Source organism: Ovis canadensis, chromosome 11 (assembly GCF_042477335.2).
Source record: "Ovis canadensis isolate MfBH-ARS-UI-01 breed Bighorn chromosome 11, ARS-UI_OviCan_v2, whole genome shotgun sequence".
Classification (NCBI taxonomy): Eukaryota; Metazoa; Chordata; class Mammalia; order Artiodactyla; family Bovidae; genus Ovis; species Ovis canadensis.
In genome coordinates this window covers 51,705,762-51,776,227 of record NC_091255.1, presented here as the reverse complement: position 1 = coordinate 51,776,227, position 70,466 = coordinate 51,705,762, and the positions used below count along the sequence as shown (strand labels likewise).

Here is a 70,466-nt window from a genome sequence, read left to right as displayed (position 1 = left end):
TCATAGAAGATCTTAAACAAGGAAGTGGCCGATCTAAGACTTGGAGGAAGATAAATCTGGGAGTAAGTACATAGAGATCAGCTGGAGTCAGGGGGACTGGATAAGAGATTATGAAAGATTTTCTGAAGCCATAATACCTAGCATGGGAGAGGGTAACAGAGACACACATTCTGTCCTACTGCTGGAACGTGCATAAATTGTTACAACTTTTCTGGGAGACAGGGCAGACCCAGGCTTTAGGGTGCCTTTGTGAGGATTGGGACAAGAAGCCCCTACCTCCAAGGAGACACAACCCCCTACCACAGTGCATGGCAGAGCTGAAGCTGGATTTTCGGTCCTGGCTTGCTCCCCTTGACACTGACCCTCATGTGCAACAAACAACCCTCACAACTGTCTACAGCAGCTCTGCTAGAGGACACGTTCACAAAGCTGCAAGACTGTACATAACCACCTCAGCTATGGGTCACTAAATGTGGAGCCTTTAGGGATTGTTCCTGCGTCAGGGCAGCAAGTTCGCCATAGAACCACATGTATGCTAGAAGTGCCCAAGACAGCAGTGAAGGTTCTGGCAGACCTTGGAGCAGGGAAGAACACATCAGTGACAAGCATAGAGTATCTATGATCTGGTAGATATTTCCTCTTCTGCCTTGATTCAGAACCCTGCTTTTGTCACACAGCAATGTACCCAGCACTAAGGATGACCCAGGATTCATCTAAGTCATTCGTGGTCATTGCTATTCCTTTTGACAGCAACTGTTCCAAAGAAACATCTAACAGTCCTGTCTACCAACAAAAAGATGATTTGCCTTCCTCCAAAAGAAAGAGGTATGTGAAATGGAAGTTCTTGGCCTTGTTTCCTACTTGGAAGGCGGTTGTATGGGGATGTAATGTTGGAGTTGTGACAGCTATCTTGCAACCCATGAAGAATGTCAGAGATTCTCAGAGCTTCTGAGCCAAGAGAATCTCAGAGATTCTGACTCAGTGCCAGATTCGACAAGTTCCCAGTTCGAATCTGACCTTGCTGAGCTGCTTAACTAATTCTCAAAACTTCATGTTTTGTGAAATAATTAAATGGCTTTACAATTTAAGTTACAATTCTTTAGCTATTGTATTACTTGCAACTGAACACATCTGAACATTTACAAATTAACGTATCCAACAAAAATTTAATGATCTCCTACTTGATTGTTGCTAAGTCATGTCCGGCCTTTTTTACCCCACAGATTATAGCCTGCCAGGCTCTTCTGTTCAAGGGATTTCCCAGGCAAGAATACTTGAGTGGGTTGCCATTTCCTTATTCGGGAGATCTTCCTGACCCAGGGATCAAACCCAATTCTCCTGCACTGGCAGGCGGATCTTTTACCACTAAGCCACCAGGGAAGCCTGCTCCTACTTGATACTAGAGATTTAAAGATAGTTAAAATTCCAGCCCTCTGGGAGTATAAATTCTAGAGAAGACAGAGAGTTAACACAAATAAACCCACGTGACAAGTGCTCTAGTAGAGGTGTGAATAAACTATTGCAGGATGACAGGAGGTAAAATGACTTCCTCTGAGAATAAGAGAGTACTTATTTATTTTTATTTATTTTTGAATGTGTTTTTGGCCAGGCTGCAGGGCTCGTGGGATCTTAGTTCCCCAACCAGGGATCAAACCTGGGCTCTCAGTAGTGAAAGTGCAGAGTCCTAACTACTAGACCACCAGGGAATTCCCTAAGAGGATATTTGGATGGGATTTTGTTTTAGACATGAGGTTTGAGGGATATCTAGATGATGATGTCTATAATGCTGCAGGCAGGTCTGAATTAGATATATATATTTGGGAGGCATTAGCAGAGGGCTGGTAGTTGAAGTCATGGGAGATGTTAGAATCTCCTTATCTGTGGATCAGTGATAGTATCAGCAGATTAAAAATGAGAATAGCAGGCCCACGCCAAGACTCATGCATTTGGTGGTTTAACTATATCAAAGCTCCAGGGCAGCATGTTATGACTGAACCTGTTGGTCTTCTCCCCAGGCTTACAAGATAGATGCCAGGGCTTCAGACGCCATATTCTCACATTTTGTTTAAAGGTACCAAAGTCTGCTTGTACAATTGTCTCCTGAAGTCCCTTCCACCTAAACTTCTGTTTGTGCCCCACTGGCCAGGGCTATGTCACATGTCCACCCTTAAACAAATCACAGGCAAAGATGAATTATTTACTGTGACTTCTTGGACCAATCATGATTCGTCCCCTGGCTCAGAGGAGAGGTCACCTTCCCTGAACAAGAAGGAAAAAGAATAATTGTTGCATGAGTGACCAGCAGTATCTGCTACTCACTGAGGGAGCCAAAGACCTAAGACAGAGAACTGGGAACTTGTCAACATCTTCAGGACAGAAAAGGAAGGTGGAGATGGAAAAGAAATGATCAGAAAAGGAGGAGCAGAAATCCCAGAAGAAAAGAAAAGAGAGTTTCTAGAAGGAAGACGAGACCAACCACTCCAAACATCATGGGGAAGTCAAATAGATAAAAAACAGTCCTGAAGGCCATTCATCTTGGTTAGTAGGAGTTTACTGTTGACTTTTATAAGAATGTTGCCAAGAACACAAAAGCATATTAAAAGGGGTGAGTGGGAGGTGAAGAAGTAAAGTGTTCAGGAAAAGGGAAGAAGCAAAACATGCAGCCACTGGGAGAGAACTTGGAGGGAAAATTGTATTGAACACAGAATCTGCCAGAATCCTCAACTACAGCTAGACTAGATTGGAAAAGCAGGAAGACTGACCAGCTTCCTCTACTGCATATTTATCAGGGATCTTCTTGCCAGCTTGAGAGAGGATGAGACAGGAGAGCCCCTCCCACCCTGGCTCCATGATTAATTTCATCTCTCATGGGGCTGGGCATAAAAGAGGGACTAATCATGCTCTCCCACCATCTGGGCAATTATGGTCTCCCATCAGCTGGTACAAAATGAGGGGTTTGTGACACTTAATGGCAACCCTGCCCCCATCACATCTGGGCCTTAATCTCTTGAATTAGCCAAATCAAGGGAAATTTAGAGTTGTATTGTGATTCAAGTGATGGAATAAATAACCCCTTGGCCAGGCTGCACTCCAAGTCTCCCTGCCTTGGTGATGCTTAATTGGAGAAGGCTGAAATGGCACGACTGGCAGACACCTTACAGGGGACGCAGGAGTCTGGGCAATAGGGTTGTGGTAGGAATATGCCCAGCTTGGATTCCTCCTGTATGGAGCCTTCCCAGACCTTCCCCATCTGCTGTCCACCCCGGACCCAAGAGCTAGAGCAAAGGGATGTCACAAATTGGGCTGGGGGATCCCATGCTAGGCAAACATTCACTGCTCCACAATTCGAGGATTCTGTGATCCTAGGGTCCCTGTGTGTCCCCTTATCCTGGTGCCTGTATCACACAGCATCAGAATCCTCTGGAACCCTGTCCCATTGATGGCTGCTTGAGGGCAAGGGCCAGATCTGCCTTGCTGAGGCTCCTCTATGCCCAGAGCCCAGAATAGGGACTGGCATAGAGCAGAACTCAAGAAGTGTTGGCCACGTGAGCAAGCAAAGAAATAAATGAAAGAATGGGAGGCTGCAGAGAACATATTCTGACCACAAAACAATCCTCAAAGGGCATTTCTTCAAGAACCATCATGTGTTCATAAGGAGACACTGTGTCCCTGGGCCATGGTTTCTGATAGGAAGGTAATGCTTGGGCTCCTCTCCTGGTTCCCTTTGGATTATGAAGCATCTTCCCATCTAGTATCTCATGACATTGTCAATCACATTGATAGGTTGGGAAAGGAGAGGAAATAACCAAATGAAATTCCAAAACAGTTTCAGTAGGGACCTTCTGGCTCCTATCAAGGATGTGATTAGGGCAGAATCCCCTTCCTATTTGTGATTCATTATTGCTGACAAAGGTCTGTATAGTCAAAGCTATGGTTTTTCCAGTGGTCATGTACAGATGTGTGAGTTGGACCATAAAGAAGGCTGAACGACGAAGAACTGAAGCCCCTCCAGGACCCTGAAGGACACAAGGCCACCTTGACAGTTAACAATAGCTACAAAAAAATGTCTCAAAGTTCACCTTTGATCTCAGTATATGACCAAAATTTGCTATTCTGCTTTGACTTTATCCTTTGGAAAACTGAGTTGTGAAATGTGTGCTTCAGTGACATTCCTGAACTTGTATGTGATGGGTGATCATGTGGCCACATATTTTGCCATCATATCTTGTCAGTTATAACATCAGTAACACAAACAAGGCATGTCATACCAATATATTAGTATATATGAATATTCTTTTTCTGTAGAGATAAACATTCCCAATGTACCTTGGAGTAAAAATCTCTGTGCTCTATGTGTTGAAATTATTGTGTCAAGGTTAAAATTTTCTAATAATGAATGATGAATGTGAAAACTGATAGTTCTATGTACAAAAATAGTGTACAACTTTCAAATGGTGATATAAAGAAACAGGTGGGCAACTATGTAAAGAGTGTGTTGGCTAAATCAGTGCTTCTCAAACTTAGAGACTATCTGGAAAGTTGGGGCGAGGAGAACTTATTCTCCAGACATCTGATTGGATAGGTCTCTCCACCAGCCCAAGAATTTTCCTTTAGAACAAGTTCCAAGGTGATAATGATGCTGCTGGTTTGAGGACCTACACTGAGTAGCACCAAGTGAGACCACTTTGCAGAAAATATCATAGTCTTTTTGAACTGGGAAACAACTATGAAAATATAAATGATAATATAAAGCAAAATGATAGTTGTGCTGTGCTTAATCACTCAGTCATGTCCGACTCTTTGTGATCCCATGGACTGCAGCCTGCCAGGCTCCTCTGTCCATGGGCATTCTCCAGGCAAGAATACTTGAGTGGCTTGCCATGCCCTCCTCCAGGGTATCTTCCCAATCCAGGGATGGAACCCAGGTCTCCTGCATTGCAGGCAGATTCTTTACTGTCTGAGTCTCCAGGGAAGCCCAAGAATACTGAAGTGGTTAGCCCACCCCTTCTCCAGGGGATCTTCCAGACCCAGGAATCACACCAGGGTTCTCCTGCATTGCAGGTGTATTCTTTACTGTCTAAGTCACCAGGGAAGCCCCAAACTGAGATATGGAGAGATAAAATAAATTTTCTAATTTCACGCAGTAGGTAAGTAGCAGATCTGGAATCGACCCTAAGGCCCCACTCCTTTTTCTACACACACACACATGCAGGGCTATTGGGAAAAAAGAACGAAGATGAAAGGAAGGAAAAAAGGATTTTGCAATAGATATTGTCCCGATTTTTCAGTCTATTGTAATATCTCTTTTGGGAGTGCTTCTGGGTAAGATGGAATAGTTCATAGCAAGCCAGCACTTTCTCCAGGAACAGCTAGAAAAGTCAGATAAACTGCAGAACTAACATTTATAAAAGCATTAGATGTGGACAGAATTGTAACTCTAGAAGATACATGCACCCCTAAGCTCATAGCATAATTCGCAATAGCCAAGACAGGGAAACAACCTAAATGGCATCAACAGATGAATGGATAAAGAAGATGTGGTAATATACATACAATGGAATATTACTCAGCCTAATGCCGTATGCTGCAACAGAGATGCACCTAGAGATTATCATACTAAATGAAGTAAGTCAGAAAAATAAATACCATATGATATAACTTATATGTCAAATCTAAAATACGACACAAATGAGAACAGACTTGTGGTTGCCATGGGGGAGGAGGGTGGGATAGGGAAGGACTGGGAGTTTGGAATTAGCAGAGGCAAACTATTATATATAAAACGGGTGAACAAGGTCCTACTGTATAGCACATGGAACTGCATTATGGTTTAATTCATTCAGTATCATGAATTAAACCATAATGGAAAAGAATATTAAAAAAGAATGTTTACGTGTGTATATATAACTGGATCACTTTGCTGTACAGCAAAAATTAACACAACACTATAAATTAACTATACTTCCAAAAAAAAAAGCATTAGAGAGCTACAGAAATTCTCTAGATGGACTAATGTTCTCGGGGTTAGAGGGGGATCTTATATAGAAATGACTGAAAGTCTATAGTTCATTTTCCCCTGGGAGCATTCACGAATTCTGAGCAGGACTAAACACTGATAATCTGGGCTCGTCCTAAACAGAGGGCTTTGCTGCTGAACAGAAAAGCCATTAGAGCTTCCAACAGTTACATAAGAACTAGAAAACCAAAATGAGAGACGTTAGGGACCTCCCATATGCAGCCAGTTTCTCCTCCAAACCCATGCTGAATTCCAAAGGTATGCAGGGAGGAAAGCTAAAAAGAGACACTGACAAACCTCTGAAAAGCAAAACAGAAATTGTTATATTTCTCCTGGTGTTGAGGACACAATCTGCCAGGCCTCAGCTGGAAGCTTAGGACGGTCACATTTAAAAATAGAGCAAATCCAAGGTGCGCTGAATCTCATCAAATCTGTAATACAGCCTCACCCCCACAAGACCCCCATTGGATTAATGGGACTGGCCACACTTTGTATCTTACAGAGGTAGAATAAACTGTCTCTGGTGGAAAATAACCGTTTTGTGGAGACTACAGTGCTTAGATACATAATTTCTAACACGCAATCAAAAATTACTACCTATGTGAAAAGACAGAAATATATGACTGATAATCAAATGAAAAAAATACGCAGTAGTAGATTCACAGCAGATTCTACTGTGAATTCACAGAAGAAGACAAAGGTTTTTAAATAATTATTTTAACAGGTTTGGAAAATAGAAGGTATACAAAATGGAGAATTTTTACAGGGAATGGAAATTTTAAAATCAAGTGGTTATTTGATAACACAAAAAATCAAATGGACACTGAAAAGAAGAGACTGATGGATGGGTTTACTAGCTATAACAGAGACGGTGTAAATGCACTGAAATACAAGTCAATATGTTTTTTGAGAGGAACAAAGGAATTGGAAAAGGATATTCCTAAATACCTCCCTACTTCTCCTCCCAACCCCCACAACCTCATTCCATTTCCTGCCATATATATGTTAGTCACTCAGTCGTGTCCATCTCTTTGCAACCACGTGGACTGTAGCCCACCAGGCTCATCTGTCCATGGAATTCTCCAGGCAAGAATCCTGGAGTGGGTTGCCATTTCCTTCTCCAGGGGATCGTCCCAACCCAGGGATCAAACCTGAGTCTCCTACATTGCAGGCAGATTCTTTACCATCTGAGGCACCAGGGAAGTTTCAGCTTTATAATTTAGGTGATATATTTTAGGAGTAGCCACAACAGATATTGTTGTTGCTGTTATTATTAATTTTATTTTGAAATAATTTTAGATTTACCAAAGAATTGTAAAGATAGTAGAAAGAGTCCCTGCAAATCTCCACCCGGTTTCCTCTAGGATATATATATTTTTAGCAAGTACTCAACCTTTGGGCAAGAAAAATGATCCTGGGTTTTTATTTCCTCATATGTAAAATTAAAAGGTTGGACCATATTCTTTAAGATCTCTTCCAACTCTAATAACCTATGATCTAAATCAAAGATATATTTTAAATTCTGCCTAGTGGCCACTAAAAGATAATGAAGATGATGGTTAATATTTTATATGCATGAGCTATTATTACCATGTGCCTACCACTCGCCATACATTATCCATCATTTAGTCCTCACAAAACTGAACCTATGGGGTAAGTTCTCTTATGATGTCCATTTAAGAGATGGAGAAACTATTCATACAGAAGTTATGAATTGGTGGAAGTCCTACAGCTCTCTATGCTGTGAAAAAGGAACTAGATTAACTCAACCAACCCAACTATAATGAGTATTAACCTGGAGAGGGTGAGGGGAGAAATTAAAGAGAGAAAATAGGAGAAGGAACTGGGATAGCCATGGTATAAGAGAAATGGTCCTTGGGACTTCCCTGGTGGTCCAGCGCTTAAGAATTTGCCTGCCAATGTAGGGAACAGGGATTCAATCCCTGGTCTGGGAAGATACCACGTGACATGGAGCAACTAAGCCCACGTGCCACACCTACTGGGCTCATCACTCTAGAGACCATGCTCTCCAGCAAGAGAAGCCACCACAATGAGAAGCCCACGCAGCGCAACTAGAGAAACCAGCAAAGACTCAGCACAGCCAAAAAATAAATATAAATTTAAATAGTAATTTAAATAAAAAAGTAAAACGAAGAGCTGCATAGTTAGGCAAGATATGGACCCTGAGGGAGGCTAAGTGACCTCCCTGATATTTTTTAAAAAGACAGAGAGAAATGGCCCTTGATTTAGAGTAAGCAGTCCCATTATAAGCTCCAGCTCTACCATATTTTGGCTTTGTGACTTGAAGCAATTCATGTCAAGTGCTCTAAACTTCAGTTTCTACATCCCCCAAATAAGGGAAATTCTATAATAGTAGCTGCTATAGACTAAATGTTTCTATCTGCCCCTCACCAACACACACACTCAAAATTTATGTTGAAACCCTAATCCCCAGTGTGATGGTATTTGGATGTGGGGCCTTTGGGAGGTAATTAGGGCCAATCAAGTCATGAGGGTGATGCCCTAATTAAAAGGAAGAGACACAAAATCTCTGTCTTGGCCACAGTAGGAATGCACAAGAAGGCATCTCTTTGCAACTCAGGAGGAACCTAATCAGCCAGCACCTTGATCTTGGACTTGCCAGCCTTAAGATCTGTGAAGAATAATGTTCTGCGTCTAAGCCACCCAGTCTACAGTATCTTTGTTATAGTACCCTAACAGAAGCAGAAGATATTAAGAAGAGGTGGCAAGAATACACAGAAGAACTATACAAAAATGATCTTCACGACCAAGATAATCATGATGGTGTTATCACTCACCTAGAGCCAGACATCCTGGAATGTGAAGTCAAGTGGACCTTAGAAAGCATCACTATGAACAAAGCTAGTGGAGGTGATGGAATTCTAGTGGAGCTATTTCAAATCCTGAAAGATGATGTTGTGAAAGTGCTGCACTCAATATAGCAGCAGATTTGGAAAACTCAGCAGTGGCCACAGGCCCGGAAAATGTCAGTTTTCATTCCAATCCCAAAGAAAAGCAATGCCAAAGAATGCTCAAACTACTGCACAATTGCACTCATCTCACACGCTAGTAAAGTAATGGTCAAAATTCTCCAAGCCACACTTCAACAATATGTGAACCATGAACTTCCAGATGTTCAAGCTGGTTTTAGAAAAGGCAGAGGAACCAGAGATCAAACTGCCAACATCTGCTGGATCACAGAAACAGCAAGAGAGTTCCAGAAAAACATCTATTTCTGCTTTGTTGACTATGCCAAAGCCTTTGACTGTGTGGATCACAATAAACTGTGGAAAATTCTGAAAGAGATGGGCACACCAGACCATCTGACCTGCCTCTTGAGACACCTATATGCAGGTCAGGAAGCAACAATTAGAACTGGACATGGAACAACAGACTGGTTCCAAATAGGAAAAGGAGTACCTCAAGGCTGTATATTGTCACCCTGCTTATTTAACTTATATGCAGAGTACATCATGAGAAACGCTGGGCTGGAAGAAGCACAAGCTGGAATCAAGATTGCTGAGAGAAATATCAATAACCTCAGATATGCAGATGACACCACCCTTATGGCAGGAAGTGAAGAGGAACTAAAGAGCCTCTTGATGAAAGTGAAAATGGAGAGCGAAAAAGTTGGCTTAAAGCTCAACATTCAGAAAATGAAGATCATGGCATCTGGTCCCATCACTTCATGGGAAATAGATGGGGAAACAGTGGAAACAGTGTCAGACTTTATTTTGGGGGGCTCCAAAATCACTGCAGATGGTGACTGCAGCCATGAAATTAAAAGATGCTTACTCCTTGGAAGAAAAGTTATGACCAACCTAGATAGCATATTGAAAAGCAGAGACATAACTTTGCCAACAAAGGTCCATCTAGTCAAGGCTATGGTTTTTCCAGTGGTCATGTATGGAGGTGAGACTTGGGACTGTGAAGAAAGCTGAGTGCCAAAGAATTGACGCTTTTGAACTGTGGTGTTGGAGAAGACTCTTGAGAGTCCCTTGAACTGCAAGGAGATCCAACCACTCCATTCTGAAGGAGATCAGCCCTGGGATTTCTTTGGAGGGAATGATGCTAAAGCTGAAACTCCAATACTTTGGCCACCTCATGGGAAGAGTTGACTCATTGGAAAAGACTCTGATGCTGGGAGGGATTGGGGGCAGGAGGAGAAGGGGACGACCGAGGATGAGATGGCTGGATGGCATCACGGACTTGATGGACGTGAGTCTGAGTGAACTCTGGGAGTTGGTGATGGACAGGGAGGCCTGGCGTGCTGCGACTCCTGGGGTCGCAAAGAGTCAGACATGACTGTGCAACTGAACTGAACTGAAGGTGGCTCAGTGGTGAAGAATCCACCTGCCAGTGCAGGAGACGCAGGTTCAATCCCTGGGTTGGGAAGATACCCTGGAGAAGGGATGGCAACCCACTCCAGTATTCTTGCCTGGAGAATCCCATGGACAGAGGAGAGCCTGGCAGGCTACAGTCCATGGGGTTGAAAAAGAGTTGGCCCCGACTGAGCAACTGAACATACACACAGCCCAAACTGACTATAGGAGCTAACACCTACAGGACCTACTGTGGGTCTGGCTTGCTCCAGGTTTCTTCATTCATTGCACAAGTATTTTTTTGTGAACTTCTCTGTGTCAGACACTGTTCTAAATGCTCCAGACACTCAACAAACAAAACAAGATCCCTCCTTTCTATAGTTTATGGTTTAATTTGGAGAGATGAGCAATAAACAAATAAACCATTAGTCCTTACAAAAACTATACAGAGTAGGTACTATTATTAGCCTCCTTATTTAAACAAGGAAGCTGGGGCATAGCGAGGTGAGGGGATTTGCTCACTCCCACAGCTGAAGTGAAGTCACTCAGTCGTGTCCGACTCTTTGTGACCCCATGGACTGTAGCCTACCAGGCTCCTCTGTCCATGGGATTTTCCAGGCAATAGTACTGGAGTGGATTGCCATTTCCTTCTCCAGGGGATCTTCCCGACCCAGGGATCGAACCCAGGTCTCCCGCATTGTAGACAGATGCTTAACCGTCTGAGCCACCAGGGACAGCTGGGAAGTAATAAAAACAGATTCAAATGCAGATTGTTTGGTTCCAGAGGCCATACACTCCACCACATCTATAGTGTTCTGCCTGTCTGGGAGTGACCTCACAAGGTTCTTGTGAGGATCTAGTGATAGAAATGTGCTAAAACTCTTTGTGAGACTTCCCTGGTGGTCCAGAGGCTAAGACTCCACATTCCCAATGCATGGGGCCCAGGTTTGATCCCTAGTCAGGGAACTAGATCCTGCATGCTGCAACTAAGACCCCAGCACAGCCAAACAAATAAAAATAATTTTTAAAAATGTCTCTTTGTAAACTGTAGAGCACTGTAGGCACACTGGAGCTGATGGTGTGGCTGGCCACGATCTACAGAGGCAATGACTGTGGTGGGAAAGTACCTCCAGTGTACTGCTCACTGTGAAGCCCCTTCAATTCCAGAATTCTCTGGGATGCTCCTGATGTGAGAGGTGAGGGGCTGGCAGGCATGGAAAATAACGAATCTGGCTGCCTTCCTAGTGGCTCAGATGCCCCACAGAGACACAGCCTGAAACACTACCTTGATCTTCACTAATCTTATTTTGGGTCACCATCCTGTCAGAAGAGAAGTCTTGTAGGCAGGGTGACTAAGGCTGGTGAGTCATGCACCCTGTCAGCCTCCTCCGTGTACCAGCATCCCTCAGCCGAGAGAAAGAGAGGAGAGCTTGTGCCCACCTGCACCCAGTGTTGAGGGCTGGGGGCTAGGGAAGCGAGGACTTCCCTTCAGACGAGACAGAAGGCTCTCTATAATCACTCACAGACCCTCAATCACACACGCACAGCATACATACACACACACATGCATGAAACAGTCTCCTACCACAAAGAGGTACTTGTCAATCTTTCCTTAGAAGAGGGCCCTCGGGCTTCCCTGGTGGTCCCTTGGTTAAGACTCTGTACTTCCACTGTAGAGGGCACAGGTTCGATCCCTTGTTGGGAAAGTTCCACAGGCTGCATGATGCAGCCAAAAGAATAAGAGGTCCCTCAGTAGTTACTGGCTGGCTGAAGGAGTGCATACTTGGAAAGGCAAATAACAGATCACATTTGCAAAGCGATTATCAGCTTACAAACAGTTGTCCCATATACTAGTTCATGTAATCTTCAAAAAAGAATGAGGTGGGTATCACGCGAATCCCAAATATATAAATAAAAATACTGACGCTCAGAGAATTACTGTCAACTCTTCAAGGTCTCACAGCTGATTGAGGGCATTTACTGAATGAATGAATGAGTTGGTGAATCAGGATCTGAAACTATGTTGTCTTCTCTGAATTCAGTTACTCTCTTTACCATATAATATGATGCCATTCTCCTCATGAAGAATTAAACCATCTCAGGTGGCTCAAATGGTAAAGAATATGCCTGAAATGTGGGAGACACAGGTTCAATCCCTGGGTCGGGAAGATCCCCTAGAGAAGGGAATGGCAACCCATTCCAGTATTCTCGCCTGGAATTCCATGGACAGAAGAGCCTGGCAGGATACAGTTCACCACGGGTCTGTAAGAGTCAGGGTCGCAAAAAGTCGAATACGACTGAGAGACAAACACTTTTCCTTTTTCCTCTGAGAAGGTGGTGCAGGAAGGTGTCCTGGAAAGCCAGTGTCACCTTCTTAGCTGATGCCTTTCCACAGAGAAAATGACCCGCCCTCTGAGTCCACCAAGTTCGTGCTCTGGCAGCTACCCCTAACCATACTGTTATAACATCTTCATTTACAGACTCACCCCATTTAGACTGCGAGCCCTGAGCTTTGTCCATCTCTGGGTCCCCAGCATCTGGCATCACCCAGGTAATGAATACATGAATGAAGTATGTGGCAGAACTCCTTATAGTCTCCAAAACAAGGGATCAGCAGTAATCTGACCCCCAAGATTCCATACTGTGGTTTGGTAGCAAGAAAGTGTACAGGGCCAGTTCTGAAAATCCAAAATCTGTCTCTTTTTCTTCCCTTAGAAAGCCCACTAATATTTAGGAGGCTAATATCAACAGGGCAATCTCAACTTTCAGAGAACAAAAGAGGACAAGGACATCCCAGCTGCTCCACCCCAGACAGCCCAGAGAGCTAAATTCTCTTTCTCCCTCAAAAGGGCCCACATAGCATGCTTCCACCCACAACTTGGCTCTCCCACACACACACACCCTTTTCTACCTCCCTGCAGACAGCCTGCTGCTGCCACCTTCCCACCCAGTCCTCGGCTATCAGAACTCTGAACACCCAAAAAGGGAAAAGCAGTTTGTGCTGAGAGAAGACAGAGCCAGGGAGGAAGGGAAGGGCTGTTTGCTGCCAGCTGACGTCCTGCAGACTGAGCTGCCTGCGTCTGTGCCAAGGGTGTGGCCACTGGCAAAATCTGATCTAGACGGGAGAGGGAGAGAGAGAAATGTATACCGACTCCTACAGCACTTTCTGAGTTCTAGCTTAAACTGTCCTGAATTGGCCTCCCCGAGAGAGAGGATGATATCAAAGGCTGGGGACTTTCCTGGTGGTCCAGCGGTTAAGAGTGTGTTGCAGGGGACGTGGGTTCGATCCCTGGTCAGGGAACTAAGATCCTACATGCCACCTGGTGAAGTCAAAAACAAACCAACAAACCAAAGGCTCATTCATGATGAAGGATGGGAGGTCATACATTCATTCAACATACATTTACTGGGCATACTACATGCCAAGCAGCACAATCAGCACAGGGATGCACACCTGTCCTGGGAAAACACACTGGAGTGGGAGAGACAGACTAGTAAACAGGCAACTGTATTGCAGAGAGAGCAGAGGAAGGGAAGAGACACTGGGCATAGTAAGAGGTCAGAGGAGGGGCACCTCACCCAGACTCAGGAGTGAAGAGGTAGTCAGGGAATCTGCCTGGAAGAGGCCACACCCAACACACTGAGTCAAGAGGAAGAGGAGGAATTAGATCAGTGATCAGGGGAGGAGAGGCATTTCTGGGCAGCAGGAACAGCCTGTGCAAAGGCCTGGGGCTGACACAGAGAGAACCCTGCGGGCATGGGCCATGATCTGGAGCAGCCCAGTGAGGGGCTAAGCAGAGGAAAGCTCAAAGGAGGAGCACCTTTGTTGCAGATGTTAAGGAGTTTAGATGTTGTTTTCAACACAGCTGGGCTTTCATCAAAAGGCTTAACAGGAGGAGGTGACTGACCCGATTTGCATTTCGGAAAAATGAGTCTGGCAACCAAGTGGGGAAGAGATTCCCAGGTTCAAGAGGGAGAAGTAAGGGACTTCCCTGGGGGTTCAGTGGTTAAGACTTCACCTTCCAATGCAGAGGGTACGGGTTTGATCCCTGGTCAGGGAGCTAAGATTCCGCAAGCTTCAGGGCCAAAAAAAAAAAATAAAAATAAAAAATAAAACAGAAGCAGTATTGTAACAAATTCAATAAAGAAAGCCATTTTTTAAAATGGTCCACATTAAAAATAGTAATAATAAAGAAAAAAAAAAAGATGGGCGAATAAGAGACCACCAAGGAAGCTAGGGTTGTAGCCCAGTGAGAAATGATGAGGACCTGCATTTAGGATGATTCTGAGGGCAGGAAGAGGAAGACACAGATCTGAACAGTATCTAGGAATTAGACTTATTGGAGATGGTGACCAGCAAGGGAATCTGGGGGTCACGGGAGGGAGAAGAAGATGATGCCCAGGTCCTGTTTTGGGTGTTGAGTGAATCAGATGTGCATGCCTTGAATAGAGTTGGGGAATCTGAGCAGAGGAGAAAATTTGGGCTGGAAACAGACGAGTTCAACATGGAGTCTCTTGAGTTTAGCAAGATCTCTCTTGCAGACATCCATATTCAGCATGGGCTGGAGGTAAAGTGTGGGGCTAGAGATGAACATTTAAGAGCTGATGCATACCTCCTGTGATTAAAATTCTGGGTGTGGATGAGATCCTTGGAGAAGAATTTGCACATCTGAGAGTGTACAGACTCCATCTTCCTGCCCCCAGGCAAGATAGGCTGAGATAATGTAAGCGAAAGTGCTTGGCCTGACACGTGGGTCAGAATGGATGCTCAGTAAATTGCAGTTGAATGAACAGTAGGTCCTGAATCATGAAGAATCATTTAGTCTAATGTTTTGCTTCCCAGGTGGTGCTAGTAGTAAGGAACCCGCCTGCCAAGGCAGGAGACATAAGAGACAAGGGTTCGATCCCTGGCTCAGGAAGATCCCCTGGAGGAGAGCATAGCAATCCACTCCAGAGAATCCCATGGACATAGGAACCTGGTGGGCTACAATCCATAGGATCAAAAAGAGTCAGACACGATTGAAACAATTTATCACACAATGTTTTTCTTCAGAATACAATCAACATCATTCCCCTCTTTCTTTCAAAGCTTTCAGTCCTATTATTTCTTCTTTTTTTTAATCCTATCATCTCTTGATACTAATTGAGACGTTCCACACTTCATATACATTCCTTCTATCAGATTCCAGTCTTTGAGTCCTGACCATCTTGCTTGCTATATTCACCAACTGCTCACCCTCGCTCCCTGCCTCCTACACTCTCCCTTTGCTGATATTTTTAAACTGTTTATTTTCAGATTCGCTTCGTCACTGTCATCAGCTGCCTATTTGAGATATTTTCATCAAATATTGTATTTGTGTAGTTAAATCGTAACTTTCCGTGCAGGAAAGCAATGACACAAGTAATCCAAAATAAAAAAAAATGATCAGTTTAAATGACTCTTAATTGGGTTGGGAAGCTTCTTCAGTCCCTGTATCTGAATATGGGTTTATTAGATAATTCAAAAGTCAAATTCAAACAAAATGGCCATATTAGGGAAATTGATCCAAGAGGAACTTGCTTAGAACTTGCCCAGCTGTTCCATTCCAAAGCCTTCAACATGGCACCCAGACTTCTACCTATCCGTCTTTCTATCCACCCATCCATTCCATCTATCAATCTTCCCATCCATCTATCCTCCAAATCCATCTGTCTGTCCATCCATCCATCCACCTGTCTAAAAACATCTTTTGAATGCCTGCTCTATTCCAGACACTTCACTAGGTGCTGTTGCTCAGTGCTGAGTCATTTCTGACTGCAGCATGCCAGGCTTCCCTGTCCTTTACCATCTCCCAGAATTTGCTCAAATTCATGTCCATTGAGTCTGTGATGCCATCCAACCATCTCATCCTCTGTTGTCCCCTGCCTTCAATCTTTCCCAGCATCAGGGTCTTTCCCCAAGAGTCAGCTCTCCACATCAGGTGGAAAGTATTGCACTCGGTGCTGAGGGATATGAAAATAAACGTGACGTGGAACCAAGAGTCTCCCAATCCAAGTGGGAGACTCAAGATTAAATGCTCTAAAAGAAGAATTAGAAGAGAAGACATAATAATTCTTTCCAGAGGAATCAGGGGAGCCTTCACAAGAAAGGCTCTGATGGAGGAGAAAAATTAGGAAGGGGATAATTGTACCTCTCACAGGGATACAGGACAGAGGGGCAATATTTACACCCTAGTACACAGGCCGCACCTGGGCATGGGGAATCTAACCACAGGACTTCAAACCATGTCCCCTCTCTTTGCCTCTGTGTATTCATCGTTATATCAAAGGGATTGTAATGTGCTTTTCTAACTATGCTCCATTGAAGGTAAAGTAACCAGTTGTCTCTGCCCTGGTTTGAGAGATTTCTTGAGATTTTGGAATTTTGATGCTAAAACAGGACAGACCCAGGATGTTGGTCACCGTAACTAAAGGGTGATCCTTACAGATACCACCATCAGGAGGTCACAGAGGCAGGAAGTAGGGGAGGCAGGACTCAGGGTAGAGGACGGTCCAGGGGGCTCAGAGCCCCCACTTTTACTCTCACCAGATCAGTCATGACATTTTTTGCACATGGAGTTTCTTTGTTAGATTTTGTTGGAAGGAACATTGCTGTTAGTTTTTCAAACAGTTTGAAAACTATTGGACTGAATGGTCTCTAGTGTCCCTATCAGTCTTTTGAAATTAAAATTATGTATCTATGGGAAGTTGGTTTTTCCTCTCTCCTTTCCATTATCCTATCTTGTTTTTTTTTTTTTTTCCCCTTTGTCTGATGAGAGGCACAGGGGACTATAAGACAGATATAAGCATTTTGGCTCAAAGGTCTGCCTTCCTTTAGGACTTTTGAAGTGAAGTGAAGTCGCTCAGTCGTGCCCGACTCTTTGCGACCCCATGGACAGTAGCCTGCACCAAGCTCCTCCGTCCATGGGGTTTTCAAGGCAAGAGGACTGGAGTGGGTTGCCATTTCCTTCTCCAGGGAATCTTCCGAACCCAGGGATCGAACCCAGGTCTCTCACATTGTAGACAGACACTTTACCGTCTGAGCCACCGGACTTTTAGAAGCTCTTAAATAAATGAGAAAATACTAAGCTAAATTAAAATTGAGGGGATTTTGTTTTGTTTTAAGATTTCTTTTTTGATGTGGACTATTTTTTTTAAGTCCTCATGGAATGTGTTACAATATTGCTTCTGTTTTATATTTTGTTGTTTTTTTGGCTGTGGGACATGTGGGATCTTAACTCCCTGACCAGGAATCAAACCCGCACCTCCTACATTGGAAGGTGAAGTCTTAATCATTGGACCACCAGGCAAATCCCAAAACTGAGTTTTAAAATCCATACCATTCCAGCCTAAAGGAAGGTATCTTTCATTTTATATCTTTCTCTCTCTCCACGTAGCACCATTTGTTCTGAAATTATATCTCTGGGGATAAGTTTGGGGGTTGGGGGAAAACTGTTCAATTGTGTCCAACTCTGTGACCCCATGGACTATAGCATACCAGTTTCCTCTGTCCTCTACTGTCTCCCAGAGGAGGCTTTCCATGTCACATTTTATTTTCAAATCCCTCAGCACCTGGAGCAATACTTTCCTACCTGATGCGAAGAGCCAACTCTTTGGAAAAGACCCTGATGCTGGGAAAGATTGAAGGCAGGGGACAACAGAGGATGAGATGGTTGGATGGCGTCACAGACTCAACGGTCATGAGTTTGTTCAAATTCATGTCCACTGAGTCGGTGATACTATCTACCCATCTCATCTCTACCACCCCATTCTCTTTTTGCCTTCAATCTTTCCCAGCATCAGGGTCTTTTTCAGTGAGTGTGCTCTTCGAATTAGGTGGCCAAAGTACTGGAACTTCAGCTTCAGCATCAGTCCTACCAATGAATGTTCAGGGTTGATTTCCTTTAGGATTAACTGGTTTCATCTTCTTGTAGTCCAAGGGACTCTCGAGAGTGTTCTCCCAACACCACAATTCAAAAGCATCGGAATTCATCATTCAGCCTTCTTTTATGGTCCAACTCACATCCATATGAGACTACTGGGAAAACCACAGGTTTGACTATACAGACCTTTTTCAGCAAAGTGATGTCTCTGCTTTTTAATACGTAGAGATAAGGGGATAATGAATCACCCTAAGGAATCTCTCCTTTTTCAAAAAAATCCCCTCTTGTTTCAGGGTGGGACAACGAGCTGAGAGGGGACTAGGAGAAGCAGTTGGAAACAACATCCCAGCTCCCCCTCCCATTTCAGCTCCCTCTGGCAGCTCTAATTGAGGCCTGTCACAGGGAGAGAAGCCAGCTGCAAATTGCATTCATCAACGAATTACCGCAATTACAGCCTCAGCCCCAGCCTAATGGGGGTGACACGTCCGGTCAGGCAGTCCCTTCCTCTGATTCAGAGATGCCAAATGCTTGGGACTGCCAGGGTCGCTTTCCCCTATCCAGACCCGATGCTTTATCCTGGCCCCACACCCTGCCTTCTGTCAATACAGTAGGAAAGATGAATGCTCCCCCAAACTCCTCCCGGGTGCTTCCGTCTATCAACTGTCACTGAAATTCACCCAGCAATCTAGGGCCTAATCCCCTGCTGTTCTTTTTTCCTTTTCTTTTTGGCCGTGCCTCACAACATGCAGGATCTTAGCTCCCATGCCCCCTGCAGTGAAAGCTCAGAGTCTTAACCACTGGATCTCCAGGGAAGTCCCTCTGCTGCTGTTCTTTAAGCTGAATTTCCTCCAGATTTGGTCCTTGGAAGAATTGATTTGCTCAGAGTTCAAGGGCCTGTTAAGAATGTTTTCCTTGTTTGGCAGAGGGCCAGCGCACCTCCTCCATCCCTCCTGCCCACCCGGATACACAGGGCCCGGTCTAGGGTGAGGTTCAGATGAAACCTGTGGAGGTGTAGTGGAAGTGTCACCTCCCAGAGGGAGAAGTATGTGGCCACCCACATCTGTCCACAGCTGCTTCCTCACTCCCTTCCCTGGAACCAGCAGTCCTGGTTTCAACAAGAGGGGTGTGTGTGTGTGTGTCTGCATGTGTGTGTGTGACAAACCACAGGAAATCCACATGCTAGAGATAGGAGGGTCATGGAGCGCATGACGCTGCATCCCTCTGTGTGATTTGGGGTATGAAAATGTAACCAAATGCCCTCAGAGAAAACTTTCTTTTTCTCTCCCTTGCTTTTTTGATCAGAATTCTGGCATCTCTACAAACAGGGCTGTGCCAGAGAAAAGGGAGGTTCAGAGCTCAGTCCATCCATTCCCCCAGCCTCTGACCAGAAACAATCATCTCTTCCTTTCTCCCAGTCTCTGTTTGAATTTGAGAGGGGACAAGGAAAGGAGGTGTCTTTCCAGTGCTGAAGTTTCTAAGGAAGCCAGCCCAGATTCCACCCTTTCCTTCCAGAGAATGTATCCTGTGATGTTTAAGTAGGAGTCAAGCCTTGAGAATGAATTTCTCCTCAAGTGTCCTTGTTCCAAGAGAGGAGGTGGGGATGGATACACCTTGTAAAGGAAGCACGCAACAGAAGGGATTTGAGTCAAATGTCCCCTGGGATCCCAAAGTTTTCTAAGGGAACAGTGGGATTCAACTGACCCACTGACAAGGAAAGAGGTCAACATGGGCAACCCAGTACCCCAACTTCCTGGAGGCTTTCAAAGAGAAAGGGCAGCTCAGAGGCAGGAACCAAGAATGCTGGGGGTAGGGAGGGACCAAGAAACAGACAGAGGGAGAAACAAGGTGGGAAGAGGGCAGATAAGGGCTGAGGTTGAGACCCAGAGGGAAAGTAGAAACAGGACAGGATTGCCAAACACAGGCAGCAATCAGGGCTCTGGCGTGCCCAGGTCAGCGACTTCTCTCGGTCTACACCCTGAGTGGATGCCTTGACGCCCCGCCCAGGCCCCTCTACTGGCTGTAAGTGTTGGTTCCAATGACTCCAACAATTTGTGGTGGCCTCTTCTCTAGAGACCTGAGCAACCAGCAGCCTATTAACTAACAGATGGGCTGGGGGAAGGGTACCAAAGACTACCTTCTCTGTCTCAGGGGGCTCCTCTCTGTGGTTCCAGGCTCCATCCAGAGCTTCCCTACTGAGTGAAGTCCAAATCAGACTCCAGCTGTGAGAAGGGGCTTTTGCTGAGCCCCTCTCCTGCCCCATCCTGCTTCCCTCTCTCCTCTTTTCCTGAGACTTTGCCCTCAATAAACCTCGTGCCTATTGAATCCGTCTCAGGCTCTGCAGCGAGGATCTAGAACGTCTCTGAGTACAGGTTATACCTTTAGCTCCAGTGCCAAGGAAGGTGTGTCTGTGCACAATAAAGCTAAACCTGAAGATATTATAGGCGATTTTTTGAAAGAATGAGTGATTGATTGGATTGATGCTCTTGGGCGGAGGGTGGGGGGAGACAAGTTGGGTGGAGGGTTTTATTGTAGAACTGACCTCTCCCACTACACATACACACACATTTGGGCCACCTGCTAATGTTTGTGCAAACTCAGGAGCAGATAATCCAGATCCCCCAGCTGGCATCTTCCTCTTGAGTAGCTCCTGCCTGAGCTCTCTTTCTGCTCCAGCACCTTTCAGGGGTTGGGAGAGGGCTGGGCTGAAGAAGGCATCAAGTGATGGGAAGATGATGAAACTTCAGTCTATCAACACTGTTGCTACTATCTCAGCAGTATGATGAAAGGTCAAAAGCTATTGAGTAAAATCAGGTTAGGAATTTTCTGTGGATTCTAGTTAACTGGGCTCATCAGCAAACAGACAGTTTAAAGAGATGGTTTATAGCATAAACACACCCTGATTGAAGCTATAAAATCACCTGCAAAGTAATCAGGTTTGAATCAGTGAGAATCATAGTTTGATAAGGTGTTTTCAATTACATTGAGGGAATTCCCTGATGGTCCAGTGGTTATGACTCAGAACTCCCACTGCAGGGGGCAAAGGTTCGATTCTTGATCATGGAACTAGATTCCACATGCCACAACTAAGAAGTTTGAATGCTGCAACCAAGACCCAACACCGTCAAATAAATACACAAATTTTAAATAGTAACAATATTTTTTAAAGAAATTGAGTGTGAACAACATATGTAATTTAAGAATTTTTGGGAGCCACATTTTTTAAAGGTAAAATGAAGCAGATGAAACTAATTTTAATGAAGCATTTTAACTCAATATATTCAAAAACTCAACAATATCTATATAAAAAAGTATGAGAGGTATACATTCTTTTTTCATACTAAGGCTTCAAAATCTGTTGTATATTTCACATTTACAGGTCTCAGATCAACTATACTTCCCCTGCTCAGTGGCCACAGATGGCTGGTGGCTGCCATACTGGATGTCACAAGTCTAGAACTTGGGAGTCCCTTCCCTATCCCCTGCCCTATGCTGGGCTCCTCTGGAGTGCCAAGGCAGATAATGGGATCTAGATACAGTTAAGCCATCCTGGGGTGACCTTGGGAGGAGCTGGGGTAGAGGAGTGGTGAACAGGCTCTAGGCAGCGTCCCAGGCCAGGTAACTAATTACTGGGAAGGGAGGAACGAAACTGTCTGTTAAACCTCAACTTCAGGTCTTGCCTCCTGAGCAGAAGGTAGGACCAAGAAAGTACTTCCAATCCCATGGTCCTCCAAGCCCCTACTTCATCAGAATACTTAATTCCAGTTCTAAATCTGCTTCTTTTCCTCGCCTCCTCCAGGAAACCCTCCCAGATAAACTCCCTAACCTTATTTGATAGTGTCTTTCCTGAATGCTATTAGCATTTATAGACTAAAACAGATTCTTCACTGAGGTGACACCCCAGCCCTCCAACCTTTGGGTGGACACCCCGCATTCCATAGATACAAGATGATCACCCACCGCACTTATGAGTGTGCCTGCCACAGTCCTGGGGATAGAGCAGTGTGCAAAATGGATGAAGGCTGTCCTGTACAACCTGGAGATGAAGACAGACAGTAAACAAACTTAAAAACAAAACAAGGTCATTTCAACAAAAGATGAGGAAGACAGAAAGATCATTAAGGAGTTCCCCATGCCCACCTCCTACTGAGGACCAGAGAAAGAAAACCAGAAAAGATAATTCTGTATTCAACCCCCTCCCTTTACAGATGGGTAAACTGAGGTCAGGGGACAAGAAGTAACTTGGTCAAGGTCACAGAAATCTTGCTTCGTGGGTTACTTTCTGGGGTGCTGCCTGGTCTGACTGGTGGCTCTGTTCCTCCCCCATTACACTGGGAGGGAGAGTTCCCAGGAATGAGCAAGCACTTCTGCCTTCTCTCTCCTGAGGGATAAGAGTCAGCATCTGGAATGGAAAGCAGGGCATGATCTTATAAAAACAAACACAATCAAAGGCACAAAACCTCACTTTCAGCAATCTTTAAAAGCCAGCTGTCAGCCCCACCCTACTCCACCAGTCTTTTCACCAGATTTATTACGAGGGGGATGGGAGGTGCTAAAGAGATAAAACCTCCTTCCTCTCCCCCTTCACCATCACACCACTCTATCCAGGAGGGGCAGAGACCCGGATTAGCGCAGAGACCTGAATAAACTAAATAGAGATGGAGTCCCAAGCAGTCCGGGGTAGCTGAGAGATCTGATACTTCACACTCTGCCTTCCAGTTCCGGTTCCGGGATCCCATGAGTTATAGTGGCTGGTGGGGGCCCCCATAGGTTGGTTGGGCGGGGAGGTCCTGGGCCCCAGCTGCCCTCCTTCAAGCTCAAATCTGTTCACATTCCCTTCAGAGCATGCGCTCCTATCTCAGCCTCACTCCCTCCCTGGGCCAAATCCCAGGGATTTATTTCAGGAACTGTTTCGCCCACTCTGCCTGCCGCCTATGAGGAGCTGGGTGCTTAGGGTGTCCTCACCATCTGCCCACCTCCATCATCAGCCAGGCATTCCTGGGTGGAGCTCAATCCTCAGGCCTGCAAATCCTCTACCTTCGCTGGTGATTATATTTCTTACCTCCCATAAAGCAAGAGCACTGTAAAGTCTATCGCTTCCACACCCCCCACCCCCTACTCCCCCCACCTCCAACCCCCATCCCTCCACCCCTCCTCCCACCCGCTCACACACACACACCCCTCAGCTTAAAGAGGCCTTAAAATCTGAGGATGGAGGGCAAGGAGGCTGGTTTAAAGTCTCCCCCAACACACACACTCAAACACGCTCTAAAGGCACACATACATACTTGGTCACTATCTAGAAAAATTTGAAATACGTGTACCCTTTGGCACAGCAGTTCTACTTCTAGGAATCATCTTACAGGAAATCTCCAAGTGTACAAAGAAATATATACAAGGAAGTTCATTGCTGGGGACACACTGTGGATTTAATTCATAAATGAAGGTCCATTCATACAATGGAATCTCATGTAGTCATCAAAAAGAATGAGAAAAATCCATATGTCCTGACATTGAATTATGCCCAAGATATAGCCTGTACAACAATATGCCTGAGATAATCCCATATGTGTTATATATATATGTGAAAGATTATATATAAAAACCTGTTCAAAATGTTTAGCTAGCTCTGAAGTTTAGACGATGGGGCATTCCATTTTCTAAGTTTCTTTCATAACAAAGACCTATAACTTTGGTAATCAAGTGAGGCAGGGAAGAGCAGTAAAAAAAAAACAACAAACGCATCTTTTAAAGGAAGGAGGGATGAACAAACACCCTCCTCTGTCTTAGCTTGGAGAAGAGGTTCCATGACACCCATCCGCAAACTCCCCAGCCAGGTCCTACAGATGGCCTTGGAAATGATGGGTGGCTAGATACAGACTGCCCATCCCTTATAGCCCAGTGCTGGCCTGGGCCTTCCTTACTAAGGCCCTCGCTCCCTCCCCTTCCCTGGCCTCCGTTCAGAAAAGGTCCGTGTTAGAGAACAGGCTGTCCTGTGTGCTCCTAGTTCTTCAGTGGAACTCAGTGCTTCCCAGGCCATGGTGGTGTCCATCTCCAGAAAGACTTGGCATGATGCATGGTCAATGTGAAAGGAGGGTGGGGACTTCTGGCCAGTTTTGAGGCCAGAGCTCTGCTGGGCTTTTAAGATAAAGTCCCCACTCTTCAGGAAGGGGAATGGGGGAGCGGAAACTGGCCCCTAATCTAATCAGGGCAGGGAGGTCCTGGACTTGCTCCCTGTCTCCTATCTCCTGTTGTCTGCCGAGGGAATCCAAAGAGCCAGCCTGGGAGGAAGGATCTGGACACACCACTAAGTAGCTTTATCCTCTGGCAAGTCACTGCCCACTTAAGGAATTCTTTCCTCCCTTTTTGCTACTTTTTTCCTTTCCTTGTTTTGGTCTCGCCAAGCAGCATGCAGGGTCTTTCTTAGTTCCCTGACCAGGGATCGAACCCATGCCCTCTGCAGTGGAAGCACAGATTCCTAACCACTGGGCCACCAGGGAAGCCCCTCTCTTTTGCTACTTTTTCTTTGCCTTGAGCACACGCAGCATAGGGGGACTGGAGGGGGAATGGGAAGGTGAGAGACCACTGCCATCTTTGCATTCATGAGGGCTATGGGGAAGCACAGGGCACCCAGGGAAAATGCCCACCACCTGGATTTCACCATCCAAACTGTGCAAAAAGAGGTGGCTAGGGGAGGGGTTTGCAGCCCAGAAGGGAGCCCCAATGCTGGGTCCACTGGTTTCCTTCAATTTCACCTCACAGGCAGTCAGTCCCTGACCACCACTCCTGGCCCCTGGACATCCTCGGCCCTGAGGGAGCCTTTCCCTCAGTACCTATTCAGGGACTCAGAGAAATTCTCCTGGACTTCCCTGGCACTCCAGTGGTTGGGAATCCGCCTGCCAAGGCAGGGGGCTCAAGTTCAATCCCTAGTCGGGGAAGATTCCACATGCCTCGGGGCAACTAAGCCCATGCGCCACAATTACTGAAGCCCGCGCACCCTAGAGCCCATGCTCCACAACAAGAGAAGCCACAGCAATGAGAAGCCAGCATACTGCAACTAGAGAGCAGCCCCCGTTTGCTGTGACAAGAGGAAGCCCGAGCACAGCAAGAAAGACCCAGCACAGCCAAAAATAAATGACTAAATAATTCTCTTAAAAAAGGAAGCTTAATAAAGAAGCTGAGACAAAGAGACTACAACCTGCCCTCAATGCTGATCCCACTCCCATCCCAAGCCAGCTGGCCCAGAGTTTGACACACAGAATCCCTGAGGTGATCACCTCCCTCCCACCTCTGTTCCTTTGATGGACTAAGGCAGAAAGATTATTTCAAAGCTCTGGATCCCCACCCAGCCAGAATGTAGCTTTCTAATCAGAATACCCCAGTGCTGCCCTCTCCCTACAACCGTTTCAGAGCCACTGGCTTCTCCATTCCACTGTCACTTGCCACCAGTATCCTCTTCCTCCACCCCCCAGGTGGTCAGGGCACAGGGCTGTGGGGAAGAGCTGGGACATTCACAGGTCTCCTGTGGACCATGACCCCTCCCCAGGGCTGGAGCGTGGTGGGGTGGTGGGGGGAGGAGAGGAGCAGAAGACAATCGAATAAGATGGGGAGGAAGGGTGGTTGGCAGGGCTGTAGAGCTGGCACCGCAGAGGCCTCTCTGCTAGGTACGGGGGAGCACTCCAAGTTATGTTGCATGCACGCTAAGTTGCTCAGTCGTGTCCGATTCTTTGCGACCCCATAGACTGTAGCCTGCCAGGCTCCTCTGTCCCTGGGATTCTCCAGGCAAGAATACTGGAGTGGGTTGCCATTTCCTCCTCCAGGACATCTTCCCGACCCCAGGACAGAAGAACCCTTGTCTCTTATGTCTCCTGCATTGGCAGGTAGGTTTTTTAACATAGTCCCCCAAATCCAGAGACCTCAGTCCCCCAGGAGACCAAAACTGGAGAGAACAGGTCCTTGGAGATTTTAAGACAGAAGAGAGAATTGGGGTGGAATCGGGAAGAAAGATCTCCCAGCAAGAGCTTAGGGTCCTTCCAGCCAGGGCCTCCTGAGCCTGCTCTTGAGCTGCAGAAGAGGACTCTGCCCCAAGGCCTGGGACAGATGAATCACAGGTGTGTGTGGACGGGGGCCAGGTAGCACGTGTCCCCAGCAGAACCAGTCCAGCAGCTCTGCCCAGCAGGCCCCAGTGCTGACGCAGACTTGGGCACCCTTCCGGATGGATGCACACCCACCCCCATCCTGCCAGGCACCTTGAGGGCTGGGGGAGGGACGGTGCACAAGTGTAGCAAATCTGAACTGGCCCCAATTCAGCGAAATTCCGCTTCTGCCAACTGGCTAGGAAGAAGAGTTCCTTAGGAAGGCTCCCCAGGATGGGGTTGCCAGCATCTCCCCTCTATCCCCAGGTCCTTTCATCTGATTCTGGAGCCAGGACTCTGAACTGGCTCTTGGGAGCCCTTGTTTGCACAAAGGGTGGGAGCAGGACTGGGGGATTGGAAAGAATTGATGGTGTTTGGTTTTTATGACTCCCACTCAGATTAGGAGGATCTAATTGTCCTCAGACACAGCTGGCCCTCCTGCTGGTGAGGATGGGCAGGCGGTCACGACATCAGCATTTTATGCTTTCCATCATTGCTAACACTGGTGGCCTACACCGATATCCAGCAGTCCTCACTCCCACCTGGCTCAAACAGCTACTAGACTTTCCCTCTCGTGGAAATAGCTACCATTCCCAGAGCTGGACGACTCGGGGTTTAGTCATGGGAGCCAGGCTGGCTCAAGCCAGCCCAGGCCTCCCCAGCACCAGTCACTGCCATTGCTGCCAGTGAGCTGCAGTCAGCAGGATTGAGCACATGGAGCTGGCTTCAGGCCAGGAGGAAATTACTTTCCATTCTCACCTCATCCCCCAAGGTGTGTGCTGGGTTGGGGGAGGAAATCAGACTAACCACTTGAGTGCTGGGGGTGGGACAGAGGCCCTTTGAGGACTTACCTATACAGACCTAAGAGGTGGCCCCAAGGGCAAGAACATAGGAGCAGCTCACACCTGCCAAAACTTGAAGTTAAATCTGCAAGGGGACTTCCTTGATGGTCCAGTGGGAAAGAACCCACCTGCCAGTGTAGGAGACACAGGTTCAATAGCTGGTCTGGGAAGATTCCACATGTCTTGGGGCAACTAAGCCCATGCACCACAACTACTGAGCCCACGCACCCTAGAGCCTATGCTCCACAACAAGAGAAGCCACAGCAAAGAGAAGCCTGTGCACTTCAATGAAGAGTAGCCCCCACTCACTGTAACTAGAGAAAGCCCCCACATAGCAACAAAAACCCGGCACAGCCAAAACTGATAATTTTTTTTTTAATGCCTGCAAGGACCAGTTAGTATCAAGAGTAAGTAAGAGCCAGAGGATGAGGGAAGAAAGGGAGAAAGAAGGGACCCCCAAAAAACCAGCAGAGATCAAGCAATGTGATGTGTGTGTGTGTTGTATCTGACTCTTTGCAACCCCATGGACTGTGGCACACCAGGCTCCTCTATCCATAGATCAGGCAATAACATGGAGTTTCTTAAACTCTCTGTAATCCCCAGCAGCTGCCCCATGAACACACAATCTAATTTTTTAGAAAAGGGCTTGCTTTGCAAATTCAGCTTCAAGATAAGTCCCTCCTCCCCACCCCTGCCTGCCCATCTGGAAATCTTGGACTATCCCTGAGGCAAGGTAAGGAAAGGAAAATGCCAAACCAAGGTTAGAGCTACAGCATCATCAGTCTTTAATAACTTATAGGCAAATGCTAAAAAATAGTTAATAATTATACAGAGGACATACATGGCTTATAAAAACAGTCGTAAGTCTACAAAGGGGGGATGGAGGGATTCTTGGCACTTTCATACAAACACAAAAATATAGACAATCATGACTGGCACCCCCTAGAAAAGCAACCTAGGGACATCCCTTAGTTGGGGTGGGGGGAGGCAAGAGCTAGTTCTCATTTATTCCAAATGCATTCTCCAAGCAACTTTCCTTCGTCCCTAAACACATCCAATCAAAAAGCCAGAGAAGAAAAACAGGAAACAGGGTCGAGGTAGAGTCAGTTTACATTTAAGCCTCCACAGTCCTGCAGCCTCCACTTCCCCAGAAGTGAGGATGAGGGAGAGATGTGAGAACACATCCCATCTCCCGTCGCCCGCCCCCCATGCTGCCCCAAACAGGACCCCTGTTGTGCTTCTTGGTCCTCCATTGAGGTGGACAGGTCCTGCACCCTGGGACTGAGTGAGGGGCCACAGGCTCTGCCTGGCTGTCCAAGTGTACAGACCCCTACTGGTGAGGAGGGGCAGCCTCAGGTCACCGTCGCTTCTTGCCTGCCCGGGCAGCCTTCTTTCTCTTGAGGATCATCTCATACAGGCGCTCCAGGCCTGGCTGCAGGCCCAGCCCATCCACAGCACTGCAGCCCTGCACGTGGGTGAGTGTGGCAGTAGCCAGCTCCCGGACCGCCAGCCTCTTCTCCACCTCGGCGGCGCTCAGTGCCCCGGGCTGATCCTGCTTGTTGGCCAGGACCAGCACAGGCACACCCTGGTTGTCCGAGGCCCGGCTGATTCGGTGGAGCTCCACCTTGGCCTCCTCCAGCCGCTCAGCCTCAGCAGCATCCACCACAAACACCAGGCCATCTGTCCGGCGTGTGTAGGAGCGCCAGAGCGGTCGAAGCTTCTCCTGCCCACCAACGTCCCACACTTGGAAGGTGATGCCACGGGACCCCCCCAGGGGCACCCGGATCTTCTCTGTGTTGAAGCCTTTGGTGGGGATGCTCTGGACAAACTCTTTGAACTTGAGGCGGTAAAGAAGGGAGGTCTTTCCAGCTGAGTCCAGCCCAATGACCACAACATGCAGGGCCTGGAAGTGGGGCAAGAAGGAGGTGGTGGGCGCCATCTCAGTCAAGTGGTTCCCCATGTTGAACTCTAGCTAAGATGCAGGTCTTGGGGCTCACAGAAGAGGCAGGGAGGAGACCTTGAAATTGCAGGCTTTGGGGATCACAGCTGGGTTATCTGAACAGGGAAAGGTCATGGGAGAAAAGAGGAGGATCATGTTTAAAAACAAACATGAAATTTGCAACTTCTTGATCACGTCCGAAATCAGCAGCCCGCTTTTTAAAAATTTGTTTTCTTTTTTTTTTTTTTTAAAGTAGCTGCAGGTATAACAGAGGCTCTCCCCCGTCGCCTGGGGGCCATGACAGGGGCGATGAGACCGAGAGAAACTCCTAGGACACTGAGGTTGGAGAGAGAGGCCTGGATAGGGGGACAGTCAGCTTCCGCGCTTGTGGTGTGGCAGCAGGCACCGCGACCCCAGCTCCCCAGGAGAGAATCCTCGGGGGAACCTGCATCTGGGGGGCAGTGACCCGAAATTAAGAATCAGGGTACGGGTGCTGAAATCGGAGAGAAAGGCCCACTCCCACTCGCCTTCCACAACCCCACGGCTGACACGCCCCTCTTTACACTGAGATCCCCTCCCCAATACCCCGCGACACTGCGACACTCCGCTGCCCGCCTTCCTCCGATCGCCGTCTTCAGCTCCACCGCCCCGTACCCAGACCCCCTCGGCTCGGCCTGAGCAGCGCCTTTACCTCCCGTCAGCCGCGCTCTCCCCGCTCCCCTCCGTGCCAGCCCCGCTAGTATCCACGCCGGTCTCCAGCGCGCGGGCACTGCAGAGCTGACAGGGGCACTCGGCCTTAAAACCCCCGTGTGACGTCACGTGGCATGGGCCAATCAGAGGCCCTGCGGCAGCGAGGCGGGGCGGAGCGTGGAGATCCGCGGATTACAACCCGGTCCCCACTGTGATGCAACTCTGATCAATTGGTGACCGTTTTATTTGATCTTTTCTACCATTGCCTGTATTTGGAATTAAACTCGGGATTAACCTGGGATGGAAGGTGGAAGGGGCGTGGCAGCGTTTGGCTAGGGAGGAGAGGTGAAGAGCATAATACTCTCAATACCCCCACATGCCTCTCACACAGGCAGCGATATTCAGTCCACGTGTGCGCTTCCTCTGCCAGGGTCTACTCGAGAGATGTTGACAAGTCTTCCTCCTTTATTTTTCCTAATGCAATGGTTTAACCTGTGTGAACCTGGAATCCCATAAAACAGCCTAAACCTATTAGCCCTATTGATCCCCATAACAGCCCAGGAGGTAGGGACTGGTGTGGTCTCGCTACACAGGTGAAGAAAGCTCTGAAGGGCTCAATAACTTGTCTAATGTCGTGCGTGCTCAGTCAAGTCCAACTCTTTGCCACCCCATGGACTGTAGCCTGCCAGGCTTCTCTGTCTATAGAATTTTCCAGACAAGAATACTGAAGTGGGTTGCCATTTCCTTCTCCAGGAGGTCTTCTCAACCCAGGGATGGAACGCTTGTCTTTTGAGTCTTGTGCATTGGCAAGCAGATTCTTTACCACTGGGCCACCTAGAAAGTCCCTGTCTAACATCACACATAGCTAGTAAATGGCTGAGCAAGGATATGTTTGAATCCAGTGCCTCAACCCCTCACCACTTACCTATTCAGTCTCTCTAGTCAGGGAGATTATTAGCAGAATTCCCCCAGTTTCTGGTCAGAGTGCCTGCCATAGCAGACCCTACCTTGCTCAAATTGATAAAGGCAAAATTCTTCACTTCACAGGGTGTTTGCTGACTTCATTCATACTGTTTGCGCTGCACGAGCCAAAGAAACTACGAAGACATTGCGGATGTACAGACCACAAATGCCTGGCTTCAGAGGGCTTATACTCTAGTGAGGGAGACAAGACTGGTCACTGACAGGGAACACTGGGACTTTGTAAATCATGAGATAAGCATGTGTAAGACTTCAGAGGAGGGAAAGTGTCAACTAGAAGCTCCTGGAAAGGTTTCCAGAAATGAATGAGTACTGTGTAGGACTGATTGGGAGGTGGACAGCACTGCGTGGCATCTCCCCAGTCACTATAGCCTGATTTAATCTGGGCAGCACTGAAGAGGAGATGTCACAAAGGGACAGTGTGACCAGAGGCTAACAGTGATTACCTGCAGGGAGAAAGGTAAAACTGAATGTGGAGAAGGGGATCAAAGGAGAAGCAAATTTTAACTATACTATTTCCATTTTCACAAGGAAGCTGGATTCCTGCATTTATTATGCATCACAATATTAACTGTTTAGAAAACTGTCTGTAAGGGTGATTAGAGAAAAGAGGAAGATGGGGACTTCCCTGGTGGTCCAGTGGCTAAGACTCTGCCCTCCCAATACAGGGTGCCCCGGTTTGATCCCTGGTCAGGGAACTAGATCCCACATCTTGCGACTTAGAGTTTATATGCCACAACTAAAAGCTGATGAAGCAAAATACATAAATATCAAAAAAGAAGAAGAAATAAAAAGAAAAGGAGAGGGACGCCATTGCCAGAGAGGAGGGCTTAGCCCTTCCTACCCACTAGCTCCCATCTGTTTAGCACCAGCCTGCTTTGCCACCTTCCTCTTCCCCTTCCTGCTACAAACCAGCCACCTGGTTTTCCTTAACGATGCAGGGAGCTTCCCCAAATCCCTTAAGAGATCAAGACCTTAAGTAATTAGCTTTTACACCTCCCCCCATGTTGGGGGCTGGCAGGATGCAGCAGGACCTAAGGAACAGGAAAGTAACTGAGTTAGCAAGAGGGGAAGACAGCACAGACCAGGAGGTTGGGAACAACTGGCCTATTTAAGTAGCCACTGTATGCTAAGCTGTGGTCAAGGAACTTGGCATACTTTTCCTTTTATTCTTTTCTTTCTTTTTAAAAACATTTTTATTTTTGGCCTCGAAGCTTGCAAGAACTTAATTCTATGACCAGGGAAGGATAGAACCCTCACCCTCAGCAGCGAAAGTGCAGAGTCCTAACCACTGGACAACCAGGGAATCCCCAATACTCCTTTTTAAATATACAACTCATACCATGTCATAAGTAGAGTTACTCTAAAAAGAGGACAGCAAACCACAGAAAGGTGAAGTAACTTGTCCAAGGTCGCTCAGCTAAAAACTGGCCAAACTTGGCTTGGATAAAATGGCTGTGAAAAAAAAAAAAAAGGCTGTGAAACCAAAAATACAAAGAGAAAGAGAGAACATGGAGACTGAAAACAGACACATTGTTTTGGGTTACTTCCACAATCTTTGACACTTCTTTGACATTTCTCCTACATCTCCTGGGCCTCACACACAAGAGGGAAATTATAACTTGATTATCTGATAAGGGAGTTGAAACTGGAAATCTCACCCCACCCTTCATCCATTGCCTTTGCCCAGAAAGGTGTTGATGAACAAATGGGAAGGAGGAGGTGAGGCAAGGTAGGGCTGAAGGAAGGGGCTCAGTTTGTCAGGGCAACACCAGTGCAGTCTCTTTTAAAATGGGAACTCCAGTTCCCATTTCCACAACCTGGGGCCCAGGAAGCCTTCCTCCATTAGTCACCATTTTTGATACTGGCAGCCTCAGTTCTTCAGCCCTTTCTCTCCACAAGATCACAGCCCAGGTCCTAGTACATTGGAGGATTCACAATGCTCAAGAACATTCTTACTTTGAGCATTCATGGATGGAGTGCCTGCCAGTCTGAAGGCTTCAGTGAAATGGATAAGGACATGCTCTCATAGAGTGGACATTACAATGAGGAGTAGGGAGAGACAGATAATGACTAAAGAGGGTCATTTCAGATAGTGATATAAGCCTTCGAGGAAAAAAAAAAAAAAACAGGGAAATGTGCTGGAGAGTGACTGGGGGGAGAGCTACTTTACATGGAGGAGCAGGGTGCTCATGAAGGCCTCTCCAATGGTGACATCAGAGGCAAGACTGAGTGGACAGAGGCAAGGAAGCATTCCAGACAGAAGGACAGACTAGCTGGGACCTACCTGCTTCCTCCCATTGGCTCCCTGACTTGATTAGATTCTAACTGCTGAGTGAAGTTTCTTCCTCAGAGCTGTCTCCCCACCAGACTAAGCGCTGAGCCCAGAAGCTGGTTCTTCACAGTCATAGCTCCAAAGTGCCCAGCACTGTGCCTGCCACACAACAGGCAATGAGGAAATCCTCCATAATTCATGACTATATGATAGATGAACTAAATATACTCAAGGGGTGCCTTGAGTGTGGGAACCAAGCACCCAGCCTTAGCTGGGAGTTTCCTAGTCTGGGGTCCCTGACACCTTGGGGGTTGGGAGGGATACCTAAAAACCGTGTACTTCCAGGCAAGGTCTGGGTAATACTGAACCCTCAGACCTTGGGGAAAGGGGATTTCTTAGAGGAGAAAAACAGAGGCCATGCAAGGGATGACCCTGGAGGGATAGGCCCCCCCTCAAGGCCTGGTGGTCTGAACCCTGGGCTGAGAGTCATCATGACTCCTGTCCTGACAAGTAGGCTGACTTAGAAAACCACTTTCCGCTAGGAGCCTTGGTTTCCTCAGTATGTAATGAGGGGCTTAGAGATTCCAGGTCCCTTTCCGCAGGACGGCTCAGGCTTTGGAGTAGGGGAGGGAACAGGATGGGTGAGACTCACCTAGGAAGCAGCTGAGGGCATCCTTGTCTCCACTGCATCCCAACTGAGGACCTGTCTGAGTGCACAACTGAAGGGAGGAGAGGAGTCTGCAAGAGGAGGGATGGGAGGGGAGTGGTGGCCCAGGAATGGGTTCAGACTGGAAATCACAAAGACCCATATTTCAAATCCCAGCTTTTCTTCCTCAAGAATAAAACAGAGGGAATTCCCTGGGTGTCCATTGGTTACAACTGTGTTTTCCACTGCACAGAGCACGGTTACATCCCTGGCTGGAGAAAAGAGATTCCATAGCCAAAAAAAAAAACAAGAATAAAATGGGGAAAACACAACCTACTACTTACAATGAGTGTGAAAAGAAAAAAGAAAAACTGAGAGGAAGGGGCCTTTGAAGACCCTTTTCTCCTACCAGGGGCCCATTCAGAGGCAGCTCATCCAAAACCAAGTCCCAGAGCCCAGGCCAGGGCAGAAAAGGAGCAGATGCTGCCCCCTGGTGCATGAGTCTGTCACTGCCTAAACCTGAAGCAAAGTGGGTAGAGCGAAGCTGGACAGGTTTCTTTCCTTCCTTCTGGGGTCTTTTTGTTTGTTTCTTTCTCTGGCCATGCCACCCAGCTCGTGGGATCTTAGATCCACTACCAGGTATTGAACCCTTGCCCTTGGCAGTGAAAGCTTGGAGTCTTAACCACTAAACTAACCACAAGGGAATTTCCCTGGAGTCTTCCTTTCAGACAATACCTTCACTACAGCTTGAATGTACAGAGAGAATGGAAAAGCCACCCTTTTCAAGTTGTTTTTGTGGAGGTAAGATCAGATGTAAATGAACATTTTCTGAGCAGGAAATCTGAATTCAGTAACATTTCTTATGCTTTTACTGAGGGCCTAATAGCCAATAGGGCAGAGGCGGGAGGAGGCTAGAGGGCGGAGAAGGTTGGGAAGAGGCAGTGGCAGCAGGTTGTGATGTCTTAGGAGACAGATCCACTTGGGGACAGATTGCAGCATCCATCTGCACAGGAAACTGGCACTTGGGGAGACGCTGGCATCAAGAGGGGCTTTGGGTGATCAGCCAGAAACAGCAGCCAGAGCCCCAAGAGGGTGACAGTGCCATGGGAGCAACAGCCAACAGCTGTGAGGGGGGAGGAACAAGCCCACCAGAGAGAGACAGAGAGGTGAGTTAAGGGGAGAGAGCCAGGCTCACACTGTGCAGGGAACTCGCTGTTGGCCAGTTATCCGAGCTGAGGGACTCTTCAGAGCTTTAACAAAGGGGCTAATCTCCAGAGACCTTATATGTTTGATTCAGCTGCCCACTCCAGTATTCTTGCCTGGAAAATCCCATGGATTGCAGAGCCTGGTAGGCTACCGTCCATGGGGTCGCAAAGAGTCGGACACGACTGAGCGACTTCACTTTCACTTTTAAAAATGTATTTACTTATCTGGCTGTATCCGATCTTAGCTGTGATGCACAGGCTCCAGAGCACTCAGACTTAGTTGCCCTGAAGTATGGGGCAATCTTAGCTCCACACCAGGGATCGAACTCATGTCCCCTACATTGGGAGGCAGATACTTTACCCCTGGACCACCAGGAAGTCCCTGATTCAGCTTCTTGATTTCATAGATTTGTCAAGTCACCCATGTTGTCTGGCCCACACAAATGGGTGCATGCTTATATTGGGGAGTTTGTCAGAATCATCTGGAGGACTTGATACGCACAGAGCTGGCGCCTCCTTCCAGAATTTCTGATTCAGAAATTTGAAGAATTTGTCAGACCCTGGCTAAGCATATTATACATTGTCTCATTGGAACCTCATCCAGTCATTCAACACATATTCATCAAAAATCAAGTACATTCAGAGCACTACCATAGGTGCTGAGAATAGACCAGCAAACAAAAGGTTTCCCATCAAGGTGAAAGACAATACAGCACTAATGGCTGTATATTTGTGAATATACCACATTCTATGTGTCCGCGTCCAAATCTACATGTATATCTATTCCATGTGAGCATCAAGGGTGTCAAAGACACTTGGCAGCCAACAGAAATACAAGACCAGGGAGAGGGGGATATGAAACAGGAAGGCTCAGGGTGAGTAGGTGTAGATAGTTTGCAAGACTTCAGTTGGAGTCATTTCTATTTTACAGGCAAGAAATTACTTTCCCTAGGGTGTTCTCATTGAGACTTTCCCATGTGCTTGCATTTCTATGGATAGATTCGCAAGTATGCTTGTCAGAGAGGCATTCTTATCACCCACAGTTAAAATATCAGGACCCCCAGTTTAAAAAAACCTGAGGCCCCAGTGGTTAGCAGGATGCTTGAATATGTTCTTTAACTCAAGATATCTCAGAAATTCTCTGGTGGTCAGTGGTTAGCACTCCATGCTTTCAAAGACAAGGCAGGGGTTCCATCTCAGAGTTCTTGTAAATCCTGAGGCACACCTCCCCCCACCCCACCCCCCCTACACACAAAACAAATATCTAAAATATCATTTCAATATGTAACTAATATCAACATTACAGATATGTTACAGTTTTTAATACTAAGTCTTTGAAATCCCATGTGTATTTTTCACTTTCAGTACCTCTGAATCGGGCGGAACCACCTGCCCAGCGCTCCCTGGCTGCATGTGACTAGTGGCAGTGACAGTCCAGATAAACGTGTTTCCTGTTGTTTTGTCGCTAAGTAGCGTGCGACTCCTTGGGACCCCGTGACCCGCCAGGCTCCTCTTTGTCCATGGGATTTCCTAGGCAAGAATTCCGTCATCGGTTTCCATTTCCTCCTCTAGGGCATCTTTCCGACCCAGGAATCGAATCCATGATTCCTGTCTTACAGGTGGATTCTTGACAATCTGAGCCACCAGCGAAGCCTGCAGCTGAGGGCCTAGGCGGAGGGAGCGGATCTGTTTGGTTCGTAGAAGCACCGAAGGACGAGAGCGCTGGAGTTGGAGTGAACCCCTCCCGCGGCCCGGCCCCGCCCTCCGCATCCACACGCCCCCTCCCTTCCCCACTGTGGGCCATCCGCTTTCCGCCTGGCCGGGAAGCCCCCTCCACACACCCGACCCTACGGAGCCCCTCTCTCCGCAGGCGGAGGCCTCTGTAACACACTGCAGTCCGGGCGTTTCTAGCGAGTCAGTCTTGCGACCTTGGCTTCAGAAAAACTCTCGGCCAACAGCTCGTCGCAAGGGTCCCTCTCGCCGGCCACCCCGCACCCCCTCCGGTCGGGTCTCTCCTCTCCACTAGCACCAAGGAGAAGTTCCCCTGCCGCCGCCCCGAGGCCGTCCCCAGGGCGCTGCCGTCCCGCCGAGCCACGCCTTCTTGGCGACAGAGGGCGGGGCATGCAGATTTGAGACCGCGCTTCCGCCCGAGAACCACAAAGCCAGGGCAGATGCGGAATTTCTTGTTTACAATGTGGAGAATCCAGCTTCTGCTCGAGCGTCTGGTGTAGTGCCGCCAGAGCACTGTCAATGAGGCCAAGGAAGGGAAACCTGGAGTGAGCGGGACCCGAGTCACCCTGAGCGTAATATGCAGGACACCAGGACGGTGAGAGCGACGGGCGGTGCCACGGTATCGCTTCTCGGCCTTTTGGCTAAGATCAAGTGTAGTATCTGTTCTTATCAGTTTAATATCTGATACGTCCTCTATCCGAGGACAATATATTAAATGGGTTTTTGGAGCAGGGAGTTGGAATAGGAGCTTGCTCCGTCCACTCCACGCATCGACCTGGTATTGCAGTACTTCCGGGAACGGTGCACCCCCTCGGGGATAACTGTGGTACTTAAAAGCAGAAACTAGTGCATCTTACGGAGTGAGTCACTTCAAAAGGTTTATTTTTACTTATGGCTGACTCCTGTCAATGTATGGTAAAAACCCCTGTATTATTGTAATTAACCTCAGTTAAGGTAAAGGTTTTTTAAATTTTTACTTTTTCTCAGGTGTTTTTTATAGTTTGTAAGAATCCTGGCATTCATGGGAGACATAACTAAGTTGGATGAGGGAAACTATGAGTTTAAAATTCACTTTCTTTTTCTAAACATTCTATTGGTCTTTTGTTGTTGTTTTGTGTTTGTTTACTTTTAATTTAGAACCCTGTGCAATCCCGTAAGAGTTTCTCTATTTTTCTGCCTGGTAAGGGCAGCTTTATGTGGTTCACTTGATCCTTGAGTTCTCTTAAAGACAGTCCCTTCAGCTCTGCAGTCTTGGAAGGGGTGCTTTCTCCCCCCCCATAGTTGTGTCTGACTCAGAATATTGAAGGGGATCAAACCCAGCTCTACTGTACTGCAGGCTGATTCTTGACCATCTGAGCCACATTCTCCGAAAGATAGCACCTTCTGCCCTGCAGTCTTGGAACGGGGTGCTTCCAAGCTCCCACTTGATATTCCCTCCCAGTTCCTCCGTACGGCATCCTCAAAACAAAACCAGAACACTAGCTTGACTTTCCTGTCTTCCATCTCTGGTTGTCTCCAACATTACTCAAGTGTTCATGTTTCCTGATTTCAAGCAGTTCCTGCTGAGTCACTGAGATCCACCTGGAGTCTAGGCTAAAATGATGGGCTTTAAACTCAGTGTCAGTTGTACTGGGATTTCGTTTATACAGGTAACTGACTGATAAGGAGAGATCAGTGCCACTGAAGGAGATGGTATTATTCCTTAGCATTCCAAAGAGAAGGGTGCCAACAGTAAGACCACTGTGTCTTCTCTTTTGGATACACAAGGCAGGCAGTTCAGATCAGCACAAAGTTCAAATCATGTATAAGCCAGAACGAATTCCCTATGTTGTCTCCTTTCGTCCTTTTCCATTGATTTGGGCATTTGACCAAGATCTAGGTGCTGGGCACTGATCTAAGTGCACCGGATAGTGTGGTGGGAAAAGCAGCCGCTGTGGGAATCTGCCCAGGTACCACGAACAATTGCACTCATCTTGTGCTAGTAAGGTTATACTCAAAATCTTCCAAGCTAGGCTTCCAGAGTCCATGAACCAAGAACTTCCTCAGGTGTCAAGCTGGCTTTCGAAAAGGCAGAGGAACCAGAGATCAAATTGCAAGCTTTTGCTGGATCCTAGAGAAAGGGAAATCCAGAGAAACCTCTACCTCTGTTTCATTGAGTCGGCTAAAGCCTTTGACTGTGTGGATCATAACAAACTGTGGAAAACTCTCCAAGAGATGGGGATACCAGACCATCTTACCTGTCTCCTAAGAAACCTGTATGCGGGTCAAGAAGCAACAGTTAGAACCTTCTGTGGTACAACTGACTGGTTCAAAATTGAGAAAGGAGTATGACAGGCTCTTTCTTGTCACCCTGTTTATTTGGCTTTTACAGAGCACATCATGTGAAATGCCGGGCTGGATGAGTTACAAGCTGGAACCAAGATTGCCGGGAGAAATATCAATAACCTCAGATCTTCAGATGATACCACTGTATCTTTATTGGCAGAAAGGGAAGAGAAAGAGCCTCTTGCTGAGAGTGAAGGAGGAGAGTGAAGAGCCAGCTTAAAACTCAATATTGGACTTAATATTGGATTTCCCTGGGTCGCAAAGAGTCAGACACGACTGAGCGGCTTCACTTCACTTCACTTCTGGTGGTCCAGTTGTTAAGATCTGCTTGCCAATGCAGGGGACACTGGTTCAAACCCTGGTCCAGGAAGCCCCTGTGACACAACTACTGAGCCCGCACTCTAGAGCCCATAAGCCACAGTTAGAAAGTAGCCCCCACTCACCACTAGAGAAAGTCTCATGCATTAATGGAGACCCAGTGCAATCAAAAATAAATAATTAAACTTAAACCTCAATATTAAAAACACTAAGATCATGACATCTGGTCCCATCACTTCATGGCTAACAGAAGGGAAAAATATGGAAGCAGTGACATGTTTCCTCTTCTTGGGCTCTAAAAATCACTGCGGATGGTGACTGCAGCCAGGAAATCAGAAGATGATTGCTTCTTGGCAGGAAAGCTATGACAAACCTAGACAGTGTATTAAAAAGCAAAGACAACAGTTTGTCACAATGGTCCCTATAGTCAACGCTATGGTCTTTCCAGTACTCATGTACAGACGTGAGAGCTGGACTACAAAGATGTCAGAGGCCATTGAACTGATGCTTGGGAACTGTGGTGCTAGGGAAGACTCCTGAGAATCACTTGGACTGCAAGGAGATCAAATGAGTCCATCTTAAAGGAAATCAACCCTGAATTCTCCTTGGAAGGACAGATGCTGAAGCTCTAATACTAAGACCGCCTGATGGGAAGAACCCACTCATTGGAAAAGGCGCTGATGCTGGGAAAGATTGAAGGCAGGAGGAGAAGGAAGACAGGATGAGAAGGTTGGATAGCATCACGGAATCAATGGACATGAGTTTGAGCAACTCCAGGAGACAGTGAAGGACAGGGAAGTCTGGCCTGCTGAGGTCCACAGGGTTGCAAAGAGTCAGGTAGGACTTAGCAACTGAGCAACACCACATCCTCTATGCCAGGACATTTTAGTAAACGGATTTTTGGAGCAGGGAGTTGGAATAGAACCTTGCTCCATCCATTCCACCCATTGACCTGGTATTGTAGTACCTTCAGGAATAGTGCACCCCTCTCAGGGAAAAGAGAAAGTATCAACAGCAGACTTGTTACAGTTTTCAGTGTCTTCCTCGTTTTGTTTCTGGGTACTGGTCTTATGTGAAGGTTTCTGTTTTGTTTTACCAATGTGTGATTTTCTGTTTCCTTGTTGGGGAGGTTTACTTATGAGTACTATTTCTCTTGAGGGTCATATCATTGCACTAATTTTATGATAAATTTTCCTGTATCTTTCAAAACACAGTAATAAGGCTGTGTCCACCTTCTTTAGTAGTTTTGTTTTTTCTTAATACTGGATTATTTCTTCTATGCTGCGGACAAGGCGCTGCTCTCAACACCTAACAGATCTCTGAAACAGTTTGGGTTTCCTGGAGTCCCCAGGGGAAGACTCTTAATTCTAGGAATTTTTTAAATTCACAACTCCACCCAAGTGTATTTTCTCTCAGAGAAGAAACTGAAGAACAGAAAGTTTAAGTAACTTGTCAAAGTCACCCAGCTAGAAATTAGCAGACGTGGGCTTTGAACAGTATCTGTGAAAGAGATATTGTTTCCTCCACAATCTTTGCATCTTCTTTAGCACTTCTCTTACATCTCCTGGGCCTCTCACCCAAGAGGGAAATAATTCGCTTGATTAAAGATAAGAGAGCTGAAACTGGCAGTCTCACCCATACCCTTCATCCTTTGCCTTTGCCAGGAAAGGTGCTGATGGACAAATGGGAAGGAGGAGGAGGCGCAAGGTAGGGATGAAGGAAGGGACCCAGTTTGTCAGGACAACACTGGGGCCTACCCCAGTCCAGTATCCTTTAAATGGGAACTCCAGTCCCCATTTCCACATCCAGCCTGGGGTCCAGGGAGCCTTCCTCCATTAATGACCATTTTGTTTCTTGGCAGCCTCATTTCTACAGCCCTTTCTCTCCATAAGATCACACCCCAGGACAGAGTGCATTGGAGAATTCCCTACAGAGAACATTGGAACATTTTTATTTTGACAATGCCTGAGTGCCTGACAGTCTGAAGGCCTCAGTGAAACGAACAAGGACTTGTCCTCATGAAGTGAACATTATAAAGAGGAGTAGGAAAACCAGACAGTGACTCAGAGGGTCATTTCAGATAGTGATATAAGCCATGAAGCAAAACATAGAAATGTGCTGTAGACTAACTGGGAGGAAAGCTACTTTATATGGCAGAGGGGGTGCTCATGAAGGCCTCTCCAATGGTGACATCAGAGGCAAGTTTTAGTTGCCAGGAGGCAAGGAAGCATTCCAGACAGTAGGACAGACTAGCTGGGACCTACCTGCTTCCTCCCATTGGCTCCCTGACAGGTTCAGATTCCAGCTCCTGAGTGGAGATTCTTCCTCAGAGCTGTCTCCCCACCAGACTAAGCACTGAGCCCAGAAGCTGGTTCTTCTCAGCCACAGCTCCGCAGTGCCCAGCACTGTGCCTGCCACCCAGTAGGCAATCAGGAAATCTTCCATGATTCATGACTACATGAAGATAGTGAAAGTGAAGTCGTGTCTGACTCTTTGCCACCCCGACTCTGATAGCCTACCAGGATCCTCCATCCACTGGATTTTCCAGGCAAGAGTACTGGAATGGGTTGCTATTTCCCTCTCCAGAGGATCTTCCCGACCCAGGGATCAAACCCAGGTCTCCCACATTATAGGCAGATACTACCGTCTGAGCCACCAGGGAAGTACCTGCATGACTACATGATGGATTGACTAAATATACTCAAGGGTTTCCTTAAATGTGGGAACCAAGCACCCAGCCTTAGCTGGGAGTTTCCTGGTCTGGGGTCCCTGACACCTTGGGAGTTGGGAGGGATACCTATAAAACACTGTACTTCCAGGCAAGGTCTGGATAATACTGAATCCTTAGGCCTTTATTGGGGAAGAAGGATTACTTAGCGGAGAAAAAGAGAGGCCATGGGATGGATGACTAGAGAGAGAGGCCCACTCAAGGCCTGGAGGGCAGAACCCTGGGCTGAGAGTCATCATGAGTCCTGTCCTAACAAGTGAACTGGCTTGGAAAAGCCACCTCCCGTTGGGAGCCTTGGTTTCCTTAGCATGTATGTAATGAGGGGCTTAGATGATTCCAGGTCCCTTTCCCCAGGACAACCCAGGCTCTGGAGTAGGGGAGGGTACAGGATGGGTGGAGCTCACCTAGGAAGCAGCTGAGGACACCCTTGTCTCCACTGCACCCCAACCCAGGACCTGAGTGCACAACTGAAGGGAGGAGAGGAGTCTGCAGGAGGAGGGATGGGAGGGGAGACAAGGTCCAAGAGTGGCTTCCGCCAGGGAATGACAAAGACATGTATTTCAAATCCCAGCTTTGCTTCCTCAAGAATATATTGGAGAGGGAATTCCCTGGTGGTCCAGTGGTTACAACTTTCTTCCACTGTAGAGGACACAGATTATATCCCTGGTTTTGGAAATAAGATGCCAAGGCCAAGAAAAGAAAGGATAACATGGAGAAAACACAACCTACTACGTAGAATGAATGTGAAAAGAAAAACAGTTGGAAAGGGCCCCTTAAAGACCCTTCTCTCCCTCCAGGGGCCTATTCAGAGGGAACTCATCCAAAACCAAGTCCCAGAGCCCAGGCCAAGGCAGAAAAGGAACAGATGCTGCCCCCTGGTGGATGAGTCTCTCACTGCCTAAATCTGAAGTAAAGTGGAGGAGACTGTCACTTGGGGAGACCTTGGCATCAAGAGGGCCTTGGGTGATCAGAAAGGAACAGCAGCCAGAGCCCCAAGAGGGTGACAGTGCCATGAGAGCAACAGCCAACAGCTGAGAGGGGGGAGCAACAAGCCCACCAGAGAGAGCTGGGGAGGTGAATTGAGGGGAGAGAGCCAGGCTCACACTGTGCAGGGAACTCGCTGTCAGCCAGTTATCTCAGTCGAGGGAATCTTTAGAGCTTTCACAACAGGGGCCAATCCCCAGAGACCTTACATGTTTGATTCAACTTTTTAAAAATGTATTTACTTTCTGGCTCTTTCAGGCATTAGTTTGATACCCAGACTCCAGAGCACTCAGACTTAGTTGCCTCGATGCATGGGGGAATCTTAGTTCTGGACCAGGAATCAAACAGTGCCCCCTGCACTGGGAGGTGGATACTTAACCACTGGACCACCGGGAAGTCCCTGATTCAGCTTCTTGATTTCATAGATTTCTGTCAAGTCACCCATGTTATTTGGCCCACAGGAATGGGTGCATGCTCAAATTTGGGAGTTTGTCAGAATCATCTGGAGGACTTGATAAACACAGAGCTGGGGCCTCCTTTCAAAATGTTTGATTCAGAAATTTGAAGAATTTGTCAGACCCAGGCTAAGCACATTATACATTGTCTCATTGGACCCTCATCCAGTCACTCAACACATATTCATCAAAAATCAAGTACATTCAGAGCACTACCATAGGTGCTTAGAATAGACCAGCAAACAAAAGATTTACGATCAAGGTGAAAGTACAGCACTAATGGCTGTATATTTGTGAACATACCTACATTCTATGTGTCTGTCCATATCTACACGTGTATCTATGCCACGTGAGCATCATGGGTGTCAAAGCCACTTGGCAGCCAACAGAAATACAAGACCAGGGAGAGCGGGATGTGAAACAGGAGGCTCAGGGTGAGAAGGTGTAGATAGTCTGCAAGACTTCAAATGGAATCATTTCTATTTTACAGGCCGGAAGTGACTCCCCAGGATGTACTCATTCAGACATGCCAATGTGCTGCATTTCCTCCTGTAGCTTCACAAGTACCCTCATCAGAGAGGCATTCTTATCATTCACAATTAAAATATCAGGACCCCGAGTTTAAAAAAACCTGAGGCCCCAGTGGTTAGCAGGATGCTTGAATGCAAATCCTTACTTCTTTTCACATTAAGCAAGATGCTTAGCCTCTCAGCACTTCCATCTGTAACAGTGCTTTCAAGAAATATGTGAGGCACACACTTAACTGTTTTGTTTTTTTTTTAATTTGGCCACACCGTGTGGCTTTTGGGATCCCAGTTCGCCAACAAAGGATGCAATGCAGTCTCCCACACTGAAAGCACTGAGGCCTAACCACTGAACCACCAGGGAGTTCCCCCCTGCAGGTAAATGCAAATATTCTTAGGCATATAAAAAAATAAAGAGAAGTGGGTGAAATTAAGTTTAATATGTTCTTTAACTCAAGATATCTCAGAAAGTCTCCAGTCGTCAGTGGTTAGAGCTCTATGTTTTCAATGACAAGGCAGGGAGTGTTCCAACCCATCCCTCCTCAGGGTTCTTGCAAACCCTGGGGCACACTCCCCGCCCCCCACCCCCCCCACACAAAACTGATATCTAAAATATCATTTAAAATGTAACTAATATCAACATTACAGAGATATGTTACAATTTTTAATACTAAGTCTTTGAAATCTCACTTGTTTTTTTCCACTTTCAGTACCTCTGAATTGGGAGGAACTACCTGTCCAGGCTCCCTGGCTGCATGTGTGTAGTGGCTGTGACAACTCACATCAACAGAGTGTTTCCCGTTGTTTAGTCACTAAGTAGTGTCCGACTGTTTGGGACCTTGTGACCCACCAGGCTCCTGCGTCCATGGGATTTCCCAGGCAAGAGTACCCGAATGTGTTGCCTTTTCCTTCTCCAGGGGATCTTTCCGACTCAGGAATCGAACCCATGTTTCCTGTCTTGCAGACGGATTCTTGACAATCTGAGCCACCAGCGAAGCCCACAGCTGAGGAGGGGCAAGGAAACGAGGGTCTAGGCGGAGGGAGCTTCTGGTAGGAGGCCCGGGATCGGTTTGGTTCGTAGAAGCGCCGAAGGACAAGGGCGCTGGAGTTGGAGTGAACTCCTCCCACAGCCCGGCCTCGCCCTCCGCATCCACCCGCCCCCTCCCTCCCCCACTGTGGGCCATCCGCCTTCCGCCTGGCAGGGAAGACCTTCTAGAACCTGACCCTACCAAGCCCCTCTCTCCCCTCTCTCCGGCTGTGTAACACACTGCAGTCCGGGCGTTTCTAGCGAGTCAGTCTTGCGACCTTGTCTTCAGGAAGACTCTCGGCCAACAGCTCGTCGCACGGGTCCCTCTCGCCGGCCACCCCGCACCCCCTCCGGTCGGGTCTCTCCTCTCCACTAGCACCAAGGAGGAGCTCCCCTGCCGCCGCCCCAGGCCGTCCTCAGGGCGCTGCCGTCCCGCCAGAGCCACGCCTTCTTGGCGACAGAGGGCGGGGCATGCAGATTCGAGACCGAGCTTCCGCCCGAGAACCACAAAGCCAGGGCAGATGCGGAAATTCTCTTTTACAGTGTGGAGAATAAAGCCTGATCGAGCGTCTGGTGTAGTGCCGCCAGAGCACTGTCAACGAGGCCAAGGAAGGGAGACCTGGAGTGAGCGGGGACCCAGTCACCCTGAGTGCAACATGCAGGACAGCAGGACGGTGACAGCGACGGGCGGTGCCACGGTATCGCTTCTCGGCCTTTTGGCTAAGATCAAGTGTAGTATCTGTTCTTATCAGTTTAATATCTGATACGTTCTCTATCCGAGGACAATATATTAAATGGGTTTTTGGAGCAGGGAGTTGGAATAGGAGCTTGCTCCGTCCACTCCACGCATCGACCTGGTATTGCAGTACTTCCAGGAACGGTGCACCCCCTCGGGGACACTTATGGAAGTGCCTAAAAGCAGAAACTAGCACTTTCCAGGATTCAGCTAGGTCCTATTTGTGGGATGTGTTCAAACCTCTTTCTCTGAAACATCCTCCTTCTGTGTTAAAATCTTGAGAGTTTTTGCACTTTTATTTCTCAGGTGAGTTCAGATCAGTTCAGTCGCTCATCAGTTCTCTGACATTACTCGAACTCATGTCTCCATGAGTCGGGCATATCCAGCCATCTCATTCTCTGTTCTCATCTCCTCCTGCCTTCAATCCCTTCCCGCATCAGTCTTTTCCAGTGAGTCAACCCTTCGCATCAGGTGGCCAAAGTATTGGAGTTTCAGCTTTAGCATCAGTCCTTCCAAAGAACACTCAGGACCGATCTCCTTTAGAATGGACAGGTTGGATCTCCTTGCAGTCCAAGGGACTCTCAAAAGTCTTCTCCAGCACCACAGTTCAACAGCATCAATTCTTCAGCGCTCAGCGTTCTTCACAGTCCAACTCTCACATCCATACATGACCACTGGAGAAAACATAGCCTTGGCTAGATGGACCTTTGTTGGCAAAATAATGTCTCTGCTTTTGAATATGCTATCTAGCTTGGTCATAACTTTTCTTCCAAGGAATAAGCATCTTTTAATTTCATGGCTGCAATCTCCATCTGCAGTGATTCTGGAGCCTCCCAAAATAAAGTCTGACACTGTTTCCACTGTTTCTCCATTTATTTCCCATGAAGTGATGGGATCCGATGCCACGATCTTCATTTTCTGAATGTTGAGCTTTAAGCCAACTTTTTCACTCTCCTCTTTCACTTTCATCAAGAGGCTTTTGTGTTCCTCTTCACTTTCTGCCATAAGGGTGGTGTCATCTGCATATCTGAGGTTATTGATATTTCTCCTGGCAATCTTGGTTCCAGCTTGTGCTTCTTCCAGCCCAGCGTTTCTCATGTTGTACTCTGCGTATAAGTTAAATAAGCAGGGTGACAATATACAGCCTTGATGTACTCCTTTTCCTATTTGGAACCAGTCTGTTGTTCCATGTGGTTCTAACTGTTGCTTCCTGACCTGCATACAGGTTTCTCAAGAGGCAGGTCAGGTGGTCTGGTATTCCCATCTCTTTCAGAATTTTCCACAGTTGATTGTGATCCACACAGTCAAAGGCTTTGGCATAGTCAATAAAGCAGAAATAGATGTTTTTCTGGAACTCTCTTGCTTTTTCCATGATCCAGCGGATGTTGGCAATTTGATCTCTGGTTCCTCTGCCTTTTCTAAAACCAGCTTGAACATCTGGAAGTTTACAGTTCACGTATTGCTGAAGCGTGGCTTGGAGAATTTTGAGCATTACTTTACTAGCGTGTGAGATGAGTGCATTGTGTGGTAGTTTGAGCATTCTTTGGCATTGCCTTTCTTTGGGATTGGAACGAAAACTGACCTTTTCCAGGCCTGTGGCCACTGCTGAGTTTTCCAAATTTGCTGAAATATTGAGTGCAGCACTTTCACAACATCATCTTTCAGGATTTGAAATAGCTCAACTGGAATTCCATCACCTCCACTAGCTTTGTTCATAGTGATGCTTTCTAAGGCCCACTTGACTTCACATTCCAGGATGTCTGGCTCTAGGTGAGTGATCACACCATCGTGATTATCTGGATCGTGAAGATCTTTTTTGTACAGTTCTGTGTATTCTTGCCACCTCTTCTTAATATCTTCTGCTTCTGTTAGGTCCATACCATTTTTGTCCTTTATCGAGCCCATCTTTGCATGAAATGTTCCCTTGGTATCTCTAATTTTGGTGGCCGAGAGGAGCAACCCCACGTCCAAGGAGTGGTGGCTGCGCGGGCACAGGACGGCCGAGAGGAGCTACTCCACGTTCAAGGTCAGGAGGAGCGGCCAGTGAGGAGATACCCCTCGTTCAAGGTAAGAGAAACCCAAGTAAGACGGTAGGTATTGCGAGAGAGCATCAGAGGGCAGACACACTGAAACCATAATCACAGAAAACTAGTCAGTCTAATCACACAGACCGCAGCCTTGTCAAACTCAATGAAACTAAGCCATGCCGTGTGGGGCCACCCAAGACAGGCAGGTCATGGTGGAGAGGTCTGACAGAATGTGGTCCACTGGAGAAGGGAATGGCAAACTGCTTCAGTATTCTTGCCTTCAGAACCCCATGAACAGTATGAAAAGGCAAAATGATAGGATACTGAAAGAGGAACTCCCCAGGTCGGTAGGTGCCCAATATGCTACTGGAGATTAATGGAGAAATAACTCCAGAAAGAATGAAGGGATGGAGCCAAAGCAAAAACAATACCCAGTTGTGGATGTGACTGGTTATAGAAGCAAGGTCCAATGCTGTAAAGAGCAATATTGCATAGGAACCTGGAATGTCAGGTCCATGAATCAAGGCAAATTGAAACTGGTCAAACAGGAGATGGCAAGATTGAACGTCGACATTCTAGGAATCAGCGAACTAAAATGGACCGGAATGGGTGAATTTAACTCAGATGACCATTATATGTACTACTGTGGGCTGGAATCCCTTAGAAGAGATGGAGTAGCCATCATGGTCAACGAAAGAGTCTGAAATGCAGTACTTGGATGCAATCTCAAAAACGACAGAATGATCTCTGTTCGTTTCTAAGGCAAACCATTCAATATCATGGTAATCCAAGTCTATGCCCCAACCAGTAACGCTGAAGAAGCTGAAGTTGAACGGTTCTATGAAGACCTACAAGACCTTTTAGAACTAACACCCCAAAAAGATGTCCTTTTCATTATTAGGGACTGGAATGCAAAAGAAGGCAGTCAAGAAACACCTGGAGTAACAGGCAAATTTGGCCTTGGAATGCGAAATGAAGCAAGGCAAAGGCTAATAGGGTTTTGCCAAGAGAACGCACTGGTCATAGCAAACACCCTCTTCCAACAACACAAGAAAAGACTCTACACATGGACATCACCAGATGGTCAACACCAAAATCAGATTGATTATATTCTTTGCAGCCAAAGATGGAGAAGCTCTATACAGTCAGCAAAAACAAGACCGGGAGCTGACTGTGGCTCAGATCATGAACTCCTTATTGCCAAATTCAGACTTAAATTGAAGAAAGTAGGGAAAACCACTAGACCATTCAGGTATGACCTAAATCAAGTCCCTTTGAAGTGAGAAATAGATTTAAGGGCCTAGATCTGGTAGATAGAGTGCCTGATGAACTATGGACGGAGGTTTGTGATATTGTACAGGAGACAGGGATCAAGATCCGGAAAAGAAATGCAAAAAAGCAAAATGGCTGTCTGGGGAGGCCTTACAAATAGCTGTGAAAAGAAAAGAAGCAAAAAGCAAAGGAGAAAAGGAAAGATATAAGCATCTGAATGCAGAGTTCCAAAGAATAGCAAGGAGAGATAAGAAAGCCTTCCTCAGCGATCAATGCAAAGAAATAGAGGAAAACAACAGAATGGGAAAGACTAGAGATCTCTTCTCAGTTGATACAAGCTACAAAACCAGCTGGTGTCCAAGCTCCCACTTGATATTCCCAGTCTTTCCTGATGCCATCTTCAAGATAGAACCAGAACACTCGCTTGAATCTTTTGTTTCTATGCCCCCACTTTCCATTGAGGTCTCTAACGTTACTCCTGTGGTTTGTTTTCTGTCTTCAAGTAGTTCCGGCTGAGAAACACTCAATTCCACCTGGAGTCGAGGTTAAAATGATGGGCTTTCCACTCAGTGTGTCGGTTGTACTGGGATTTCATTTATCCAGGTGACTGACTGACAAGGAGAGGTCAGTGCCACTGACGGAGTTGTATTATTCCTTAGAGTTCCGAAGAGAAGAGGGCCTAAAGTAAGACCACTGTGTCTTTTGGATACACAAGGCAGGCTTTTGAAGTTAGCAGAAAGTTCAAATCATGAATAAGCCAGAATGAGTGAAAAAGCCCCTTGCCAATGTAGGGGATTGGTTCAATTCCTAGTCCAGGAAGATTCCACATGCCCTGGGGCAACTAAACCCCTTTGACACAACTACTGAGCCTGTACTCTAGAGCCCATGAACCACAATTAGAGAGTAGCCCTCTCTTGAAAGTAGAAAAGCCTCATGCATCAATGAAGACCCAGTACAGTCAAAAATAAATAATTATTTTTTTTAAAAAAACCCTCAATATTAAAAGCACTAAGATCATGGCATCTGGTCCCATCACTGCATGGCTAATTGAAGGGGGAAAATGTGGAAGCAGTGACAGAGCCTGGAAATCAGAAGATGATTGTGTCCTGGCAGGAAAACTATGAAAAACCTAGACAGTGTTTTATTTTATTTTATTTTTTTCAGTATTTATCTTTAGTTTTTAATTACTCTGTATAAAAATTTTATATACTGATATCAAGGACATAATCCTTTTTCAAACATTTGTTACAATAATAAACTCGTATTTAATAAACAGAATAGAAAAAAATCAGTTTTCCTTTCAAAAAAGAAAGTTTTCCTTCCCTTACCAAAGAAAATACATTTTACTTTCCAAATATCTGTGTATTTTGCCAGGCAAATGAAATCCAACAAGATTTATGCTTTTCATATAATAAAGATTATATTTTAAAAGCGCATTAACTATGAAAGTTACTTTTCTCAATGTTCATAATGTAGATGCACTTTCACAACCTAAGACACAACTCAAAAAATTTTACAACCGAATTATAAATGTTAAGTTTCCTGTTTGAATGAAAACTAAAATATACAAGCCATGGCCCTGACCACACAAAAGGATAATATTCAAAGACGGCTCACAGTTCAGAATCATCCCACTGTTTTCGGATACACAACAATTTTCTTTTATAGTAACTGGACTTAACATTATAATTTTAATGAAAAAGTTAAACCAGGGATCTCTAAATTTTGAAATCCTAGTATTAATCAACTACAAATAAGTATTAGCACCTATCACCAATGACTGAGATGTTTCTTTCTAATGAATTGACCATTACATTTCCAAGATCCGAAATGGCCAACAGACCATAGAAAGAGACTTCTTTAGGCTCCTGTTTGAAACCAACAGCTTCAGCAAACTGCTGGCCTTGATTCAGGGCCAAATAGACAGTGTTTTAAAAGCAAAGACATCACTTTGGTGTTGGGACAATGGTCCCTATAGTCAATGCTGTGGTCTTTCCGGTAGTCATGTGTGGATGTGAGAGCTGAACTATAAAGATGTCAGAGGCCAGAGAACTGATGCTTTGGAACTGTGGTGCAGAAGACTCCTGAGAGTCCCTTGGAAACAAGATCAAACCAGTCCATCTTAAAGGAAATCAATTCTGAATTCTCCTTGGAAGGACTGATGCTGAACCTGAAACTTCAAGACTAGGCCACCTGATGGGAAGAATCCATTCATTGGAAAAGACTGTGATGCTGGGAAAGATTGATGGCAGAAGGAGAAGGAAGACAGAGAATGAGATGGTTGGATGGCATCACCGAATAACGGATCTGAGTTTGAGCCACTCCAGGAGATAGTGAAGGACCGGGAAGTCTGGCGTGCTGAAATCCACAGGGTCACAAAGAATCAGACAGGACTTAGCAACTGAACACCACCAAACAACACCACATCCTCTATGCCAGGACATTTTAGTAAGTGGATGTTTGGGGCAGGGAGTTGGAATAGAACCTTACTCCATCCACTCCACCCATTGACTTGGTATTGTAGTACCTGCAGGAATGGTGCAGCCTTCTCAGGGGAAAGAGAAAGAATGAACAACAGGCTTGTTACGTCTTTTTCAGTGTTTTCCTTGTTTTGCTCTGGGTACCTGTCTCACGTGAAGGTTTCTGTTTTGTTTTACCAACGTGTGATTTTCTGTTGCCCTGTTGGGGTGGTTTACTTAGGAGGGTACTATTTCTTGTGAGGCTCATATCCATGGACCAACATTATGCAAATTTTCCTTTAACTTTCAAACCACTGTAATAAGGAGGTGTCCAGATCCTTTAGTAGTTTTGTTTCTTTTTCATACGGGATTATTTCTTCTATCCTGTGGACAAGGCACTGCTCCCAACACCTAACAGATCTCTGAAACAGTGTGGGTTTGCTGGAGCCCCCAGGGAAAGACTCTCAGCTCTAGGAATATTTTAAATTCTCGGCTCCACCCAAGTGTATTTTCCCTAAAAAAAGAAACTAAAGAACACAAAGGTTAAGTAACTTGTGAAAGTCACCCAGCTAGAAATTAGTTGAAGTGGGCTGTGAACAATATCAGTTTCACAAATATTGTTTCCTCCACAGTCTTTGAAACCTCTTAGCTCCTCTCTTCCATCTCCTGGGCCTCTCACCCAAGAGGGAACCTGTCACTTGATTAAAGATAAGAGGGCTGAAGGTGGCAGTCTCTCCCCTATCCTTCATCCTTTGCCTTTGCCAGGAAAGGCGTTGATAAACAAATGGCAAGGAGGAGGTGGGACAAAGTGAGAGTGAAGGAAGGGACCCAGTTTGTCAGGGCAACATTGGGGCCTGGCCCAGTTCAGTATCCTTTAAATGGGAATTCCAGTCCTCATCTCCATATCCAGCCTGGAGCCCTTGAAGCCTTCCTCCACTAATGACCATTTTGTTTCCTGGCAGCCTCATTTCTGCAGGCCTTTCTCTCCACAAGATCACAGCCCAGGACAGAGTGCACTGGAGGATTTCCTAGAGAGAATATTCAGACCTTCTTACTTTGAGCATTCATGAGTGGAATGCCTGCCAGGTTGAAGGCCTCAGTGAAATGGATAAGGACCTGCCCTCATAGAGTGGACATTATAATGAGGAGTAGGGAGAGGCAGACAGTGACTCAAGAGGGTCATTTCAGATAGTGACGTAAACCATCAAGGAAAATAAACAGGGAAATGTGCTGTCGAGTGACTGGGGGGAGAGCTACTTTACATGGAGGAGGGGGTTGCCCATGAAGGCCTCTCCAATGGTGACATCAGAGGCAATTTTGAGTGGCCAGACAGGACAGACTAGCTGGGACCTACCTGCTTCCTCCCATTGGCTCCCTGACCTCGGTCAGATTCCAGCTGCTGAGTGGAGGGTCTTCCTCAGAGCTGTCTCCCCACCAGACTAAGTGCTGAGCCCAGAAGCTGGTTCTTTTCAGCCGCAGCTCCACAGTGCCCAACACTGTGCCTGCCACCCAGTAGGCAATCAGGAAATCTTCCATGATTCATGACTACATGACGGATTGACTAAATATACTCAAGGGTTTCCTTGAGTGTGAGAACCAAGCACCCAGCCTTAGCTGGGAGTTTCCTGGTCTGGGGTCCCTGACACCTTGAGGGTTGGGAGGGATGCTTATAAAACCCCGTACTTCCTTCCAGGCAAGGTCTGGATAATACGGAATCCTCAAGCCTTTACTGGGGAAGAGGGATTTCTTAGAGGAGAAAAACAGAGGCCATGGGAGGAATGACCCTGGAGAGAGAGGCCCTCCCTTAAGGCCTGGTGGGCTGAACCCTGGGCTGAGAGTCATCATGACTCCTGTCCTGACAAGTGAACTGGCTTGGAAAAGCCACCTGCCCCCTTGGAGCCTTGGTTTCCTCAGCATGTAATGAGGGGCTTAGATGATTCCAGGTCCCTTTCCCCAGGACAACGCAGGCTCTGGAGTAGGGGAGGGTACAGGGTGGGTGGAGCTCACCTAGGAAGCAGCCGAGGACATCCTTGTCTCCACTGCATCCCAACCGAGGACCTGTCTGAGTGCACAACTGAAGGGAGGAGAGGAGTCTGCAGGAGGAGGGATGGGCGGGAGACGAGGTCCAAGAGCGGCTTCCGCCAGGGAATGATAAAGACACGAATTTCAAATTCCTGCTGTGCTTCCTCAAGAATACATTGGAGAGGGAAAACTGCCCTGGTTGTCCAGGGTAACAATTCTGTTTTTGCATTGTACAGGACCTAGGTTACATCCCTGGTTTGGGAAATAAGATGCCAAGGCCAAGAAAAGAAATAATAAAATGAGGAAAACACAACTTACTACTTAGAATGAATGTGAAAAGGAAAACTGAGGGGAAGGGGCCCTTAGACTCCCTTTTCTCCCGCCAGGGGCCCATTCGCAGGCAGCTCATCCAAAACCAAGTCCCAGAGCCCAGGCCAGGGCGGAAAAGGAGCAGATGCTGCCCCCTGGTGGATTAGTCTGTCACTGCCTAAATCTGAAGCAAAGTAGAGTGAAGTTGTACAGGTTCCTTTCTCTCCTTCTGGGGTGTTTTGTTTGTTTTTCTGGCCATGCCACTCAGCTTGTGGGATCTTAGATCCCCTACTGGGTATTGAACCCTTGCCTTTTGCAGTGAAGGCGTGGAGTCCTAACCACTGAAGTGCCATGGAATTCCCCTGGAGTCTTCCTTTCAGACAGGACCTTCGCTAGAGTTTGAGTTTGGAAATGGAAATGCCACCCTTTTCAAGTGGTTTTTGTGGAGGTAAGATGAGATGTAAATGAACATTTTCTGAGCAGGAAATTTGATTTCAGTGACATTTCTTATGCTTTTCCTGAGGGCCTAATAGCTGGAGCTGGGAAGGCAGAGGCAGGAGGACGCTGGAGGGTGGAGAAGGTTGTAGAGAGGCAGTTGCAGCAGGTTGTGGTGTCTTAGGAGACAGATCGACTCAGGGACAAATTCCACCATCCATCTGCACAGGAGACTGGCACTCGGGAGACCTTGGCCTCAGGAGGGGCCTTGGGTGATCAGGAACAGCAGCCAGAGCCCCAAGAGGGTAACAGTGTCATGGGAGCAACAGCCTGCAGCTGTCAGTGGGCAGAACAAGCCCACCAGAGAGACAGGGAGGTGAATTGAGGGGAGAGAGCCAGGCTCACACTGTGCAGGGAACTTGCTGTCGGCCAGTTTTCCGAGCTGAGGGATTCTTTAGAGCTTACACTGCTGCAGCTGTTGCTAAGTCACTTCAGGCGTGTCCTACTCTGTTCGACCCCATAGACGGCAGCCCACCAGACTCCTCTCTCCCTGGGATTCTCCAGGCAAGAACACTGCAGTGGGTTGCCATTTCCTTCTCCAATGTATGCATGCATGCATGCAAAGTCGCTTCAGTCATGTCTGACTCTGTGCAACCTATGAAGGGCAGCCCACCAGGCTCCTCTGTCCCTGGGATTCTCTAGGCAAGAATACTGGAGTGAACTTACACAACAGAGGCCAATCCCCAGAGACCTTACATGTTTGATTCAGCTTTTTAAAAATGTATTTACTCTCTGGCTCTTTCGGGTCTTAGTTGTGACACACAGGCTCCAGAGCACTCAGACTTAGTTGCCTCTATGTATGGGGGAATCTTAGTTCTGCACCAGGAATCAAACCGTGTCCGCTGCACTGGGAGGTGGATACTTAACCACTGGACCACTGGGAAGTCCCTGATTCAGCTTCTTGATTTCATAGATTTCTGTCAAGTCACGCATGTTGTTTGGCCCACACGAATGAGTGCATGCTCAAATTTGGGAGTTTTTCAGAATCACCTGGAGGACTTGATAAACACAGAGCTGGGGCCTCCTTTCTGATTCAGAAATTTGAAGACTTTGTCAGACCCAACCTAAGCACAGAATACATTGTCTCATTGGACCCTCATCCAGTCATTCAACACATATTCATCAAAAATCAAGTGTATTCAGAGCATACCATAGGTGCTGAGAATAGACCAGCAAACAAAAGGTTTCCCATCAAGGTGAAAGTACAGCACTAATGGCTGTATATTTGTGAACATACCTACATTCTATGTGTCTGTGTCCATATCTACACGTGTATCTATGCCACGTGAGCGTCATGGGTGTCAAAGCTACTTGGCAGCCAACAGAAATACAAGACCAGGGAGAGAGAGATGTGAAACAGGAAGGCTCAGGATGAGAAGGTGTAAATAGTTTGCAAGACTTCAAATGGAATCATTTCTATTTTACAGGCAGGAGGTGACTTTCTCTAGGATATACTCATTAAAACATTCTGATGTGCTGCATTTCCTTGTGTAGCTTCACAAGTACCCTCATCAGAGAGGCATTTGTATCATCCACAGTTAAACTATCAGGACCCCTGGTTTAAAAAAACCTGAGGCCCCAGTGGTTAGCAGGATGCTTGAATGCAAATCCCTACTTCTTTTCACATTAGGCAAGTTGCTTAGCCTCTCAGCACTTCCATCTGTAACAGTGCTTTCAAGAAATATGTGAGGCACACACATAACCAAACTGATTTTTTTTTTTTTTAAATTTGCCCATGCTGTGTGGCTTTTGGGATCCCAGTTCTCCAACTAAGCATGGAACCTGGACTCCCACAGTGAAAGCGCTGAGGCCTAACCGCTGAACCACCAGGAAATTCCCTTCTGCAAGTCAAAGCAAATATTGTTAGGCATATTAAAAGGAGAGAAGTGAGTGAAATTAAGTTTAATATATTCTTTAACTCAAGATATCTCAGAAATTCTCTGGTAGTCAGTGGTTAGAGCTCCATGTTTTCAATGACAAGGCAGGGAGGGTTCCATCCCATCCCTCCTCAGGGTTCTTACAAACCCTGGGGGACACCCCTCCCCAGACACACCCACAAAAAACCAGGTATCTAAAGTATTTCAATATGTAGTTAACATCAACATTATAGAGATATGTTAGAATTTCTAATACTAAATCTTTGAAATCCCAGTGTTTTCCTCTTAAAATTGGAAACCTTTGAATTCTCTGCTACCTCTGGATTCAGTGGTACCTCTGAATTCGGAGGAATCACCTGCCCAGCGTTCCCTGGCTGCATGTGGCTAGTGGCTGTGACAGCTCAGACCAACAGAACGTTACTTCTTGTTTTGGGTCTGTAAGTAGTGTCTGACTCATTGGGACCCTGTGACCCGCCAGGATCCTCTGTCCGTCCACTCGATTTCCTAGGCAAAAATACCGGAGTGGGTTGCAATTTCCTCCTCTAGGGGATCTTTCCGACCCAGGAATCGAACCCATGTTTCCTGTATTGCAGACAGATTCTTTACAATCTGAGCCACCAGCCAAGCCCACAGCTGAGGAGGACGGGCAGGGAAACGGGGGCCTAGCCGGAGCGAGCGTTCTGTAGGAAGCCCGGGATCGGTTTGGTTCGTAGAAGCACCGAAGGACAAGGGCGCTGGAGTTGCAGTGAACCCCTCCCGCGGCCCGGCCCCGCCCTCCGCATCCACACGCCCCCTCCCTTCCCCACTGTGGGCCATCCGCCTTCCGCCTGGCCGGGAAGCCCCCTCCACACACCCGACCCTACGGAGCCCCTAGTGAGTTTGCGACTTTGTCTTAAGGAAAACTCTCGGCCAACAGCTCGTCGCACGGGTCCCTCTCGCCGGCCACCCCGCACCCACTCCGGTCGGGTCTCTCCTCTCCACTAGCACCAAGGAGAAGCTCCCCTGCCGCCGCCCCGAGGCTGTCCCCAGGGCGCTGCTGTCCCGCCAGAGCCACGCCTTCTTGGCGACAGAGGGCGGGGCATGCAGATTTGAGACCGAGCTTCCGCCCGAGAACCACAAAGCCAGAGCGGATGCGGAATTTCTCTTTTACAACGTGGAGAATCCAACTTCTGCTCGAGCGTCTGGTGTAGCGCCGGCAGAGCACTGTCAACGAGGCAAAGGGAGACCTGGAGTGAGCGGGACCCGAGTCACCCTGAGTGCAACATGCAGGACAGCAGGACGGTGACAGCGACGGGCGGTGCCACGGTATCGCTTCTCGGCCTTTTGGCTAAGATCAAGTGTAGTATCTGTTCTTATCAGTTTAATATCTGATACGTCCTCTATCCGAGGACAATATATTAAATGGATTTTTGGAGCAGGGAGTTGGAATAGGAGCTTGCTCCGTCCACTCCACGCATCGACCTGGTATTGCAGTACTTCCAGGAACGGTGCACCCCCTCGGGGGTTATCACTGGAGTACCTAAAAACAGAAGTCGGTTTTTTTTTTTTTCCACGATTGAACCACCTGGTCTAAGTTTATTTTCTGTGCTTTTTCTGACAGTGCTTCCAATCCTGACAATTGCAAAACAACTGCAACGTTTCTCCAGTTCTCTTTCTGATAAAGTATAACTGTGAGATTTGCTTAAACTGTGTTTTTGAAAGATTACCTTTTGCCCAGCAGTCTTAGAAGGAAATTCCCCAGATTTTTGCCTGGCCCAGGCTACAAAAGGAAGGGGTGGCCAAGCTCCCACTTAGTATTCCCAGTTTCTCCTCCAAAGCACTGGCTTGGCTTTTCTGTCTTTGGATGTCTTCAACAGTAATCAAGTGTCTGTGTTTTCTGATTTCAGGCAGTTCCTGCAGAGAGCCACTAAGATCCACCTGGAGTCTAGGTTAATATGATGGGCTTTAAAGTCAGCATGTGTTGGTTGTACTGGGATTTCATTTATACAGGTGTCTGACTGACAAGGAGAGGTCAGTGCCACTGAAGAAGTTGTATTATTACTTAGAAGAGACGAGGGCCTAAAGTAAGACTGCCGTGTCTTCTGGATACATAAGGCAGGCTGTTCAGGTCAGCACAAGTTCAAATCATGTTTAAGCCAGAGCGACTTCCCCATATTATCTCCTTTTTGTCCTTTTCCATTGACTCCGGCATTCAATCAAGATCTAGGTGCTGGGTGCCTGTCTAAGTGCACCAGACAGTGTGGTGAGAAAGCAGCCGCTGTGGGAATTGGAACCATGATGCTGAGAAAGATTGAAGGCAGGAGGAAAAAGACAGTGGATGAGATGGTTGGATGGCATCACCAAATCAATGGACATGAGTTTGAGCAACACCAGGAGACAGTGAAGGACAAGGAAGTTTGCTGCAGTCCATGGGGTCACAAAGAGTCAGACAGGACTTAGCAACTGAACAATACCATTATCCTCTATCCTAGGACATTTTAGTAAATGGATTTTTGGAGCAGGGAAGTTGGAGTAGAACCTTACTCTGTCCCCTCCACGCATCAACCTGGTATTGTAGTATGTTCAGGAATAGTGCACCCCTTTCAGGGAAAAGAGAAAGTATAAACAACAGGCTTGTTATAGCTTTGTTAGTGTCTTCCTCATTTTGTTCTGGGTACCTGTCTCATGTGAAGGTTTCTGTTTTGTTTTACCAACATGTGATTTTCTGTTTTCTTATTGGGGCGGTATACTTAGGAGTACTATTTTTTGCAGCCTCATTTTTACAGGCCTTTCTCTCCACAAGATCACAACCCAGGACCTAGTGCATTGGAGGATTTCCTAGAGAAAACATTCAAATGTTTTTCACATATCCGTGGACCAATATTATGCAAATTTTCTTTTATCTTTCAAAACACTGTAATAAGGAGGTGTCCAAAGCCTTTAGTAGTTTTGTTTCTTTTTTTAAATACTGGATTATTTCTTCTCTCCTGTGGACAAGGCACTGCTCCCAACATCTAACAGATCTCTGAAACAATTTGGGTTTGCTGGAGTCCTCAAAGACTCTCAGCTCTAGGAATTTTAAAAATTCTCTACCCCACCCAAGTGTGTTTTCCCTAAAAGAAGAAACTGAAGAACAGAAAGGTTAAGAAACTTGTGAAAGTCACCCAGCTAGAAATTAGCTGAAGTGGGCTTTCACAGATATTGTTTCCTCCACAATCTCTGAAACTTCCTTAGCACTTCCTTTACATCTCCTGGGCCTCTCACCCAAGAGGGAACCTGTCACTTGATTAAAGATAAGAGAGCTGAAACTGTCAATCTCGCCTGACCCTTCATCCTTTGCCTTTGCCAGGAAAGGCGTTGATAAACAAATGGCAAGGAAGAGGTGGGGCAAGATGGGGTGAAGGAAGGGGCTCAGTTTGTCAGGACAACACTGGTGCCTACCCCAGTCCAGTATCCTTTAAATGGGAACTCCAGTCTCCACCTCCACATCTAGCCTAGGACCCAGGGAGCCTTCCTCCATTAATGACCATTTTGTTTCCTGGCAGCCTCATTTCTGCAAGCTTTTCTCTCCACAAGATCACAACCCAGGACCTAGTGCATTGGAGGATTTCCTAGAGAGAACATTCAAATGTTCTTGCTTTGAGCATTCATGGATGGAGTGCCTGCCAGGTTGAAGGCCTCAGTGAAATGGATAAGGACTTGCTCTCATAGAGTGGACATTATAATGAGGAGTAGGGAGAAGCAGACAGTGACTCAAGAGGGTCATTTCAGATAGTGGCATAAGCCATCAAGGAAAATAAAACAAGGAAATGTGCTGGAGAGTGACTCGGGGGAGAGCTACTTTACATGAGGAGGGAGTTGCCCATGAAGGTCTCTCCAATGGTGACATCAGAGGCAAGTTTAAGTGGCCAGGAGGCAAGGAAGCATTCCAGACAGAAGGACAGACTAGCTGGGACCTACTGCTTCCTCCCATTGGCTCCCTGACCTCGGTCAGATTCCAGCTGCTGAGTGGAGGGTCTTCCTCAGAGCTGTCTCCCCACCAGACTAAGTGCTGAGCCCAGAAGCTGGTTCTTCTCAGCCACAGCTCCGCAGTGCCCAACACTGTGCCTGCCACCCAGTAGGCAATCAGGAAATCTTCCATGATTCATGACTACATGATGGATTGACTAAATATACTCAAGGGTTTCCTTGAGTGTGGGAACCAAGCACCCAGCCTTAGCTGGGAGTTTCCTGGTCTGGGGTCCCTGACACCTTGGGGGTTGGGAGGGATACCTATAAAACCCTGTACTTCCAGGCAAGGTCTGGGTAATACTGAACCCTCAGAGCTTTACCAGGGAGGAGGGATTTCTTGAAGGAGACAAAGAGAGATCATGGAAGGGATGACGCTGGAGAGAGAGGCCCTCCCTTAAGGCCTGATGGGCTGAACCCTGGGCTGAGAGTCATCATGAGTCCTGTCCTGACAAGTGAACTGGCTTGAAAAAGCCACCTGCCCCCTTGGAGCCTTGGTTTCCTCAGCATGTAATGAGGGGCTTAGATGATTCCAGGTCCCTTTCCCCAGGACAACGCAGGCTCTGGAGTAGGAGAGGGTACAGGATGGGTGGAGCTCACCTAGGAAGCAGCCGAGGACATCCTTGTCTCCACTGCATCCCAACCGAGGACCTGTCTGAGTGCACAACTGAAGGGAGGAGAGGAGTCTGCAGGAGGAGCGATGGGCGGGAGACGAGGTCCAAGAGCGGCTTCTGCCAGGGAATGACAAAGACACGTATTTCAAATCCCAGCTATGCTTCCTCAAGAGTAAAACAAAGCGGGAATTCCCTGGCTGTCCACTGGATACAACTCTGTTCTCCCACTGCACAGGGCACAGATTACATCCCTGGTTGGGGATTTAAGATCCCAAAACCAAAAAAAAAAATAAAAGAATAAAATGGGGGAAACCAAACCTACTACTTAGAATGGGTGTGAATTTAAAAAAAGAAAAACTGAGGGGAGGGGTCCTTAGATACCCTTTTCTCCCACCAAGGGCCCATTCAGAGGCAACTCCTCCAAAACCAAGTCCCAGAGCCCCGGCCAGGGCAGAAAAGGAGCAGGTGCTGCCCCCTAGTGGATGACTCTGTCACTGCCTAAGTCTGAAGCAAAGAGGAGTCTAGTTGGACAGGTTCATTCCTTCTGGGGTCTTTTTGTTTGTTTCTCTGGCCATGCCACCAGAGCTTGTGGGATCTTAGATCTCCTACCAGATATTGAACCCTTGCCCTTGGCAGTGAAAGCATGGAGACCTAACCACTGAACTGCAAGGGAATTCCCCTGGAGTCATCCTTTCAGACAGGGCTTTCACTACAGTTTGAGGTTGGGAATGGAAAAGCCACCCTTTTCACTGTTTTTTGTAAGGTTTAAGATGAGATGTAAATGAACACTTTCTGAGCAGGAAATCTGATTTCAGTGACATTTCTTATGCTTTTACTGAGGGCCTAATCGGAGAAGGCAGTGGCACCCCCACTCCAGTATTCTTGCCTGGAAAATCCCATGGACGGAGGAGCCTGGTGGGCTGCAGTCCATGGGGTCGCTGAGAGTCGGGCACAACTGAGCGACTTCACTTTCCCTTTTCACTTTCATTCATTGGAGAAGGAAATGGCAACCCACTTCAGTATTCTTGCCTGGAGATCCCAGGGCCTGGTAGGCTGCCATCTATGGGGTCGCACAGAGTCGGACACGACTGAAGCGACTTAGCAGCAGCAGCAGCAGCAGCAGAAGGCCAAATAGCTGGTGCTGGGAAGGCAGAGGTGGGAGGAGGCTGGAGGCTGGAGAAGGTGGTGAAGAGGCAATTGCAGCAGGTTGCGGTGTCTTAGGAGACAGATCCACTCGGGGACAGATTCCACCATCCATCTGCACAGGAGACTGGCACTAGGGGAGACCTTGCCTTCAGGAGGGCATTGGGTGATCAGGAAGGAACAGCAGCCAGAGCCCCAAGAGGGTGACAGTGCCATGGGAGCAACAGCCAACAGGTGCCAGATGGGAGGAATATGCCCACTAGAGAGAGATGGGGAGGTGAGTTGGGGGGAGAAAGCCAGGCTCACACTGTGCAGGGAACTCGCTGTCAGCCAGTTATCTGAGCTGAGGGACTCTAGAGCATTCACAACAGGGGCCAATCCCCAGCGACCTTACATGTTTGATTCAGCTTTTTTAAAAAATACTTTTTATTTACCTCGCAGCTTGGGCAAATTTTAATTCTGGACCGGGGATCGAACTCGTGTCCCCTATACTGGGAGGCAGATTCTTAACCACTGGACCACCAGAAAGTCCCTGATTCAGCTTCTTGGTTTCATAAATTTCTGTCAAGTCACCCATGTTGTCTGACCCACATTGGAAGGGGGCGTAACTTTGAATGGGTGCATGCTCTGATGAGAGTTTGTCAGAATCATCTGGAGGACTTGGTAAACACAGATTGCTTGGGCCTCCTTCCAGAATTTCTGATTCAATGTGTCTCAGGCTCTCAAGCCCAAGAACGTGCATTTCTAACAAGTTCTAAGGGGATAACGATGCTTCTGGACTGGGGACCACTCTAGAGGGACCACTGACATGGATGATGAATTCCACTCCTGGCCTGAACATATCCAGAGAAGCCCCTGGGCAGATTACTTATCTCTCTCAGCCTCAACCTCTTCTGCAAATGGGATGAAAATATTTATCTCTTAGTGTCATTATGAGAATTAAAGAACGTAAAATGTGTGAAGGACTCAGCAAAGGGGTTGGCACAAAGTCCTCCTAGCTATTTAGCTTATCTCCATGAATAAAAAAATTTGGCCCAGGAAGCCAGTTTCATCTTCCTCAGAAAACATACAAAATGACATATGCAAGTTGACCAACTGCCATTTCTTTTTCAACGTGTGTGACTTAAAGCATTGCTTCTAACCTTCAATGTTCGCACAAGGGACTTCCCTGGTGATCCAGTGCCTAAGACTACGTGCTCCTGTGCAGGGGGGCCAGGTTCCATCCCTGGTCAGAGAGCTAGCTCCCACATGCTGCAACTGAGTGTTCACATGCTACAGCTAAAAGATCCCACGTGTTGCCCACATGCAACAATGAAGATCGAAGATCCCTCAAGCCGCATCTACGACACAGGGCAGCCAAATAAAATTAAATTTAAAATGCACATGGACAGTAGAGACACATACCTAGAGAAAAATCTTGTGGACACAACAGGGGGAAGGAGCAGGTGGGATGAATTGAAAGAGTAGCACTGAAATATATATACAGTGCGTGCGTGGGTGTGTGCTAAGTCACTTCCAGCAAGTCCGACTCACAGTGATCCTAGGGACTGTAGTCCACCAGGCTCCTCTGTCCATGGGATTCTCCAGGCAAGAATACTGGAGTGGGTTACCATGCCCTCCTCCAGGGGCTCTTCCTGACCCAGGGGTCAAACCTCTAGCGCCACCTGGAAACCCCATATATACACTACCAAATGTAAAATAGGTAGGCTTTGGGTATTTGCTCCATGACCCAGGGAGCTCAGCCTAGTGGCGTGGGATGGAAAGGGAGGTAGGAGGGACGTTCAACAGGGAGGGGACATATGCATACCTATGGTTGATTCATGTTGATGTCTGGCAGAAATCAACATCGACATGGTAAAGCAATTATCCTCCAATTAAAAATAAATAAAGTACACATGGGTACCCTGTGGACCCTACTAAATGCAGATTCTGGATCGGCAGGGATTCTGGATTGAATCGTGCCCCCGAACTTCATACTTGAAGCGCTATTTGGAGGCGAGACATCTGGGGAGTGGGGCGCATTTAGTTTAAGAAGAGGTTATGAGGATGGGGCCCTCTTATTGGGATTAGCTCCCTTATGAGATGAGACACCAGAGAGCTTATTCTTTCTCTGTCTAACACATGAAGATATGGAGAGAAATCTGCCATCTGGAAGCCAAGGAGAGGGCTCTCACTGGTTGAGGACATCCAGTCTCCAGAACTGTAAGAAAATACATTTCCATTCTTTAAGCCACCAGCCTATGGCATTTTGCTTCAGCAGCCCTGGCAGCCCCTTCAAAAAAAGCCAGAGGTCTGACTTGTGCCTGCATCCTGCATTTCTAACCAGCTCCAAGGTGATGGGGCTGTAGCTGTTCACAGACCATACTTTGAGCAGAAAGGGTCTAGAACAGATTTCTAGAGAGTTGCCCACAAGGCTGTATATATTCCCTGACAAATAGTACTTCCAATGTTCTCCTGGAAGTGGACAACAGAGATGTTATTATCACCCAAACCCCTAAATGGAGAAGAGCATGGCAACCCACTCCAGTATTCTTCCCTGGAGAATCCCACGAACAGGGGAAACTGGCGGGCTACAGTCCGTGGGGTCACAAAGAGTCAGACAGAACTGAAGTGACTTAGCACAAACCCCTAACAGCTCTGTCCCATCAGAGGCACCTAGCAAATCAGCGTCAGATGAAACAATGGATGAGTCAAGGTTTGTGTCTGACAGCTGGCTGCCTGGCCTCGTGGGAAGACCTCTGGACTTGGGAGACCTTTAGAAGTATCATGAGTGAGTCCAGTGCCTCTCTCCCCTGAGACTTGGTGGGGGGGGGACATTTCCCCAGGGAAACGAGTGATGTACAATGAGATTATGACCAGGAATGTGCCAAAAGCAGCGCCTGGTTCCCCCACAGGGACACTAACAAACCATCAGCGGGTAAATCTGAGGCCTGGGAACAGCTTCTTGAGGGACTCTCCTGGCAGTCCAGTGGTTGGGACCCTGTGCTTCCAAAGCAGAGATTGGGGGTTTGAACCTGGTTGGTGAAGTAACATCCCATGCCACACAGTGTGGCCACAAATTGTTTTAATTAAAAAAAAAAAAAAAGCTAGTTCCTTGACTTCTGGATTGGAACTCCTTGATGCAAGTCTCAGGAAGTGTCCTTACCCGGAAGTTGGCGAGACCAACTGAGTCAAGGTCAGCTGGACCCAGGCAGGAGGATAAGAATGAGTGTAGGGCTCTGGAGCACCGGCTCAGTAGTTGTGCCACAGGGATTTGTTGCCTTGAAGCATGTGGGATCTTTCCAGACCAGGGGCTGAACCCATGTCCCCTGCAATGGCAGGCAGATTTTTAACCACTTGACCACCAGGGAAGCCCACAAATATTTTTTTCTTACTTTACCTATTTTGTCGATGATGGAAGTGTTGGGACCACAGCAACCCCTTCTCAGGGAAACCAAATGAGTGAGCAGATGATGGTCCGAGCACCCAGATCTGAACAGACCTCATGGGATGGGAGGGCCTGAAGAGTTGTCAGGCCCAGGCTAAGCACATTTTACATGACCTCATTTGTCTCTCATCCATTTAGTCAACACATATTCACAAGAACTAAGCACATTTGGAGCACTGTCATAAGTGCTGAAAAAGGCTCAGCAAACAAAAGAGCCAGCGTGAGGAACTCCGCCCATGGCAAAGGTCATGAAGAAGGAGGCTTCAGCATACGCAAAGGCGGGATAGAGCCTCAGGAAACCCCCTGTTCCCGAGCATCTACCCCCAAAACCAGAGTCTGTTTTATGCTCTCACCTACACCTCTGACTTTATGGGGGACTCTCCCCCATCACCATTTCTCTCAGAGAAGGAGTTAACTTGCAGTTCCAGTTAATAAAAATTCCTGGGCGTGACAAGAGTGTTTCAACTTACAAACTCCTCTGAAGATTCTCTAGTCTGCCTGAGTGGATTCGTCCTGCCACACGTGATCGTTTACAGCCTCCCAACCATGAGAGGCACGAGATGTTTAAAACTTTCTAAATACAGACTCTTTTGAGAAGTTAGAAAATTATTAGTATAGTATAGTGGGTTGATTAGAAATTATATTGGTGAAGGGTTTTTCATTTGTTGAACAAATATTTGCTGCTAAATCTCCATATTCCCTGCCCTTATAATGAATATAACTAACATATTGGAGAAATAAGTATTAACCTTTAAGATTAATCATGTTAAACTTTAGGCGAAGTAAATTCCTTTCTTGATTGTAACCCACTACACCCTCACTCTATAGGAATGCAACTTTATTTGGAGGGTGGCACCTGGTTTAAGAAAAAATCACCCCTGGAAAAAAATAAGTTTTCTGGTTGACTGACCGTTATCAGAAAGGGCCATAAAATGTCAGCAGTCCTCATGGCCAGAAGATGATGTAAAACCCATAAGACCTTTGTATAATTTTATACGAAGCACCTGATTGTGACAACGGTCAGGTCTGCTGACCCTGCATGACTTTGTATTCATCCCTATGTATAGCAAAAAGTATATAAGCAAACCTGAAAAATAAAGAAATGGGATCAGTTTCTGGAAAGACTGATTCCCCCGTGTTGTTCTTTCTTTCCCCTTCTGGCTGAATTCCCATCTGGAACATGGGTACTCACCAAGCCTGCTAATTTTGCCTGGGCTTCTAAGATCAGACCGGGGAGGCCTCAGTGCCTCCTCTCCTTCGGGAGAACAGAAAGACGCCTGTGGCCTATGTAGGTGGTGATTGGTATTCCACGTAAACCAAGTTGTTATTCAGCATCTTTTTCTCCGCTAATATTTCCTACTTCCATCCGTTTCTAATCTCTCTATATATCTGTAATTAAATAAGTTTTTCCCTAGGATGCCGGTTCCGTCTCCCCTTCAAATTACCCTGGATCCACCGGGGCTGGACCCCGGCAATAATACAGCACTATTGGCTGTATATTTGCGAATCCCCTACATTCTATGTGTCTGTGTCCATGTCTACATGTATAGCTATGCCATTTGAGCATTATGGGTGTAAATCTGACTTGGTGGCCAGCAGAAATACAAGACCAGGGAAAGTGGGATGTGAAACAGGAAGGCTCAGAGTGAGTAGGTAGAGATAGCTCACAACACTGTAAAATGGTATCATTCCTATTTTACAGGCAAAATGTGACTTTCCCTGGAGTGTTCTCATGAAGGCATTCCCATGTGCTTGCATTTCCACATGTGACTTCACAAGTACTCTAATCAGAGAGGCATTCTTAATCATCCCAATTGAAATATCAGGAGCCAGCCAGTTCAGTCACTCAGTTGTGTCCAACTCTTTGTGATCCCATGGACTGCAGCACAGTGGGCTTCCCTGTCCATCACCAACTCCCAGAACTTACTCAAATTCATGTCCATTCAGTCAGTGAGGCCATCCAACCATTTCATCCTCTGTCATCCCCTTCTCCTCCCGCCTTCAATCTTTCCCAGCATCAAGGTCTTTTCCAATGAACTGGTTCTTAGCATCAGGTGGCCAAAGTATTGGAACTTCAGCTTCAGCATCAGTCCTTCCAATGAATATTCAGGACTGATTTCCTTTAGGATGGACTGGTTTGATCTCCTTGCAGTCCAAGGAACTCTCAAGAGTCTTCTCCAATACCACAGTTCAAAAGCATGAATTCTGGACCCCTGGTTAAAAAAACCTGAGGCCCCAGTGGTTAGCAGGATGCTTGAATGGGAATCCTGATTTTGTTTCACATTAGGCAATTGCTTAGCCTCTCAGCACTTTCATCTGTACCAGTGCTTTCTATAGAATAATGTGACTCATAACAGGTAACTTTTTTCCCCCTTTGGACATGCTGTGTGGCTTTGGGGACCCCAGGTCCCCAGCCAAGGATGGAACCTGGGCTCCTGCACTGAAAATACTGAGGCCTAACCACTGGACTGCAATTCCATCCCACAGATAAATTTAAATATTCTTAGGCATAAAAAAAAAATAACGAGAAGCAAGTGAAATTAAGTTTAATATGTTCTTTAACTTAAGATATTTCAGAAATGCTCTGGTGGTCCAGTGGATAGAACTCCATGCCTTTGATGACGAGGGCCTGGGTTCCATCCCACCTCAGGGTTCTTCCAAACCATGTGGAGGCTCCTCCCCAGGAAAAAAAGATATATCTAAAATAACATTACAATATGTAATTAATATCAAAATTACAGAGATATTTTACAGTTTTTAATACTAAGTCTTTGAAAGCCCATGTGTGTTTTACACTTTCAATACCTCTGAATTGGGAGGAACCACCTGCGAGGCGCTTCCTGGCTGCCTGTGGCTAGTGGCTGTGACAGCTCAATCAACAGAATGGTGGTGGTGGTGGCTGTTTAGTCGCTAAGTCCTGTCTGTCTTTTGCGACCCCCTGGACAGCAGGCTGCCAGGCTACTCTGTCCATAGGATTTCCCAGGCAAAAATAGCAGAGTGTGTCGCCATTTCCTTCTCCAGAGGATTTCCTGACCCAGGAATCGAACCCAGGTTTCCTGTACTACAGGCGAATTCTTTACAATCTGAGCCACTAGCTTAGCCCACAGCTGAGGAGGAGGGGTAGGGAAACGAGGTCCTTGGCGGAGGGACCTTTCGGTAGGAAGCCCGGGATCGCTTTCGTTCCTAGAGGCACCGACGGACAAGGGCGCTGGAGTTGCAGTGAACCCGTCCCGCGGCCCGGCCCGCCCTCCGCCTGGCCGGGAAGCCCCCTCCACACACCCGACCCTACGGGGCCCCTCTCTCCGCAGGCGGAGGCCTGTGTAACACACTGCAATCTGGGCGTTTCTGGCGAGTGAGTCTTGCGACCTTGGCTTCAGGAAAACTCTCGGCCAACAGCTCGTCGCACGGGTCCCTCTTGCCGGCCACCCCGCACCCGCTCCGGTCGGGTCTCCACTCTCCACTAACACCAAGGAGAAGCTCCCCTGCCGCCGCCCGGAGGCCGTCCCCAGGGCGCTGCCGTCCCGCCGGAGCCGCGCCTTCTTGGCGACAGAGGGCGGGGCATGCAGATTCGAGGCGGCGCTTCCGCCCGCGATCCACACAGCCAGGGCAGATGAGGAATTTCTCTTTTACAGCGTGGAGAATCCAACTTCTGCTCGAGCGTCTGGTGTAGAGCCGCCAGAGCACTGTCAACGAGGCCAAGGAAGGGAGACCTGGAGTGAGCGGGGACCCGGTCACCCTGAGTGCAACATGCAGGACAGCAGGACGGCCACAGCGACGGGCGGTGCCACGGTATCGCTTCTCGGCCTTTTGGCTAAGATCAAGTGTAGTATCTGTTCTTATCAGTTTAATATCTGATACGTTCTCTATCCGAGAACAACATATTAAATGGGTTTTTGGAGCAGGGAGTTGGAATAGGAGCTTGCTCCGTCCACTCCACGCATCGACCTGGTATTGCAGTACCTCCAGGAACGGTGCACCCCCTCGGGGACACTAACGGAAGTACCCAAAGGCAGAAGCTGGTTCTTCTCTGGAGTCAGCCAGATCTTGAACTTGGTGCTTTCTTTTTCTACAGTTTCGGAGGTGTGGTTTGAAGCGTCTGCTTAATTAATTAAGCCTCTATTTTTCTAAATACCACTCCTTTCTGTCTTGGAAAACTGGTTTCCCCTCTCTCATTTTATACATGCTACAAAAGGAGCAAGTGTCCAAGCTCCCACTTGATATCCCCAGTCATCCAGAGATGTCATCTTTAGAACAAATCTCTAACATTACTTCTGTGTTTTGTTTTCTGTCTTCAAGCAGTTCCTGCTCAAAAACACCAGATTCCACCTGGAGTCGAGGTTAAAATGATGGGCTTTCCACTCAGTGTCTCGGTTGTACTGGGATTTCATTTATCCAGGTGACTGACTGACAAGGAGAGGTCAGTGCCACTGACGAGTGGTCTTCTTCCTTAGAGTTCCGAAGAGAAGAGGGCCTAAAGTAAGACCACTGTCTTTTGGATACACAAGGCAGGCTTTTGAGGTTAGCACAAAGTTCAGATCATGACATAAGCCAGAACAAACGACTCTTGCTGAGGGTGAAGGAGGAGAGTGAAAAAGCTGGCCTAAAACTCAGTACTGGACTTGCTTCCTAGCCTAGTGATTAAGAATCCCCTTGCCAGTGTAGGGGATTGGTTCAATTCCTGGTTCAGGAATATTCCACATGCCCTGGGGCAACTAAACCGCTTTGACACAACTGCTAAGTGCTGCTACTGCTAAGTCACTTCATTCGTGTCCAACTCTGTGCGACCCGTGGACTGCAGCCTACCAGGCTCCTCCGTCCGTGGGATTTTCAGGCAAGAGTACTGGAGTGGGTTGCCATTGCCTTCTCCTGTAACTACATAGTGATACACCAATTCAACTTACTGCTATGGGGGAAAAACACCATTTAATGAGACATGAAGACAAAGCACAGACCCGACTAAGGGCACACACGCTGTGGACCACAGCACAGCTATGACCAGAGCAAATGGGGGGACGGGGGAAGGGAGATGGATGGGT

General features: G+C 47.1%; 1 protein-coding gene, 2 long non-coding RNA genes and 5 other non-coding genes across 11 annotated transcripts; 5 read left to right on the top strand and 3 right to left on the bottom strand.

Moving 5' to 3' along the window:
- Window positions 1-27,995: 27,995 nt before the first annotated feature.
- On the bottom strand, window positions 27,996-30,091 carry ARL4D (ARF like GTPase 4D). 2 transcript variants are annotated; one of them, XM_069541603.1, is made up of 2 exons: window positions 29,865-30,091; window positions 27,996-29,289 (listed from the first exon to the last, which is right to left on the bottom strand). In XM_069541603.1, exon 2 carries the CDS (start codon window positions 29,192-29,194, stop codon window positions 28,592-28,594), a length of 603 nt encoding a protein of 200 aa, XP_069397704.1. In that variant the 5' UTR covers window positions 29,195-29,289; window positions 29,865-30,091; the 3' UTR covers window positions 27,996-28,591. The 2 variants fall into 2 exon arrangements, with proteins under 2 accessions (XP_069397704.1, XP_069397705.1); XM_069541604.1 differs by having other exon boundaries at window positions 27,996-29,624; window positions 29,865-29,947.
- A 6,991-nt stretch (window positions 30,092-37,082) lies between these two features.
- LOC138414350 (uncharacterized) lies at window positions 37,083-57,945 on the top strand. Of its 2 annotated transcripts, XR_011246795.1 has the most exons (13): window positions 37,110-37,296; window positions 37,839-37,881; window positions 41,009-41,051; window positions 44,328-44,413; window positions 44,746-44,914; window positions 45,000-45,085; window positions 45,606-45,760; window positions 47,464-47,568; window positions 47,671-47,865; window positions 54,207-54,335; window positions 56,853-57,132; window positions 57,244-57,564; window positions 57,860-57,945. It is a non-coding gene; the product is annotated as an uncharacterized lncRNA (long non-coding RNA). The 2 variants fall into 2 exon arrangements; XR_011246796.1 differs by lacking the exons at window positions 37,839-37,881; window positions 41,009-41,051; window positions 44,328-44,413; ... (7 more) ...; window positions 57,244-57,564; window positions 57,860-57,945 and adding an exon at window positions 39,073-40,966 and having other exon boundaries at window positions 37,083-37,296.
- Window positions 37,323-37,513, top strand: LOC138415601 (U2 spliceosomal RNA). Its single transcript, XR_011247348.1, has one exon. It is a non-coding gene; the product is annotated as a U2 spliceosomal RNA (small nuclear RNA).
- LOC138415603 (U2 spliceosomal RNA) lies at window positions 45,763-45,953 on the top strand. The gene has a single exon (XR_011247350.1). It is a non-coding gene; the product is annotated as a U2 spliceosomal RNA (small nuclear RNA).
- Window positions 50,881-51,016, bottom strand: LOC138415553 (small nucleolar RNA SNORA2/SNORA34 family). The gene has a single exon (XR_011247307.1). It is a non-coding gene; the product is annotated as a small nucleolar RNA SNORA2/SNORA34 family (small nucleolar RNA).
- Window positions 57,567-57,757, top strand: LOC138415593 (U2 spliceosomal RNA). Its single transcript, XR_011247340.1, has one exon. It is a non-coding gene; the product is annotated as a U2 spliceosomal RNA (small nuclear RNA).
- Window positions 57,946-67,960: 10,015 nt separating the features above from the next.
- On the bottom strand, window positions 67,961-68,964 carry LOC138414747 (uncharacterized). Of its 2 annotated transcripts, none has more exons than XR_011246954.1 (2): window positions 68,710-68,964; window positions 67,961-68,129 (listed from the first exon to the last, which is right to left on the bottom strand). It is a non-coding gene; the product is annotated as an uncharacterized lncRNA (long non-coding RNA). The 2 variants fall into 2 exon arrangements; XR_011246953.1 differs by having other exon boundaries at window positions 68,236-68,953.
- A 257-nt stretch (window positions 68,965-69,221) lies between these two features.
- On the top strand, window positions 69,222-69,412 carry LOC138415600 (U2 spliceosomal RNA). Its single transcript, XR_011247346.1, has one exon. It is a non-coding gene; the product is annotated as a U2 spliceosomal RNA (small nuclear RNA).
- The last annotated feature ends 1,054 nt before the right edge of the window (window positions 69,413-70,466 follow it).

What these genes read in the sequence shown, in the direction of transcription:
- ARL4D (XM_069541603.1), bottom strand. Translation starts at nt 29,194, where the DNA reads ATGGGGAACCACTTGACTGAGATGGCGCCCACCACCTCCTTCTTGCCC.